The 72,089-nt window shown below is 38.9% G+C and overlaps 1 protein-coding gene across 1 annotated transcript; it reads left to right on the top strand.

Moving 5' to 3' along the window:
- The first annotated feature begins 21,949 nt into the window (after nucleotides 1–21,949).
- Nucleotides 21,950–39,335, top strand: SLC10A2 (solute carrier family 10 member 2). Its single transcript, XM_058547710.1, has 6 exons — nucleotides 21,950–22,326; nucleotides 28,611–28,729; nucleotides 32,892–32,980; nucleotides 34,031–34,206; nucleotides 36,159–36,316; nucleotides 39,208–39,335. Exons 1-6 carry the CDS (start codon nucleotides 21,950–21,952, stop codon nucleotides 39,333–39,335), a joined length of 1,047 nt encoding a protein of 348 aa, XP_058403693.1.
- Nucleotides 39,336–72,089: the final 32,754 nt, after the last annotated feature.

Genomic DNA, 72,089 nt, shown 5'->3' with positions numbered 1-72,089 from the left:
ACACAAACACAATTTATATTTCAAAGGAATGATCTTCTTCCTCTCTTCTTTTGAGAAAGGAACTTAGATATTTTCAGGAAAAGAAAGTATTCTTTGGGGATATTTGATATGAAATGTGAAGATGAGATGAGATGACCCAACTCAATCACTGAGGCAGAAAAAAGGGTCAAATTCCCCCTTCCACTGCCTTTTGTTCTATTTAGGCCCTCAACGGATTGGATGATGCCCACCCACACTGGGGAGGGCAATCTAAGTTACTGAGTCTACAGATTCAAATTTCAGACTCATCCAGAAACACCCTGACAGACACACTCAGAAACAATGTTTAATCTGGGGACCCATGGCCATTCAACCTGACACATTAAATTAACCATCACAATTGGCTATCAAGAAAATTTTGCTTAGTCATTGAAATTATTATTCTGAAGGAACACTATGTGGACATCAAGGGGCCAAAGGAATGCAAATGCATAACAGAGAAATTTTCCAGGGTTTATTGAATATGGTTCAGAAAAAACAATACTGAATCTGGGGCAGAAACATACTGCTCTCTGGAGTTGCGAAATCTTAAAAGCAGGGGGAGCTCCTTGGATCTTCCGTAGCCTGGAAAAAACAGCCCTCAAGATGAGCTATTTCTCTTTGTTCAATATCAACAAGCAGAATTTTGAGTACCCCTAACGAACCCTGATACTGCAAAGGAGCAATCTAGACAGAGGCCACTGGAAATAAATGTTCTCCATTGTCAGTTAATCATAGTTTATCATTGTGATTCATACATAACTCTCTTGTGAGTTGGGTTAAGGTGTCAGTCTTTGGAAAGTCGATAAAATCCAACCACTCTGCACCAGCAAACCAGAAGACAAGACACTTGCAGGGGATCGCACCAAAATCTGTCACTAAAGGCATAGTCCATGAGCAGCTGAGCCCTAGTGTACATTTATCTTCAGTATCCAACTTCCGTATAGTGGCAAAGACTATCTATCTCTCTATCTATCTATCTCTCTATCTATCTATCTATCTATCTACCCTGCAATTATAAAGAATGAGTCTAAGTAGGAAGAACTATCATAGGTTGAAAAGATCAAATTTGTTTCAACCTGAGATAAAGGGTAGAAACTGGGACAGTATAAGATAAAAGCTTAAATTAGGAAACGGGCACAGTCATTAAAACTAGGAGACTCAAGAAAAATGAAGATATAATTTAGACAGTCCCAAACCACGATAGGCAGAACTGGAAGGAGTGACAGATCTATCTTTGACACTCTCCCTAATAGGGAGAGAGTGCTGTCTGCCATTTCCATCCCATTATCCCTTGATGTGAATCTCTCTTCCTCTCCCTTTTTCAGGTGTGAAGCTTAGAAATAAATATAAAATCATTCATTTACACCTTAACATGAAGTTAATTCTACTCAGTGGGCTCCTAAATTTACTCCTTTGTTAAGCCTCAACTTCTACGATCAGGCATCACAGTGAGTTGAGTTTCTGGGAATAACCACAGAGGTGTTTGTATGGTCAGATCACAGGGGAACAAAATAAGGTAATTGGCAGGTACGCTAGGCCAAGGTAGACTAGGTAAAGTTCAGAATCAGAAACCAGGCAAGTCAGAAGCTCAGATTATATACAGATCTGACCTCTCTCACTGGATTTTGTATCAGACATCTGTCACTGACAGCAGCTTTTATTTTGTTTTCTTGGTTTTTGTTTGTTTGTAGTTTTTTATTTGTCTGATATCTTGGTGGTCATTGGTGAGGAGTTGGCGAGGAGGAGGGATGACCAGATTCTGAATCTTAGTTTTGACCAGTTATCTATCGTATCTACTACCACCTCCAAAAAGGTCCGGGGGGGGTCATACACACAAAACATAAGGATGCACAAAATTACATTGTATTTCTTTAACACTTTGTTTGACAACTCTTAATGTAAAACAACTCAGTGCGCCTCCTCAGCCCTGTTCTTATATGCACCTAAATTAATGTTTTTTCTCTCTTTCTTTAAAAGGCCACAGAAGGATGAGCCCAAGGGAAAGCATGCTGAAAGGCAGATATACTGTATCCTTAAGACCAGCCGTAAGAAAGGCAAGAGCCATTGACTAAAATCAATCGGCCCAGGCCATCCATTCTACCTTCCTCTTCCCATGGCCATCGCACTGGTGTCTGCTTAGCAATGCAATCCCTCCACCACTTTCTGAGTTACAGAAACCCAAAAAGTAGCCAACTGCTTGGAATAAAGATAGAATTCTAATAGTGAAAACAAAAGAAAAATAATATCTCAATAATTATTCTGTCACACATGCAAAAAAATTCAAAATGCTTTCTTCAATAATTATAAAATGCTAAGATAATCCTCAGTGAAACAGATGGAATAAGTTAAAGTTAAGTATTTAAACATTTATTGGGGCTACAGCAACTTTTCAGACAGTTCAAAATTCCAAAGTAATATTCCTCAAGATGGAGCAGAGATTTTTGGATTATTTACCGCATCTGAGAAGCTCTGCTCTTTCCATTAGGTCCTCAGGAACAGGGAGGGGCATTCTGATGGATGATTTCCAAATCAATGAGATTTTCTGTTTGTGGAAACAAGATATGCCATAGGAAAATCAAGCCCATGTGTGTGTAAATTATGGTGCCTCCACATCTCTTTATGGGAATTGACATCTATTGATTTTTGAAAGTATACATTTTACCAGAACTCAAGAATGTCTTTAAACAAGGCTTTCTCACACAGTATTATCAGCTTCAGTCACTCTATAATCAGATTCAATTAACATGTCCCAAATGCTAGAGGGGTTGGCAATAGTGACAACATTTAGTGCAGTTAATGCATAAAAATTAAAATGTTTGCTCTCCATAGCATTAAATTACGTAGCACATTCCTCTTTACTTGTCTAATGTTTCTTCTTAGGAACCTTGAGAATTACGGTTTCTTGTGGGGTCATACATATCAACATATTTTAAAGATCCATTTACTGGTAGATTACATAGTATGAAGACAGGACAATCAACTCATACTAAGATGGGAAGCTTCCATACCCAATCCCTCTTTCCTGTCAATTGTCTGGTTGAAATTAGACATCCTGGAAGAGATCATCTCTGAGGATGAGAGCAGGATAGTTCGAAAAGATCAAATTTAATTTTCCTCAAGATATGCAATAGCAGCCTCCATTTCTGTCAAATAAGGAGGATAGGCTAAAATAAAATCTAAGTACAGTCATACCTATAATATTTAGTAACATTATGAGCATGAAGCAAAATACAGTTGGCCCAGAAAAGACAGACAGCAGACATCAATAAGCTATAGGGTGAGGTCTGAGATGGTGCTTACTAGTACAACATACTGCCACATTATTTTCAGAATAAAGCTTGCATATGAATTACCAATTCCAAATTGACTAATGCATTACCAGAAATAAACTCATATATAAATATTAATCAATAAAAGAGAAAGACAAAAAGAAAGAAAACTAAAGAAATATTTGATAATTCATCAACATCAAAGTACCAAAGTTAGTGCAGAGTAAGCAACTTTGACCAACACCCCAATGAGATTAAAATAGGTGTAAACACCTTTTTAAAAATCTGCTTGAAGATATAAGAGCTAATAAGATAGGCAATATAACCCAATGAGATTAAACAAGTGTTGGAGGCCATTTTTCCCCAAGGTCTTTGGAATTCTGGGAGAGTAGAAAGGATTAATTGCACAGTTGATAGCTTTCTAGGGATGGAATACAGTGATTGGAGTCTGGCACATTGTAAGAAATAACCAAGAACTCAAGGATACAAGACAACCTAAATGAAACCCAGTAGGAGGAAAAAAGGCAATGGAATCAGATCCATGGTTGTTCCAGATATTGGGGAGTCTATATTTTAAAAGAAATATGCTTACTATTTTCAAGAAGATACAAACAAAATTGACACTTTCATCAAAAAACTGGACAATTGAAAAATAATGAAAATTCCAGAAATAAAACCTACAATAAGTGAAATTAGAAAGATGTGAATCAGTTTAGCAGCAGAATAAACACAGCTGAATGAAAGAGAATTGGTGAACTGTAGATAGAGTAGAAGAAAAGATTCAAAATAAAGGATGGAGAAAATATTATAGAATATATACAAAAGATTAAGCAACTTAGAACACACAATGAGAGGCCTAAAGTATATGTAATTTGTGTTTCAGAAAAATAATAGGACAGAAGTAATATTTGCAAAGATAATGGCTGACAGCTTGCCAAAACTGAGGAAAGATAATGAGCAACATATTTGAAAGTAATATGAAGCCCAAGAAAGACAAATAAAAAGAAAAGTGTATGTAAGCTCATCATATAAAATGCTGACAACCAAAGACAAAGAGAAAATACTAAATTCAGCCAGATGGGGGGAAAAAGACAAATTACTTTCAAAAGCAACCATAAGATATATAGCTAATTTCTCAACAAACACAATGGAATTCAGAAGAAAATAGAATCAGAACTTCAAAGTGCTGAAAGTAAATAACTGCCAAAATAAAATATCCTGCAAGAATGGAGATGAAAATCAAAACAAAAAGAATTTTCTGCTAGAAGCCCCTAATTTAAAAAAAAAATGTTGTGTTGTTTTCAGGCAGAAAGAAAATTATCCCAGATGGAAGCTCAGAAATGAAAAAATAATGAAGAGGAACAAAATATAAAGTATTTGGATGGATCTAATGAATATTGATGATGCGATGAAAATAATAGTGTTTTCTTTTATTTAAGATAGAGAATCATAAAATTCACAACATCAATGGCATACGACAGAAAGGGTTACTTGCATTATCTGGGGATAGAATAAAAGTAACAATAAAATTGAGTCTGACAATTTAGGGATGCGTGTCGTAATTTCTAATGCAATCGCTATAATAACAATAGTAACAATGGTTAAAACTCCCAACTTAACACACGAAGGAAATGTAATAATAGAAAATAATAAATCCCAAATAAGTCAAGCAAGAAAGAAAAGGGACTATCAAATATGTATTCAAATAGAAAGCATTTAGTAAAATTAAATTTTAAACCCAAATATACAATAAATCACAATTTTCAGAATAAATAAAAGTTAAAATGAAACTCTAAGTTGCTACCAGAAAGAGATCTTAAACATAAGGAAATAGAAGTTTACAAATAAAAGGATACACAAAGATATACCAAGCAAACACGAAAAAGAAGAAATCTATTGTAGTCATATTAATAACTGATAAAATTTACTTTACAACAAAAAAGCATTACCAGAGATAGAAACATTTGTAATAATAAAGGTTTCAAATCATTAAGAAGGCATAATTCAAAATTTCTATAACAATAATTTGGCTCAAAATACATAAAACCAAAATTGACAGAACTTTAAGAAAATATAAGTATATTCATAATTATTATAAGATATTTTAACATACCTCTCTGTAATTAATAGAGCAAACAGGCAAAAAAATAGTGGAAACACAGAAGATTTGAAAAACATGATTAATAGATGTGATTTAAATAACACTGTACTCAAAACTGCAAGATACACATTCTCATCAAGTGCACTAAAATGGAACATATGTAGACTCCTTACGCAAATCTCAAAAAATTTCAAAGGATTAAAATGAAACAAAATATATGTTGTTTAATCACAATTCAAGCTATACTTTTCTTTTTTGTGTGTGTGAGGAAGATCAGCCCTGAGCTAACATCCATGCTAAGCCTCCTCTTTTTGCTGAGGAAGACCGGCTCTGAGCTAACATCTATTGCCAATCCTCCTACTTTTTTTCCCCAAAGCCCCAGTAGATAGTTGTATGTCATAGTTGCACATCCTTCTAGTTGCTGTATGTGGGACGCGGCCTCAGCATGGCCGGAGAAGCGGTGTGTCGGTACACGCGCGGGATCCGAACCCGGACTGCCAGCAGCGGAGCGCGCGCACTTAACAGCTAAGCCATGGGGCCGGACCCAAGCTATAATTTTTCAGAAAGATAAATAGGGAACTGTATATATTTGGCAATTAATAATATATACTTCTAAATAAACCTTGTATCAAAGAAGAAATTAAAATGAAAAATAGAAAATATTTTTAATTAATCCATATTAAAAATACAACATATCAAAACTTGTGGAACGTAACTAAAGCAATTCAGAGTGAAAATGCATATATTAAAAGAGAACAAAATCATAAAATCTAGTTACAGATCTATCTAAAGAGATGAGGAAAAAGCAGAGAAGTAAAATGGGGAAGCTGACAAAAAATTTTCAAAATAGGAAAATTACAGTCACTTTTATTCTTACTTCATAAAATATTTTGAATGTTTCTTTAAGTATTTAAAATAATTCACCAGTAAAACCATTTGGGCCTGGAATTTTCTCTGTGACATATTTTAATTACAAATTTAATTTCTTTAATAGATATAGAGCTATTCATATTTTCTATTTTTTCTTGAGTTAGTTTTGATAAGTAATGTTATTTAAAGATGTGCCCATTTCATCTACATTGTCTAATTTATTGGCATAAAATTTTTCGTAATATTTCACTATTATCCCTTTAATGTCTACAGGATTAATAGTGATAGTGCGTCTTTCATTCTTGATGTTTGTTATTGAACTTTTTTATACTTGATCAGACATTCTAGCCGTTTATCAATTTTACTAGTCTCTTCAAAGAACCAATGTAGTTTTCTCTATGGTTTTATTCTCTTTTCATAAATATCTTGTTATTTATTATTATTATTTAGAGTATGTCTTCTTTTTTATCTTCTTAAGATTAAAACTTGCATCAGTCACATTAAACCTTTCCTCTCTAATGTAAGTATTTGAGGCTTTTAACTTTCCACTGCTTTTGCTGCATTCTACCTTCTGATATTGTGTATTTTTAATTGCATGAATTTGAAAATATTTCCTTTGGTTTCTTCTTTGACCCATAGATTATTTAGGATGTCTTCTAATTTCCAAATATTTGGAGTTTCTCTAGCTGTCTTACTGGTTTTTATTTAGAATTAATTCTCTTGTGGTTAGAGAACACACTACAGAAGTTTGAATCTTCTGAAATTTATTGACATTTTTTTGTCCTGTTATGTGACCTATCTTAATGAATCTTCCATATTCACTTGAAAAAAATGTGTATTCTGTTCTTATTAGGTGTAGTATTCTAACAATGTCAATTAGGTGAATGTAGTAGATAATATTGTTCAAATATCCTATATCCTTACCTAATATTTGGCTACATGTTCTTCAGTTACTGAGAGAGATGTTAAAAATTACCAAGTATAATTCTGGATTTCTTCCTTTAGTTCCATTTTTGTTTCAGATATTTTGAAATTATTACGTGCATACATGTTTAGGATTGCTACATCTCCTGGATGAATAGAATATCACTATGAAATATTTCCTTTATTGGTAGCATTGGTCCTTTCCTTAAGTTTAGTTTAAATGATATTAATAGAGTCACACCAGCTTCCTTACGCTTACTATTCTTATATATCTTCCATCCTTTTACTTTCACCAGTCTGTGTTTTTGTGCTATAGACTGAATGTTTGCACCCCCCTAAAATTCATATGGTGAAGCCCTGACCTGCAATATGACAACTGGGAGGTAATTAAGTTTAGATGAGGTCATGAGCGTGGGGCCCTAGTGATAAGATTAGTGCCCTTATAAGAAGAGAAAGAAACATGAGAGCTCTCTCTCTCTTTCTCCATGAGCGCACACTGAGGAAAGACTATGTACACACAGTGAGAAGGTTATCGTTTAAGCCGGCCAGGCTGTAGTATTTTGTTACAGCAGCCTAAACTAAGACACTTGGTATTCAAATTACATCTTTTGTAGGTGGCACATACTGAATACAATCTCAAACTATGTTGAGATTGGTCAAAACTTAACTTGATAAAAGAGGTTCCAGTTTTCTTTTACACCACTGTTTAAATGATGGTATATATTACACAACAGAAAAGTACATTAAAAATATACTGTCCATTGATTTTTCACAAAGTGAACATTTGTATAACCACTACTCAGGTTGAGAAATACTACATCACCAGCACCCAAGGAGCCCTCTTGTGGAGCCTCCCTCCCAAGCACTAGACCCTTCGACATGATTTTCAAGGTAATTACTTCCTTGCTTGTCTCTAAAATTTTGCCTCCTAAGCACATCTCCCTAAAGATCATAGTTCGGTTATTCCACCTTTTGCATTTTAAATAAATGGAATGATAGACTACTGATTCTGGTAACAGCAGAGTGGCTCATGGTGAATTCATCCTCCTACAGATGTCAATTATGAATTCTGGGGAAAACATTAAAAGAACTGTTTGAAGGTATTAAATAGTCACCAAAGCCAGGAAGAAACCAAAAGGGATTTGACCCTTGATAAAAGAGAACCACTCTGGGTGAGACCTATGATTACAAAGCTCTTCCCTGAAGGCAGCCATCAGTCCATGCTGCATGGCATGATGAAATTCAAACAGAAAGTCACACAGGCTTGTGATCCCAGAGAAAAGAGTTTGGGATTGCCAGACAATCTAAAAATTAAGGGAGAGGGCCAGCCCCGGTGGCCTAGTGGTTAAGTTCAGTGTGGACCGGGTTCAGTTCCTGGGTACAGACATATACCACTTGTCAGTGGCCATGCTGTGACAGTGGCCCACATACAAAATAGAGGAAGATTGGCAACAGATGTTAGTTCAGGGTGAATCTTCCTCAGCAAAAAAATAATAATAATAAAATAAAACAGTAAAAATTAAAGGAGAAGTCCCAAGAAGAAGGAAAATATAGGCAGAGTTCCCCAATTCTTCACATAATTGCCCCTCAGTCTTTGGATGACCTCTTAGCAGTTCACGTTCAGGGAAGACTTCAAGGGGAGAAGCAGAAAACAAGAGCTGGAAGTCTGAAAGAACTGCCCACCACAGATGAAACAACTTTGGAGTTGAGTTCCTCCAAATTAGATGGGTTTTATAAACACCTCAGGTTTGCACCAAAATCAAAAAAGGGCCATGCTTCTAGAATAAAATTTATGTCTCGGGACTAAGAGTCTAGCCATAAGACTAGACTAAGTGCAAACCAAGAGGCTCACCTTTGCAAAGTGAGAAGCCCATACAAGTTCCATGTAATAAGTCAGTAACTTAAGTGCTTCCTGGGTCAATAAACAACACAATAAACAACTCTAGGGCTTCTGCAATGTGTAATGGACAATATCCAGTACGCGCTTAAGATGTGTGAAGAAACAGGAAAACATGACCCGTAGTCAGGAGAAAATGTAATGAGGTCTAGAAACAGATCTCAAAATGTAACACTTTTCTTCAAAAAATAAAGTCCAGCAAATGCCCCCCCACCCCCCCATCCCCTGAATCATCTGGAAACAAAGAAGTTGAGATACATAACCAAGGGCTAAAAATTTCAACATGCAGTATCCAAGGTAAGGAAAAGAAGACTCTAGATTCTGTTGTAGCAGGGCTCCAAAACCTGCTCCCAGCCACCATCCATTCTTGTTCCCATAAGGAGGAGGCAATGGCCTAAAACTGGTTACTAATATTCTGAAATAAGGAATCAAGCAAGCTGAAGTGATATCTTTGTATTTTTTATCTTCATATTTTTTTCTAATTAGGAGAAAGAGGTGAATATGAGGATGTGAACCACATGGGCTGTGTTAGTGTGTATATTTTAGAGTACATATTGAACCAGAGAACAATTCAAAGTTCAAAGATCGACTACATCTTCCTCAAGAAGTGGAATACATTCTGGCAAAGATATTTAGCAAAATCTGAAAAGTAAACAGAACCCAGGTATTTTAATGTATAATTTTAGCCAAGTTCTCTTATGCATTAAGAATCACAAAAACTTTAATAGAATACAATACCAACTCAAAAACTATCTCTCAGAGAATTAAAGAAAAATGTGCCAGATAAAGTACCTAAAGGTAAACAAAAAAATCACCAAAATTACATAAGAGGAAATATAAGATATGGACTCCTGAAGATTCATACTCAAACATGAGTAAAATAAGAAGAAATGGCATATTAAAGATACAAATGTGAGAGGGCTGGAGGAAGGAAGAAAAAAGATAAAGGAAAGTATAAGGAGAGAAAGAAAATGGAAGGACAGGAGAAGAACAGTGCATGCAAGACATAGATGAAGAACCCACTCTGGAAAAAAACCTAACTCAAGGAACAGAAGGAAATTCTGTGTGAGTACTTCCCACTTTAGAATGACCAAAAATAAATTCAATAAAATAAAATTTAACTGATTAAATGCTAAAAATACATAATGAGATGAAACAGGATATTGCAGAACTGAATAAACAATTTGAAGACAACAACATATCATTTCATGGTAAAAAAAATAATTTGGAAATGACAAAGAATCAAACAGATACATAAAAGACTTGAGATAATCACTATAAATGAAAAGGAAGGAGGAAATGATATTTTTAAAATTAGAGAGTAGATAACAGAAAGGGAGGGCCAACATAGTTAATCCAAATTAAATATTGATTTTTTCTTAAATATAAAAGCTAAAATATGAAACAAGGAAAGTATCCAGAGGTAAAATATAAGAAAATTTTCTTGGCAAAAGAGGAATATTTGAATCTAAACACAAAGAGTATATGGTGTTTTAAGATATGTCCATATAGTATAATCAACCCAGAGATATGTTCTGATTAGATTTCCGAACTTCAACGGCAAAGAATAAATTCTTCAAGTATTCAGACAGAAAAAAAATTACTGATTATACAGAGGAAAAAAATAAGCCAGTCCCAGACTTCCCCACAGCAACATTTAGTACCAGAAGACAATACAGTAATGTCCATAAAGTTCTGAGGAAATAACATAAAATATTTTAGTATTTAAATATTTAATAAAATAAGATAATTTAATAAATTATCTTGTTTAATAGAATAAGAATAAGAAACAACTCAGTCAAGTTGTTATTCCTATAGGAAGGCAAAAAGACAGTCCCAAGCAAGAAGGAATAGGGAATATAGACACCATGAGCCTTTCTAGACAAAACTAATCAATGGAATATATACAATTAAAAAGAAAAATCAAAATGAAAAAACATAAAAGAAGAACTCAAAAATAGAGAAGTCATCTGTGGTGAATTAAAACAGGACACAATTTTTTTGTCATTTTTCTCAGTGAAAGATGGACTTCTTTTCCCCCTACCTGGAATCTGCAGCAGAAATAGCACTGTACCAGTTCCAGACCTAGCCTTTAAGAGGACTGGCAACTTTTGGGATGCTCTCTCTCTGAGAACCCAAGCGCCATGCTGTGAGAAGTCCTAGCCACATGGAGAGGCAACGTGTAATTGCTCCAGTCAACAGCCCCAGCTGAGCTTCCAGCCAACAGCCAGCATCAACTGCTAGCATGTGAGTGAGCCACCTTATATGTTCTAGTCAACCACAGAACCATGGGAGATAGTACCATGGTTATTGTTTTAAACCACTCAGCTTTGGTATTTTGTTGCACAGCATTAGAGAACTAAAACACTAATCTAGAAGGATTGATAGTAAGCACTAAATCCGTTTTAAAAGACTGAACATCTGTGAAAACTATAGTTATGAAGCAGAATGTAAATATTATAATGATTGCAATGAGAAAAAGAATATTCTAACTAATAATGGCTCTCATTTCACTTCGAGTATAAGCCAAAGTCCTTACAATAGCTTGTAGGACTCTGCTTGATCAGCCCTTCCGTCCCATGAACTTCTGTCCTCTTCCATCACTCTCCTCTTCACTCACTCCATTCCAGCCATGCTGTCCTCCTCACTGTTCTAGAACTGTCAGGCATGCCCTTAGAGATTTAATCTAGCATTCCAGTGCCTAGGATGGTTATCGCAGATATCTAACTCCACCCACCTCTTCTCTGCAATTTTGCCTTCGTAATGAATTATTTAAGAATGCAACCTTCTCCGACTCCCACATCTAGCACTCCTGCTCCTGCTTAATCCTTGTTTTTCTATTTTTATTTATTTTTTATTTACTAAATTATTATCATGTTTACCTTTATTATTTATTTCTTCTCAATGTACTATAAACTCCACAGGGCAAGAATCCATTTTAGTGTCCGTAGTGTTTACTGATGTATCCCAAACACCTAGAACAGTTACTGGTTGATAGTTGGCGCTCAACATATATGAATTAATACAATTTGGAAGCTGGAATTCAGGCAGGGAAGAAATGTGGGAATGCTGATTTTCCTATCTTTTATGATAGGGAGGAAACACTGCATAAAATTCAATATGTGTTTTTAAATGCATTCCACATCTTATGCTTTCCGTAATACCCTTTCAATATCTATCTGGAGCTCTATAATTTCTTTGATATTTTTCTGTTAAGCTCATATGAAATAATTTTAATACGTCTAATTTTTACAAGAGTTTGCATATATGATCCCATTTTTGTAAGCTTATCTCTTTCTAGGCAGAAAGACCTATGCTTCCCTCCATTTATCTGCATGGGGACACATCTGCATCGACCCTCATTTCATATTAAGAAAAGTTATCTCTGGAGGCTGATATTTGGACATTTTTTTACTTCCTTCTTTGAACCTCTTTGTATTAATTGAATTTTTACAATAAATATTTATCAGTTGTAAAAATTATAAAGTTAAATTTAAAAGATAAATTACTGCTTAATGAGGTATCTCTACCCAAATAACCCAAAAGTAGCTCATATTCAACATGTATCCAAAAAAAAAGGAGAAAAATGGCTCACCTTATCCTTTTTACCCCAAGCTTGTTTTCTTGTGTTTCATCAAGCATAAGCCATGCTTATCAAATTGCAGCTTGAAATTTAAATCTATCTTTGATTCCTTCTGTCTTAACAAGGAAACTAGTTATCAAGCATTCTTTGTTTCTACTTTTAATTAGCGTCTCAAATCCATTTCTGCTCCTCAATTCCATTGCAGTGTTCAAAAACTCTGTACAAGAAGAAGTCCACGTTCCTTCCCACATCACTCAGATGTCGAAAATCTGTCCTCGAGCGCCTGTCTTACATCAGCCACCTGTCTGCCCAGCCTCGGCACCCACCTTGCTTTCTTAAAGGCCCGGACAACTTGTCTATTTTTAAGCTTTCCCATATTTCACTAATTTTGTCTTCTTTTCTCTTAGTATTTAATAAAGTTCCCTCTGAAAAGCCAAACCTGTCTCAGAAGTATGGAGGAAAACAAGGAAGGATTGTCTGTCTGTCCAGGTTTTTGTCTTACTTTTCCCCAACCTGCAAGCTTGACAGAAGGTAGAGGACATGGAGATGGTGAAGAGATGGTGAAGGTATGGCACTGGGAGGAAACCAAAAGGAGAATTAAACCTGAAAAGGAAGACACAACCAAAGGGCACATTGCAGAGCGGCTTCATGCACTATCAGCTGTCCCTGCCTCTTGGAGAGGTCTATGACCAGAATCCCACTCTTCTACTTTTGGAGAGCACATGTTTTATGAGAGAGGTTATTACCCTGAACTCTGTTTTCCAAAGTACCATTGAACATGGGCCTCCTGACATGTTTGACACACAATGGGTGTGCAATGGCCAAGCCTTTGATCCACTCGGAGGTCCAGCTAGCCATGAAGCCAACTCCCGGGGCATCCCTCCATGTGTGAAATGTTAAGCTGTGCTGGACATAACCAGTTTCCTGAGGGCCAAGAGAGACGATGGGAATGCGGGCAGTTGTGGAGAGGCTTCAGAAGTCAAAGAGGAAGCATACTCAAGTGAGGTTGGGGCTGGCAACAAATCTGAGGCCAAAGAAGCGTGGTGGAAAGTTGCTGAGCAAGGACGGTAAATCCCAATCGTGGAGCAACACCGACAGGTGAGGCAGGAGGAGAGGTGGGGATGATGTGTAGGATCAGGGCACAGGAAACCTGCATACGGGCAACGGCCAAGGAAACCTCCACAACAGGGGTTTCACACCTTGATACAGAGCACTAAGCAAACGTCTAACTGAATGTGTGCAGGAAGAGACTGTGCTCATTCACTTAGTCAGCAAGGACTCCTTACCTGATACTTTTCTGGTGTCAAACACATAGAAATGAGCAGGCGAGAACCCTGTCCCAGAAGGAACTCATAGATTGAATTGTGTCCCCCCAAAATCTATAGGCTAAATTTCTAACCCCCAGCACCTCAGAATGTGGCCTTTCAGGTGATCAAGTTAAGATGAGGACATTAGGGTGGGCCCTAATCCAATATGACTGTGTCCTTATATAAAGGGGAAATTTGGACACAGAGATAGACATGCATACAGGGAGAATACCTTGTGAAGAGATTGGGGTGATGCTTCTATAAGCCAAAGAACACCAAAGATTGCTAGCTAACCACCAGAAGCTAGACGAGAGGCCTGGAACATATTCTTCATCACGACCTCAGAAGGAAACAACCTGCCAACACCTTGGCCTTGGACTTCCAGCCTCCAGAACTATGAGACAATAAATTTCTGTTATTTAAGCCCCCCAGCTTGCTGTACTTTGTTATAGCAGCATTAGCAAACTAATAAAGGTAGAAACTGACAATAAATAAGTAAATAAATAAATATACAATGGGTTCCCACTAGTGGTAAGGGCTTTAAAGAGCAGCAGAGTGATGGGATTCAACATGGGGACAGGGGCACCTTTTTAAACAGGGTCATCAGGAAAGGCTTCTCTGAACAGTTATATTGAGGAAGACTTAAATGAAGTGAGGGAATTAACGCCTCTAAGATCAAATGGAAAGTATTCTGGGCAAAACAACATGGAGTACAAAATCCTGAGGATAAATGAGGTGGTTTTATCCAGAGTGGTTGAAGCAAGAGCATGAAGAAGATCAGATTGAAAGGATGGATGAGGACAGCCTATTTAGGGCCTTTTACAACACAATAGTTTGGATTTTATTCTGTGTGTAATGGGAACATATTGGAGAATTTGAGTAGAGATTGATATAACGTAATGATTTTAGTTTTAGTTGTTTTGCTTTAAAGATTGCTTCGTGGAGAACAGATTATGGTGGAGGAAGGATGGAAGGCAGGTGGCTAGGCTGCACTTCCGATGATATGCACTGGTGGCTGGAGTGGGGCAGTGGTGAGGTGGTGATGAGAGGATGCATTTGGGATGTCTGGTGATGGGCTAGGTGATGGTGGGTGCTGAGGGTTTTGAGAAGCAGTCGGTAAGAGGGAAGAGTTGGTAGTAACATGCGCGATCTGTCTGAGGTGCTGGCTCCAGGTACAAAACTTCAGATGTGAGGAAGGTAAGTTGAGTTTCTTAGAAAGTTCCTGCCAAATGGACCAGGTCAGGGTGAATAACAGAGATGTTGTTGAACTAACACACAATCAACCTGAAGCAACATGGGAATACCACGTTTTCTGCGATACAGATAGCAAAGTCTCAGGTATTTCCTTTGCTGCCAAGACATGAGAATTTTGCCAGGGAAAGTGGTCTGTGTGTGTATGGAGTGGGGGTGGGGTGGTCCACACACTGAATAAGAAGAAATGTCTGCACAGCCCCTCTTCTCAGTGACAATAGGAAATTGGCAAGACAGTGTGATATGACTCACTTAGCATTTGTTTGATGCCAACCCTGTGCCCAAATTGATCCAAGGCTCTGAGGAACCCCACCCCCCCCAAAAACGGAGATGATACCCCACGAACTACTTGTATGATCTGGGCATATGACAATTCCTCTGACCCTCAGTTACTTCATCTGTAAAATAGGGGTGATAATACCTTCTCACTGTGTCGTAGACTATTATTCCATTTTACAATGTCATAATCTTACTATTATTAACTTGGATTATAATTTAATAATTTAAGATCCTGATGACCCTCTGTAAGAAGCCAAATTTTAATTAATCTATTGATGGCATGAAAATTTACATAAAGTAGATGATTAAAGAGCTGAGGTCTTGATACCATTCTTTCAAATTAGGCACCCATGTTTCACCCAGTTCTTGATGATGTGAGCACGTGGTTGAAAATTCAAAGAGAGAATCTGGCAAACAGTGAAAAAGTCAGGCAGGAACACAAATTCTCCATTTTGCATAAAGATAGTGCCATCTTTCAAATTTAGTACTATTTTGAGAACATTTACTTCATTAAGGGTTGTGGTAGTTTGCTGGGGCTGCCACAACAAAACTCTACAGACTGGGTTGCTTAAACAACAGAAATTTATTTTCACACAGTTCTAGAGGCTCGAAGTCCAAGATCAAGGTGTTAGCAGGTTTGGTTTCTTCTGAGACCTCTCTCCTGGGCTTGCAGACAGCCATCCTCTTTCTATGTCCTCATATGGACTTTGAACTCCTGGTATCTCTCATTGTGTTCAAATTTCTTCTTTTCATAAGGGCACCAGTCAGATTGGATTAGTGCCCACCTGAATGACCTCATTTTAACTTAATCACCTCTTTAAAGACCTTATCTCTAAATATGACTACATTATGAGGTACAGGGGTTAGGGTTTCAACATATTAATTGGAGGGGGAGAGGAGACACGAATCAGCCCCAAAACAGGGGTAATTCCTATGAACGTGTAGAAAACACATCTTATTGGCTTGAAAATTACAGCAGATAAGTGCCTGTTTTTACTAGGTTGTACTACGTCACAAAAGCCCCCCAGATTTCAGTGGTTTATAACACAAAGGTTTCCCTCTTACTTATATTGGCTGTAGGCAGCTGTTGCTCGGCTCCATGTGTCTTCTCATTCAAGGAATAGATGAAGGAGCAGCTCTTACCTAGGACTTGCCATTCCCATGGCAAAGGGAAAAGAGGGGGAAATGTGGTGCAAACACGCAATGACTCTTAAGAGTTTCTGCTTGCAAGTTCCATTCCCATCACTATCACTAGCATTTACTTGGTCAAAGTAATTCACATGGCTTTGACACCCAAGCTTAGCAATTGGGTACCTCCTCCAACAGGGAAGTGCTGCAGGTCAATTTCAATAGGCGTGGCTGTATAATCCCATTACAAAGGAGTAGAAAGCAATTAACTGAGAGCAATAATACAATCTACCACAAGGTATGTCAAGGATTCCTGGAAATGTAATATTCATCAAGATTCTAAATACAAAGTCAAAAATGTACATAATGAACGTTTTATCAAGTTCACAAGAGACAACAGGAGATACTAGCAAAATACATGAATCACTTCTCCACTTTAAGACTATGAGTTACAAATGAATCAAAAAAGGACACAAACGTTGCCTTCATTTGCTTGAAGGTTTATCTAGAACTGATTAACCAAAAAGTACTTTATTAAAAATTCACAGAAGGCCGGCCCTGTGGCTTGGCGGTTGGGTGCTCGTGCTCCGCTGCTGGTGGCCTGGGTTCGGATCCTGGGCACGCACCGACGCACCCCTTCTCTGGCCATGCTGAGGCCGCGTCCCACATGCAGCAACTGGAAGGACGTGCAGCTATGACATACAACTATCTACTGGGGCTTTGGGGGGAAAAAATAAATAAATAAATCTTTAAAAAAAAAAAATTCACAGAGATTAGTGTTCTTAGACATTTAGAAAATGTTTAATTGATAACAACAAAGTTACTAAGCCATGGGATGGTTAACAGAGCCAACCCTTGTTTAATGGTGAAGGCAAAATATCCATCTCCCTCCCTCCATCCCAGTCCTTCTCCCTCCACATCCCCACTTCTACCTCCTTCTTTATTCTCCCAGGACGCCATCTCTAGTGTTATCTTTCTTTCTCTTGCCTTCTCTAGGCAGAGACATATATCTTCCCCAAGTCTATTCTTACCAGAACCCGCCCCCCTCCCCGAGTGGGATTTTTTTAACTTTATACTGAAGTGTGGCATAGTCGTGACCTCTTTCAGTCTCCACTCTCCCGCACTGCAAAGGTAATGACCATCCTGACTTCAAACACCATAGATTAGCTTTGCCCGTTTTTGTATGTGCTCTTGTGTATCTGGCTTCTTTCACTCAACATTAGCTTTGTCATGGTCGATCATTCATCCTGACTGATGTGTGGAATTACATTATGTGAATAGATCACAATACATTCACCCATTCCACTCCTGATGGACATTCGGACAGTTTCCTGGTTGGAGCTGTTATGAATGGGGCTCCTATGAACATTCTAGTTCACATCTTTCCAGGAACTCCATTTATGGACTTGTTGAGACCTACACCTAGGACTGGAATGATTGGGTCTAGGGCACGTGTATATTTAGCTTTAATAGTTTTCAAAAGTGGTTGTATCATCCTCTAGATTCTAAGAAGGCTTCACATTCATTAATAAAAGCCTTAACAGTTAGCACAGTATTTCCAAAAGAAGCAGACCTAGAACTCAGATTTTCTGATGCCAAGTCCAGCCCTTTTTACACGCAGTAAATTCTACACCCCTCTAAACCCCTTCACACTACTTTTCTCTCACTGGTACTTTGCTGTCTTTTTCCTTTCACACCACTTGGATGAAGGGGCAGCTAGTTGTTCATGGGCTATTCTCCCTGGGGTATTTTTGCCTCAAAGAGGGTCAGTGGAGACTCCAAATAATAACTCTCATTGTGGGACTTTCAGGTTCTGTAACAGTTCAGTCTGTAGGAAGGAATGGGGAAAAAGGAGAGAGGGACATCATTTCAGTCAGAGGGAACTGTTCACAGAATCACTCAAATCCCAAATGACTGTTGATCTGAATAGAGCCATCCCTGATGAAACACAATAGGAAGTAGAAAGCTGTCTTTTTTCCTGTGAACTTTAGGGCAAAAACCTTGGAACGTTATTAAACCCTCACTTCTCCAAAGTGATACACAGGACCAAAGGGAAGCCCGAGCAGTCAAATTAACCCATAACCCACCAAGTCTCCACCCAGGAGCCGGGAGCAGGAATCAGCTGCTGATTTCCTGAAGATGCCTGTATCTGAGCCCAGGGCATCAAGAAACTGAGCAGAAAAGATTGAGAAAGATGAAAATAGAAATCAAGCCCCAACCTCCTGACGGCGCACTCAGGTGTGCATCTGTTCCCCGACTCTGTGTTGTAATTAAAGAGAGTGGTTTTTACATATTTAGATATTTCTCATTTATCCTGGCCTGATGCCTGAATTTGAATGCAGCTGAAGTTAAGGGTATTAATTAATTGTGAATCACTCCAATACTTGAATATAAGGCCTCTCGAGCATAATGTGCAAATTTATATAAAAACAATGTGAAAATTAGAAATGAATTGGCACATTTTTTTTTAACCAGAACTGTAGCACTCTGTCTAGTCAAACAGACTGCTCATTTGCAAGTTGTCTATATGCAAAGCATTCTGCCCCTGGGAGCCTCAAATCTCCTTAGCTAGTCGTCTGAAATTTGAGAAGAGCTTTGTTCTGAACCTGATTTCTGCTCTCTTCACTTTCTCCTCGCTGCTTCCAGCAGTGTGGATAAAACACTCAGTACGCTTTTCACCCAACAACCCCAAGCATGGCCAGAACATGAAGCTCACCCTGGGAAAAGCCCGAATCGCTCCCCACAACCCACAGCCCTCAAATTTCCCTATGCAGACCAGACCCGGTAAAGTAAAAACAGGCTGTCTGCGGGTAGCTCCTGGGCTAGCTTCCAGACTCACAGGTAATGTTTGGAGTTAAAGCAGATCAACACTGCATATGTGGCAGGCTGGGGATCTGCAGGTCTACACTCAGCCTCACCCTGGCTTGGGGGAGAAAAGCCAGCGCGGACAGGTGCCAAGGTGCAGCAGCAGGGGGAGCATTCGCCTCATCCACCCTTGGCTGGCTGGCACCTGAGCCCAGAAGTAGGCCAGAGGTCAGGAGATGCTAGGAGAGGGCCAGCAGGGCCCTCGTGGCAGGGCTATGTCATTCCACGCCTGGGAGTGGGAGGGGACCTCCTGTGGGAATTACCCAGCTAATCATTTCGCTGTGGGAGTGGGGAGGGTGATAAAAGAGACAGGAGGATCTCCCAGGAGCTGGCAGGCAGCCAGGCAGAGCTGACGGCATCCCACCCAGGCAAGGAAAGGCAGGCGGTGGAGGTGACAGCTGACGAGGAGCACTCCTGGGACAGGAGCTGCGCCAACAGTGGGTGTGAGTCACCATCCCTCTAAGGAGATGGCCCAGGGCTTTTCCAGCAGCTCAATTCCAGATTAAAGGAACATCACCCCTAGGCCCCCGGGAGCTGGGACATTTGGCTCCATTGACTCCTCTGCTTGGTGGCCCACTCTACTGCCCACAGCTCATGTTTACTCAAGTTACCAGGAGGTTAATTTTCCACATTGAGTTGCTCTGTAAATGCTGCTTTCAGTTGTGACCAGTAAGCTCCGTTTTCACCAGCTTGGGTACAATTGTCATCACCCTGACATCGGGATTCTAAGACCTTGATACTCAAAGTGTGGTCCCTGGATCAGCATCATCACCATCAATTCTGAGCTTGTCAGAAAAGCAGACATCGAGGGCCCACCCCAGACTTCCAAATCAGAATCTGCTTTTTTTTTTTTTTTTTTTTTTTTTTGTGAGGAGATCAGCCCTGAGCTAACATCCGCCAATCCTCCTCCTTTTTTGCTGAGGAAGACGGCCCTGGGCTAACATCGGTGCCTATCTTCCTCCACTTTATATGGGACGCCGCCACAGCATGGCTTACCAAGCAGTGCGTCGGTGCGCGCCCGGGATCCGAACCAGCGAACCCCGGGCCGCCGCAGCGGAACGCGCGCACTTAACCGCTTGCGCCACCGGGCCGGCCCCCAGAATCTGCTTTTTAACAAGGCCCCCAGGGGATCTGTGTGCACACTGAGTTTTGAGAAGCTGTGTTCTAAGGTATTTCTCTAAATCTCCACCAAGCCAAAGTGAGTTTCAGTATTTCCGGTTATCAGCTGGGTAACCTTGAATAAAGCACTTCATTTCCTCAACCTTCGAGTCCTCATCTGTACAATGGGGATGCTAATCCTACTTAATTTAAGATGACAAAATTAAATAATAAATTAGGATTTGTCCTGTAAATTGTGAATCATGATCAAAATACTCAGTTTTATTCTTGTGCTGCATCCTCAATAATTGGATTACAAACCCCTGAGAACAGGAACAAGTTCTCCTCCACCTCTTTATCTTCCCGATACACCAAGTGCAGTGTTCTGCCCATAATGAGGTTGACGATTTGACATCTACAAAAATCAACCTCCCTTGGAAACTCCGGCTGTGCCCCCCCACCAAAAAAAATATTCTAATTTCAATTCCTGACTCCAAGCACAAAGAGCTCCTTTGACCTAATCCTCTGAGGTTCATCCTTCTAAATAATTGTTTTGTCTCTACCTATAAAGCACTTCCTTACTATGGTGACACATACATAATTGTGTGTGTAAGTAATTGAGGGTGGCTCTACCAGTCAGCTGCCTTCCCACTAGACAACACAGAAAACATACTGTCTTCCTGAACGTTACTCTCCCGTAGGTTTGCATCAAGGCCCTACAAGTTTCCCAAACTTACGTATACTTTATGAGACTATAGACCGATAGGAGAAGACAGATTGATACAGTAGGAAAACTACTGCAGAAGGAAATTGAAGGTCTGGGTTCCAGCTCAGAGTCTGACACTATTTTGCAATTTAACTTGGCATAGGGCACTCGACTTTTCAGGGTCCCATCTCCCCTATTTAAAGGAGATAAGTGAGCAACATTCTGTCCTATGGCTCATCCCCTACAAGGTTCTGTAATTTTCTGAGTTGATTTTAAGGGTCACTTAACTGAAATTATTTAACAAAACTTCCCAGCATTAAACATTAACACATCTCTTTTTATATGGCATGGTTCATTATCACACCAATAAATGATTAATTATAATTCTCTATCTGGACCAGTAATTTGGCAGGACTTTTATGATTCATAATTTGTGCTATGTTGTAATGTTACCTCTTGAAACTGACATACTAGCATTTATTGTTTTTTTATTGCCTCTCTGAGTTGGCTTTTGAAAGAGACACCAAGTGACATGTTTAGGAAGGGTTTAAAAGTTTGACGTGGTTGGATTAGGCATTACTTGTCTAGTGAGGAGCGGAGGATTGGAGCTTCTGTGGACTTCTGTGACCACTAGAGCAGCAAACCCAGCAATGAATAATTCAACAGGCTGTTCAGCCAATGCAACAGTTTGCAATGGCACATCCTGTGTAGTAACTTCTGGAAATTTCAATGCCATTCTGAGTGTGGTCCTCAGTACCATCTTGACCATTCTCCTGGCTTTGGTAATGTTCTCCATGGGATGCAATGTGGAAATCAAGAAATTCCTAGGGCACATAAGGCGGCCGTGGGGCATATGTGTTGGCTTCCTCTGTCAGTTTGGAATCATGCCCCTCACAGGATTCATCCTGTCAGTGGCCTTTGGCATCCTCCCCATCCAAGCTGTAGTGGTGCTCATCACAGGATGCTGTCCAGGAGGAACTGCCTCCAACATCTTGGCCTATTGGGTTGATGGCGACATGGACCTGAGGTAAGATATCTAAACTTCCCCGTACTGCAATCACATTGAATTAATCTTTTGAGAAGCCTCTGGCATTGTGAATTTCCATCTGATCTGCCATTGATCTGGGGTATGGCTGAAGAATTAAACAGAAGAAAACAAATGCATTCACTTGCCTTCCTGCACAGCTGCTTAGCTGTTGAAATTTGGGGGTTATATTTTGTGTCTGTGTTTTTTAATCTAAATCTGTTAACAAGGAGTTGGATAATTGCTGTTTATCTTTGGGAAAAGATTCAAAGTTTTTCGAAAAAGAAATCCTTCCCAAGCCACAAGCTGCAGCTGAGAAAGTTTTCCTTGTTGGTATCAGCAAATAAAAGAAAGTGTTTCTTTGTGGTGATGAAGAGCTCTGAGTGCAATGAATCAAGTTGTTCATTAAACATTAGAATCTACGGTGAGACAATGGACACAGCCAGTTCTTTGGACAAGCTTTTTCTTTGTATAAAACCTAAGGAAGAATTTTTACATTTGCTTCACTTCTACTGGTATTAAAAGAAAAAAACCTACGGCAGCTTTTTTAAAAAGATTATGCTTACCTTACTATAAAATAAACAGAAAATGGTTTCTCTGCTTCCCACAGAGTAATCTAAATTGCAGTGGTTGCCCAATTCATCCTGTGCCAGTCTGAACTAGCACTGGGAAAAAAACTAATAGAAATAAGACGAAGCATTAATGTGACGAGACTGAGAATTTTAATGCTGCAAGTTGAATAGACGAATGTCTTCTTCCTTACCTCACAAGTCCTCATTTCCTGTGAAAGGTAGGCATTTCTGCAAACCAGCCAGGTGTTAATGTAACGTGTGCTTATTAAATATTGTCCAGTAAGCAATCAGCTCTGTTAATCACCAGCTACTCAACTCAGAAGAGAGAAGCTCAAAGTGTAGAAATGTCACCATTACAAAATGTTAGACAGTATTCCATGTTGATCCAGTGCCTGTGAGTAATTGGGAGCCTGCCACCTCATCTCAGCTGGTACTGATTTCTCCAGAAGTTTTAGAAAGGCCACACAAGCTATATAGCTTCACTTTACATATTTTTCACATAAGGAAATACTGTATTTTCTTTGCAATAGATTTTTTTAAGGAAAGTCCTGTAAAGAACCAAGGATGATAAGTGCTGTTCAGGGTTAGTTAATCTGTGAACGACAGTATAGCAATAAGTTCTTTTTAGACTTTAACTTAGTTTTGACCTGAGGAACTAGGTACCCAGAGGTGAGAATTCTAAAGGTTAGCACCAGCTAACCGGAGGGGATTGCAATAAATTGAATATGGGGCTTTGACTTCCACTAAACAGCTTTTACATAATATTTATAACTTTTCAACAAAACGGAAGAGTCTTGTACCTCAACATAATGCCGCACATGTAATCATTTTATAAGATAGAAAAGCATGTGTGATGCTGGGTTGTTTGGCTGGTGAAACGGATTCCCTTCTGTGGGCTAAAAGTATAAAAACTTAATTTAAAAGCTCCAAGTCACACCTTTCTGTGGTTTTAAGGAAATCTTATTTCTCTTGAAACAGGAGATGATTACGTAATCCTGTCTACCTCGTATAACAATTCTTGTAAAAAATAAAAATATTAAGCAATGAAAACCAAAAGTAGAATTTGAAACCGTGGTGGAAAACGTCCAGCTGAATCGGTGTATATGAATCCTTCAGCAAGTCAGAATAAGACCAATAATGGGACGTACGGCATTGAAAATTTTAATTTTTATTCTAGAAAGTGTGCACTCCACAGTTCCCCCTTGTCTTGTAAATAACATCAACACCTCTCCGGTCCAATAGTCACCCCTCTGGCCATCCCACCTATCCATAACTCAAACAAGATCCAGTAAAAGACTTTGTACACCCGAAATAAATCTCACTTAAGCTCACAAACGTTCCTCACAAAGGACCCACTTACTCTCTTTTTAAATTCTAAAGCTCTGTTGTGCTATTTCCCAGCACAAAGGACGAGAAACAAGAAGTGGGGAGGGGTGCCGGAGAGGCAGGCCTGTGTCCCGCAGCGGCAAGCGGCCCCAAAAGCCTGACCTCAAGAGAGAAGACCAAAACGCCTCCACAGCAGAGGACAACGCCCAAAGCACGGCAGCCCCTGCATCGTTCACCTTAGAGACAAACAGCCCCATAAACAAATCTCCCAGAAGACACCACTGTGTTTTAGCGGAGCAAATAACAATAACGTCTATCACAATAACCCATAATCATTAAATTATGCCACGATGTATGCTGAGGACGACGCATTGCCTACGGTAGGGGGAAGATTTCAAATATTTCTCTAAAGCAAATTAAGAGTGACGCTTCAGCTATCAGGAAACAGATTGCCAACACCTTTTATTCTTCTGGAGCAAGCACTGGATAACTGGTCTCATGATAACTGAGATACAATCCTATGCACCATTCATATTTCCAATTCTGTCCTCTTGGAACTTTACCTTCTTCATTTCCGTTTGAACTCTAGCAACAGCAGCCAAGATGCGATGGTTCATACCAACAGGTACCTGCACTGGTTGAGCAGATGCCACACAATGCCAGCACAACAACTCTGCCTGGCTTGAACTTTCCTGGGTGTGGTTCCTGGGGGAAGAAACCAAATCACCTCCCCCTCACCCTATTATATCTTCCAAACCTGGGGAGCCATTGCATTTTGCAATCTCTAGTGACTTAAAAAAAATAAAAATAACACACTTTGCTCATTGAATCCTTGCTCATTGCAATACAGCAAGTGATATTTCTGCTCCTTCTCAGACCACTGCAGCCTAGAAAGCTGTTGTGGGAATCTGATCAGTGCACAGAGGTTTCCACCTGTTCTCGCTGTGCCGCGGGCACTTGATGCACAATACGTTTCAGGGAGAAACGAAGGTGATGTTTTCAGGTGAATTTGCTGGTGGCCAGGCCTGCACTTCGGGGGACACAGAGACCTCCCGCCCCCTTGTGTCTGCTCTAGCCCCAGAGAGTCCCCGTTTTCGCATCACTGTTTTCTTTGCAGTGGCCTCAGCCACACCACACAAGGACTTTCCTCCTCATTTTCCCACTTCTTTAGGGAATCCCTGCTTATGTTGACTTTCCTCAGTTTCCCCCAATTCCTTCACTGCCGTGCACTTTCTACACTCCCTTTTATTATTTTGTAGATTTAATAGTTTCTAGATTTTCCTACCACATCCTTTGCTCTTTGGCCAGATGTTCATTTTTCACCTTCCAGTTCAACATTGGCTGTTATCTTAGTTGTTCAAGATCCCTGACCCTCTAGCTTATCACATATTCAAGGCAATCCCTCCATTTCTACCACATAAATGTGCAGCTGCTGTCTACTCTAAGAACTAACCCAACACTATTTGACTTTTCTTTTATTTTCCCTCAAAGTTACTAATCTTTGTTTCTCTCACGTAGCTTATATTTGACTTACTAGCTGTATTTAGTAGGCACTACTGTGAGCCGCGCACAGTACAGAGGTGTCCTACATGCATTTTAATCCTCAGAATAATCCTCTGAGATCAGTACTATTATTTTCTGCATTTGACAGGTGATAAAATTAAGGCTCCTCACCTTGACGGCGGGCATAGAGTCAGTCATGTCAGAGTCAGAATTGGAATCCAGACCTATCCACTTATCCCTGTCCGGACTGTTAACCTTTGCTCAACATTATTTCTATCACTTATCACATCTTCACTCTCTAGCACCACCTATATACACTTCTTTTGATCTTTCCAACTTGGTGTTTCACTTCTAAAATGATTACAATCTTCTGCATTCCTTATCACGGACTTCACCCAATTCCTCAACATTCACTGAACTCTCATTGATTGCTTTCTTTTATTTCCAAAAGGAAAAGAAAATCTCCCTGGTGGCTAATAGAGCCAAAGCCAAGAGATTTTTTCTTTTCTTACATTTTTTCTTATTCCAATATAAATTTATGGTAGTATTTCCATTGTTGACATCTGTGTACTTTATAAACCTTGATTTTTTTCATGTAAAATGATTTTTTCTTTTGCTAATTTATTCTGCTACATTGTTCCTTAAAATTATTTCCCTGTGAATTGTTTTTCATCTCATTTTGAGTGGTTCGGTGTTGTTCTTGTATTAGTTCAAATGGCATTATCTTCCAGCCTCCTACTCTCTTGTCCCTCTGCGGGCCCTCAAGGTCGAGATGGCCCACCAAATCTAACCCATTTCCTTCTCCAACTCCTGTCTTGTCCCTCCTCACGGCCTTGAAGAAACTGCTCTTGCCAAACTCAAAACCATGATACAACTTCATAAATTGTCTTAGCGGTAACTCAGAATTGAAACTTTCACAAGGAAATTTGAAGGAAAAACAAGGAGAGAAACAGACTTTCTTCTAAAAGTTGTTCTCACAGTTTAAAACAAAAAAACTCTCAGCCTTCTCTTCACTATGATCCAGGAAATGAATACTGCTCTGCTCCTCCAGACTCCCTCCCATCCTCTCCACTCTAGAAATCATATTGGGTGGAGTAGAATAAAAGTGATTTTATTATGGGGATAACTTTAAATCTATTCTCATTGACTTTAAAAAATAAAAGATAAAAAAAGAGGACAGTGTAGGAAGTGAAGAAGGAAGAGAGAGAGGGGAAGATCATTGACAAACTCTAGTACTTTAACTACAAGTAGGACAAAGCACTAATTATAGCACATTAACTTATTATTCTGGTGTAGGACTCTACCTTCGCATCCTATTTTGTGTCTAAATTAAGTTAATCTGTCACTGCAATAAATTGAACTTCTTAGAAAAGTTTTACATACTTCTCTAGCATTGGTTATTGTTGCATGATTTATCTCTACTAAGACAGGTATTTTTTTCTAAATCTTTTAAACGCTTAGTAAGTGAAGTCATTCCTGATTTTTTTTAAAAAAAAGACTATTAGGGAAGTAAAGCCCCTGACAAACAATGCCTCCACTCTTTATTTTGCCAAAACTGTGCTTATTTAGATGCATTGAAATGAAATGCCTCACCTCCAGCTGTTTTCCTTAGCATTGTAAAGCATGGTTGTTTCTGTTGTTTTGGGGGGAGGTGGGTGGTGTAGATAATTTAGCATTTTCCTCCAAGTCCACATATAATACCTTTAAGAAATTACTACTTTTATAGTCTGAATGCTATAGCTATTGGAGAAAGGACCTTTCAGAAAATTTTCTCTAGTTTCCTAATACCGTATTATGCTGGAACACAACACACACACACACACACACACACTGTGGCTGGATTGGCAATAACAATAACTAGCTTTTAATGAGTGCCTTGCATTATTTTAAGCACTGGACTCATTGGGTCATTCAATCCACACAGCCTATTGAGGTGGCAACAATTATGATCTTCATTTTACAGATAAAGAAACTAGCAAAGAGAAGTCAAGTAATTTACCCAAAGTCATGTAGGAAGTGGCCATACCTGCTTCCAATTGGTGTCTAGCCCAGCCGTTTAACAGCTCTGTTCCCCGGCCAGAGAATGTGACCCTGTGCACAGGGCACTATGATAGGAACAGGAAGACCCACTACCCAAACCTCCTCTTCCATCCTGTCACAGTGCAGAAAATAGCATCATTCCATATTAATTCCTCCATATCGAAAGCCAAAGTCCACCTACTCAGCCAGGTCCATCCCCTAAAACACAGATGCTCTCAGGAGGAATGTACCAGATCTGGGTCTTGTGAACACACATTTGGTAAATTTCTCAGCAGGAATAGAATCTAGGCCTGGTTGCATGTTTTCTGTGGTTTTTTGAGTCAGCATTCTCTTCTTTTCTCAAGCTACGGGCAATGGTGTAATAATTTGTCTGCTTTAGGGAAAGACACTGAAGCTTCCTCCTTTGAACTTGTCTTCTCCTCCAAGGGCCCAGGGAGGCCCATCTCATCCCAACATGGACAGACACGGCGAAGCCCCTGAAGTCTTGGCTGGTATAAACGTGTGTGCTGTACTCTTATTGGAAGTTCAAAGGGTGGCCTGTCCAAGCACCTTGTACCTTGTCGAACAATGAATCTGACCCGCCATTAAATATCTTCTCTGATTCTTGAGAACCAGTGGGGAGGGAGGATGGCACAAGAGGAAGTTGGAAGACACCAAACATGGATCTCAGCGTTTTGCCTGAGGCCAGGCCCTGCATAAACGTGGGCACGTTTGTATTTCTGTCCCTCAGACGGGATGGTGCTGCTGGTTGAGAGTCTTTTGAAGGACATTCTAATCATGAATTGAAAAATGAAACAACTTCTCCCTTAGAAAACTCAACCTGCCCACCTTCCCATTTCCTTTCAGCGTCAGCATGACCACATGCTCCACGCTGCTGGCCCTGGGAATGATGCCGCTGTGCCTCTTTACCTATACCAAAATGTGGGTCGAGTCTGGGACGATCGTAATTCCCTATAATAACATAGGTAAGTCATTCCTCGGCAAGACTTATGAATACTGCCCTCCTACTCTCTGCTTGTCCGCAGCTAGGTTCTTAGGCCAGGCTCAGACCCAGCTGATATTTACCTCTTGCACCAGCAGCTGTTTATGACCAATTAGTATTTCATTACAAGTCACCTCTGCATTTGAATGAAGGTTGGCAGCATCTAAATGCCAAACCTTGACCCCATGGAAGAACCTGTTTTTTTCCTCCATTGAAATCACCAGGGAGAGGGGCCAACTTAAGGGATTCCTCTGCACAGCCATTCCGACCTGAGGAGGCTGAAGCTGCTAATGCATGAGAGGCTCCACCTGTTCCTTAACTCAGAGTGCAAATAGTTCATGGGAACAGGAGTTTGCACCCAGACACTCAAACTGAAGAAATACAAAGAACATTCCACTAATGATTTAAAAATAGGGCACCAAGTGAGCAATCGTGAGCATGGCCATAGGAAACTACCAGATGAAACACAGGTTTGTAACACTCAACTGAGAGCCACATCTTGATTCAGAAGTTGATTTACTGGCACAGGTTGTGTGTCATGCCTCAGGAGTCAAATTTGCTAGTTATGACTCTGTCTCCACTCATTTTAACTCTAGGATGTTCACCCCTAGTCCAAAGGAGTTTTTTTCTATTTCTGGGAGAACAAATTAAGTTGCTGGTGTAACATGGGGTCAAAGGAAGAACAAGATGGCTCCTGGTCTACCCAAACCAGGCAATTCCCCCATCGAACTATCATCAGGAAAGATGAGATGTAGGTGAAATAGGACATCAGTACCACTCACCAGGAACATTGCATGCTACATTGTCTTTTTCAGCTGACCTTGGAGACAAATGTCTCCCTGATGGCTGCCTCAAAGAGGTGTGGGTGTCCCATTGAAGGAAGCATGTAAGCAAAGGCTAAATGGTTACTGGTTAGGATGTTTGTAAAAGGGATTCCTGTTGGCATTGGAAGCTGGACTGGATGGTGTCTAAAATCTCTTCCTTTTCTAAGAAAGATTGTTCCTGTGTTAAAACATGATTCAGAGTCTACACAAGTGAATTAGAACAAACTTTGGGAATGCTAATTGGTGACAATCTGTATTGCAATATTTTCAGATCATCTCTTCTCTCTCCCCACTCCTGCCCTAGCCACTAAACCAAAAAAAAAAAAAAAAAAAAAAAGTGGTCCTCTTTGGCACACCCTGTTCAAGTATGGGATTTTCCTGTACAAGGTCCTTCTACTGACCCCAGGGGAACTCCTTCATAACAGACATAATCTCCTGCAAACAGGTTGTAGGGGGCCCTCCACAACCACTTGCTTGTGCCTCATGTTGCTTAACTCTCAGTCTGCTCCCTTGGAAGACATCTTCCTTAGAGTTAAAGAATGCAGTTTGTTTGAGTGGTGTACATTGTAGGCCTCTCAAAGAATCTGCGGCTGACTGAGGAGTATTACTTCTTTATTACTCAATGTTTAAGAAAAGAATTAAGCCTTAAAATATTCTCCTCTTGATATTCACTCTTTTCTGGAAAATGCCTTATAGCAATATTGAGTGATTCTAACTATGGTGTGAATGACTTATATCACATCTTTAAATGTGAATAAATTTTAATAGGAAGAAAAAGTGCAAAAGAGTAATTAGCACCTCTATGGAGGAAAAGGTCATCACAGAAGAGGTAAAGGGCAAAAAAAAAAAAAGAAAATGGAAGAGAAGAAGAAAAGATAAAAATTTTTTAAATGAAAATTTGATAAAAAAAGATATTAACTCCACGTACTCACCATTTTGCCCAGGCCTATTTTCCAACCTAACCTTCTTGCTATTGGTTTTTCTAGTGCTTTAATATAGAGAACAAACAACCCAATTACTTCACAAGATGTTTAAGGCTCAAGTGTTTCATTTGTCCAAGATGACTGGGGAGCTGGAAGTAGCCCCTGGTCTGCTCTCCACTCTGTTGGGTGGGGCAGGACTTTTGGCACAGGTTCCACACGGTGCTCATGGTGTTCTGATGATTCAATAAATGCCCTCTGAGCCCCTTCAGATGATGACATCCGGATGGAGGAGGCGGCGGCTGCATGGCTGGTACCACTGAAAACACACTGCAGCAAGTTGTTCTTCCTACTCCTTTCTACCCTACATTTGTGTCTAGTACCGTGAACCATATATCCACTTCACCATCTAATTCTCCCAGCACCACTGTGAGATAAACATAATTCTACTCATCTCACAAAAGGAGAACCCAAGGCTCAGAGGGGTCCAGTAATGTGCCCAGTTGCCACGGTTTGTGAATAAGGTTCAGCTCCGAGTCTATCCGGCTCCAAGTTCCACCCTGTGACTCTGTTCACCACCCTCTCATTCTCTGCTTTATTTCTACCTTTCTTTCCTCCTATACCTGCTGTGTAAACTTGATTTAAGACCAAGTTATGATTCAAATGGTGTGACTGTAGGCAGATGCTTTCTCATCTATATGGACAGGCCTTTGACACAGAAGCACAGACACAGGAAGGATAAGGAAAACAGAGTGGGGGGAAGAGAAGAGCGGGAACTTTCGCCCACTGGGGAGTTACAACATCCCACCTCTCCAGGCGGGATTGTGACCAAGGGCAAAGAGTGTCTTTTCCGGTCAACTTCAAGTCTCAGAAAAGCTGTATCTGGCTTCATCAGGGCAGGAGAGGAAATGCAATGCTGCTATGGATTTTGGCAGGTGGTCCTGCTTCTGTGTTTATCCTGTAGCCTTGGGCTGCCCCAAGGAGACAACGGCTCTTAGCAAGAGGGACCAAACATGGCGGATGGGCTGCGTTTTCACAGATCCAACCCGGTAAAGATGTCACCAAAACCTAACCCCACTTACATTCCAGGCACAATATTTGTACCTAGATTTAAGCTAACATAGTACAATTTGTGTCAAGACAGCTTTAATTTAAGGCCCACAAACTTTACACAATTTAGGGAAGAGTCTGCAGACCCGATGGAGGAAGTCTCCTCCCAAAGGAGCAGGACTTAAGGATACTCAGAGGAGATTTTTCTGGGGGCTTTTTCCAGTACGTCTATCAACGACTCTTTCATACATTGTTTCACCATTTTCTCCTTGCTCTCTCCTCTCATCTTTTTTCTTTTTCTTCCTGCTCTTGGTATCCTTAGGTTACTTAATCCCATGGAGTAATTTCTGGGAAGAAGTAGTTGCTAGCCCTTATATCGCCAGGAGGCCCAGAAGCCTACGAAGAAAGTATGTTTTCATCACTATTATACTCATTTTAAATTCATATTTACAGCCCTGGAATCTAGAAGCCTTTTTCCAGCCCTCATTCAATCTACTCCAATACTAAGCAACCTTCACTCTCCAAATTTCATTATTCGGTTCCACTTTCTCCTACTGCTTTTGAAAGATGTCTGAAAAAGAAACAGCCCATGAGAAGTTAGAAGTTGTTGGTGCTATAGTATATCAAAGCAGCTGTTGGACAAATGAGTGTTAAATAATATGGAGAAATAAACCACATGTCACGAGTATAGCAGTAAATTTAACACGGTGAAATTGAAGTATGACTCTTTTATCTGGCTGAGTGAGCATGCTCCTGCAAAGAATTATAATTACTTGAGAGGTCGCCAAACATATTATCTCACAGAAAATTTAAAGCATGCTTTCAACCTATTCTCTCACCTCTCTGCTGAAGATTTGAGTAACCAAAGTCAGTCCTAACTAGAAGTCAATAGGCTTCTGAATGCCTGGAAAATTTTTCACTTTTTTTAAAAATTTCTACTACCATGAAGTAACAGATAGATGTAAAATATCATCTACATACACCCCAAGAACACATGCACACACAAACTTTGAAAAGATATTTTTGCTAGGATATAAAGATGCAAAAACCAACGAAGCCAGGATGCTGACAAATTGATACTAAAAGAGATTGATTGGCAGTGTAAGGAACTCTAAAAAATTAACCAAGGATTTATATCATCAATATTATCAATTCTCCACCAGTAATATTAAATTATTTACTCGAGTGGGTAAGGAAGGAGAGTCGTTGGTGTTGCTTCATTTCTGCTTTATGTGTTCAAGAAGAGAGCCGGAAACACCGTCCGCGTCTTCTTCAGGCTGCTTACTCTTTTGTTCTCCTCTTTCCTGTGCTATGTGTTCTGTTGATCAAATCACTCTTCCGTCATTTTTAGGTACGTCTTTGGTCACTCTTGTTGTTCCTGTTTCCATTGGAATGTTTGTTAATCACAAATGGCCCCAAAAAGCCAAGCTCATACTTAAGGTAAGTGTCCCAAGCCCTAGGCCACCGGGTCAAATGCTCCACTGTGTGAGCTGAAATAATAGGTCTTTCCATCTCCTAAATTGGTTTTCTCCTTATATTAGAAACCCCCTTCTAGGGGGGGCTTAAAGTTATTAGATATGCAGTCCACTCTTCTAGAATGCCTTTCTCTTTTACATCCATAGGGCAAATTTCTATCCCCTCTTTGAGATACCCAATTCAAATGTCACCTCTTGGTTTTATTGTACTCTGTACCCACACAGCACTTTGCTCTTATCTCTGTTATTTGGGTTTGTATTATAAAATATACCTAAACAGCTGTCTTAGAAAATAGATCATATCTTTCTTATCTCTGTATCCAGATGGTCAGTTCAGTGCCTGGCAATTGGTAGATGATATCTAATATATATATATATATATATATAATTAGTAACCGTTTATTCCTCTTCACCAACTATATTCTAGCTAGATGCTATGGACATGGAGATGGAGAGAGATGACATAGACGTAGACATATTCCACTGATCAGGGGGCAGAGTAAGCTAGCTGGTGGTCTTTGTTTCTCTGAACAGCAAAATGTTATCTCTAAATTTTTTTTAAATGTGAAAAGGAGAAAATAATAACAAAAGTGGCTTTCATTTGCATGTGACTTTTAAACCTTTATAGAGTTTTATATGTATGTTCTTATTATCATAATAATCATAAAAGGTGACTAAGGCAAGATTTCATCTTTAATTACAGATGAAGAAACTAAAACTCAGAGAGGTTTTGGGATTTACCAAAGGAAGGGGGGCAGGAGTTAAATCTGAAAGCCAGGCCTTCTTGTTCTTATTGAGTGGGTTTTCTTCCTCTCTCACAAAGATAATTTGCGAGCTAAAACATCTTCTTCAAGCTAATTGAGCATGGACGCTATATGTCCTATTTCCTTAAAAATGAAAATGTGGGGCGAGCACCAGCGTTTCTGGTGGGCGGACAGCAGCCATAGGGTGAGGAATACACAGAGATGAGACTTCATTATCATGACGGTTGGGTCTGCTTGTGTCTTTCTTCCAGATTGGGTCCATCACTGGCGCAATCCTTATTGTGGTCACAGCTGTGGTGGGAGGAATACTGTACCAAAGTGCCTGGATCATCGCTCCCAAACTGTGGATTATAGGAATGATATTTCCTGTGGCCGGTTACTCTCTAGGGTTTTTTCTGGCTAGAATAGCTGGTCAGCCCTGGCACAGGTATGGTGTTTTGGTAAATTGAACTGGGAATTTTCTTCTGTAATAGCTGTTGTGCTGGTTTGCTAAGGCTAGTGTAACAAAGTACCTCAAACAAGGTGGTTTAAACAACAGAAATTTATTGTCTTCCAGTTGTAGAGGCTAGAAGTCCAAAATCAACATGTCGGCAGGGTTGGTTCCTTCTGAGAGCTGTGAGAGGAATCTGTCCCAGGCCTCTCTCCTCCACTTGTTGATGGCCGTCTTCTCCCTGTGTCTCTTCACATTGTCTTCCTTCTATGCACGTCTCTGTGACCAAATTTCCCCTTTTCACAAGGACACCAGTCATACTGGATAAGGGTGCACTGTAATCACCTCATCTTAATGAATCACATCTGCAGTGACCCTACTTCCAAATAAGGCACTGAGGGACTAGGGATGAGGACTTCAGTGTTTGCACTTGGGAGGACACGATTCAACCCATAATAGCTGTAAATACTGGTGACAAATTCAAAATCTCACCTATAATAACATTCACCCTATTTCTGAATACATCATTCTGAGTAGACACATTCATTCCTAAATTATGCAAGTCCCCCAGCAAGAAAACACTGCCTGCCTCTCTGTTGCTCAAATTCTTCTGGACCGTTCCCCATACAAGATTGAGCTCCTCCATTGTCGTGCATCCTTATTTTCCAAGAAGAACAACTTTAACAAAAGCACTTGGGTTGGCCTTGTAATATATGAAGATTCTCCAGCCAGCAACAGGATGAACTCATCACCCCAGGGTGCTGAATATTAGAACTGCATTTAGCATTTATGGGTTTGGTACTGGGTAAAGACACTTCCTCTCCTCCAGCCCCTCTGATTCAATAGGCGGAGAAAAGCAGGTGTAGGGACCAGTGCATGTAGGAGGCTGGGAAAGAGATGAGCCGTGCAGGACAGTGGAGAGAGTGGGACACGTGAGTCAGGCTGAACTGGGCCTGCACTCCGGCCTCCCACTTAGCGACCGTGGGACCTAGGGCAGGCACTTACTCCTTCTCTGACTTTCTTATCTGTAGAATGGGGGCAGTAATGCCTACCTCGCAGATTTTGATCAAGATTTAGTCAGAAAAACAAAACCAATTTCACAATAAAACAACTATAACAAATACTCTGTCTTGAGTGTTTTCTCATCCTCTTCTCTGTGCTCTGCACTCTCACCAAGGACATAATTGAAAAGAGCGAAATGAACCCCTTTAGTCATTTATGGAACACTAATATAAATGAGCCCACTCCTTTCTTATGTATGTATTTTTTATTTATACATATATTATATTTATATTTATTTATATATATTTATGTATTTATATATATATCCGCTTTTAATGTATATATATTTATTCAATATATAATTTAATTATATATTGAATAAATATAATTTATTCAATAATTTAATTATATATTGAATAAATATAAATTACTTATTAATAAATATTATCATATAATATATTAAATATAATATAAATAAATATTCTATGTATATGTATACATTTATAGATATAGATATCGATAGATTCCACTGCTTAGGGAGCAAAATAAGCTAGTTGATGTTCTTTATTTCTCTGGACAGAAAGATGTTATAATCTTCAATTTTTTTTTTAAATGTGAAAAGGAGAAGATAATAACAATAGTAGCTTTAGTTTGCATATGCCTTTTTAACTTTTATAGAGTTTTGTGTCTATTTTCTCATTATCAGAACAATCATAAAAGGTGACTAGAGCAAGATTTTATCTATGTGTGTGTATATATATAGGGAGAGAGAAAGACTATATAAATAAAATTATATATGGAATAAATATATATACATTAAAAGCAGATATATATACACACACACATACTTGTTCTTGTTATATCTACTTTTAATATTATACAATAACAAAGCAAAACAAACAAAAAAAATCCAGTGAAAACATATATTCTCTTAACATTCCTTTTAGGTGCCGAACAGTGGCTCTGGAGACAGGGATGCAGAACACTCAGCTGTGCTCCACCATAGTCCAGCTCTCCTTCACCCAAGAGCAGCTCAATTACATATTCACATTCCCACTCATCTACAGCATTTTCCAGCTCGTCTTTGCAGCAGTATTCTTAGGAAGTAAGGAAAAATGCTAATCACATTTCATTATGATGTTCTTCTTTGAGAAATCCTGGGGCAGTTAATATGGCATTTTTTTAATTTCCTTTTTCTGTCAGTGAATTATATAAATTAAATTAAATTCCCTTTTTCTGGCACTAAAATAAATGGGTGGAAAAAGCCACCCATAATATTACCATGACTTCCCCACTGCTGATGAAAAAATTGTAATTCACCAAAAAGTTCTAGTTAAAGATTATTTTTAGGTGAAAAGTAATGGAGTTCATTCTCCTCACTGACTTCCTTCTCCTCAGTAGTTAGGGAGGCATATTAACCTGTTAGGAACAATGTACTGTGTGTTTTCCTCCATGCTTCCAGGAACCCTGGACTGGTAAGTTTTTTCAAAGCATCATCTTTATATGCTTTGTAAATATAGGATATTTATCAGAAAATTGTATGCAAATTTATCAGGCTAAGTTACATCAGAAGACAGATATGTGTGTGTATACATATATACATATATGTATTTTTTAATACCAATGCAGTTGAAACAGTTGAAGCAAATGTTCTTTATTTCAAGTACTAGAGTAGCTAACCTGATTCTTAATTTTTTTCTGATGTGGCGTATAGCCTTAATCCATTAGACCTACCACCTGCTGGCGTTGACCTCGTTGAAACTTTTCTCTACATTTTGTTGTCCCAGGACAGATGATGTTTAACATCTATTTTTAAATTCTATTTTTTTTAATAAAGAAACTGCTTTTATAAGCTTCGTGGCATTTTAATGGGGATTGTATGGTGAAGGTGAATGACACAGTAATGTGAATGTTAAGTTATGAAATGCCCAAGATAGTTTTGTTTCGGTTTGGTTTACCTTTTACTGAGCTCCATTGGGTATTCAACCCGCCTGTGGGTGTTAATCATTTTCTGCACTACTGTCTTGAATGTCATTCTCGGAGCAGAGTTTTCCTTTCTAGTGGAGGACTCTCTGGATCCACAGGAAACGTTCTGCCAATTTATCGCTGCTGCGGGACACAGAGGTCCATGGCCTAATTACCTTGTTTTCTTGTATGATAGAGATACACCCAATTTGATGCACCTTGAGATTTTTCCTGATAATTAGCCAGTGATGTCAATTAGACAAGCCAAGAAAGTGGACTGGTGGAGAGTACCATTAAGTAGATTTATAAGTTGAAGTAAGTTGAATAACTCACTCAGAAGGGATTGGTAGATGGGCTGAAGGGATGATGCAGAGGCAGGCACCAGTGTTGGTCTGATACATTTCCAGAGATTTAGCAGTAAGAGTGAGGCATCTTTATGAGGTACACTCAATGCCTGGAAACGTAGTTTGGTGATAGGAGTAGAAGTCTAAATAGTTTTTGAAACAAGGGATGGAGGGAGATGGAGAGAGAGAAAAGGAAGGAAGGAAAGAAGGAAGGAAGGAAGGCAGGAAGGGAGGGAGGGAGGGTGGAAGGAAGGAAGAAAGGAAGGAAGGAAGGAAGGAAGGAAGGAAGGAAGGAAGGAAGGAAGGTGGGTGGGAAGGAAAGGAAAGAGAGAGAGAAAGAGAGAAAGAAGGAAGGAAGGAAGAAGGGAGGGAGGGAGAGAGAAAGAGAGGGAGAGAAAGAAAAAAGAGCGAGAGAGAAAGAGAGAGAGAGAAAGAGAGGGAGAGAGGGAGGGAGGGAGAGAGAGAGAGAGGGAGGGAGAAAGAGAGAGAAGAAGAGAGAGAGAGAGAGAAAGAAAGAAAGGAAGAAAGCAAGTTTGGTTGAATAAAATCAGCCGCATATGTATAAGTTGAGGGACTCGCAGATCAAAACAGTTATAATAAAATGTTGAGATATTTTAATTCATCACAAGCTCAATTTAACAGATTCACTAGCTCAGTGGCTTCAAAGCTAACATTATTAGAAGTGCAGGGACCAGTCCAAGGAGATATTGATCTTGACATATTAAGATCTTTGAAGCAGGACACTGTCTCTCTCAGCTGTGTATCCTAATGACAGTACCATTTCCTGAGCACTTACTCCTCTCCCAGAGCCATGCCAGGCACTTCACTATCTTATCCCACTTGATGTTCAGAATTGCCCTGTGAGATAGACGATATTATTACACCAATTTTAAGTGTGAGGTATTGGAATTTGAGGGTTCCATAAGTAATACTTTCTCTTCCTCTGTTGTCTTTGGAACCAAATGAGAGGTATAAGAAAAAATTAGATATTTAGATCACAAAATAGCACTTTTTTTTATAGATAAAACTTAATTAGAAAATAGGGCTCGAAACTGCAACCGAATGGGTTTGTTAACACCATCCCTCTCCACTGCCTCACACATGTGCACATAACACACATAGACACACATACATTGCAGGTCTCACCTTGCAGGGTAGTCTATCCAGGTGAGCTGACCTCAAAAATATGCTGAAAAATGGCTGCCACCAGAGACTAGCAGCTTCATGGAAAAGAGGAAGGCTGATTACCCATCAGCCAAGACTCCACCACCCTGGGAAGGAGTGAGTGAAGGCAGGGAGGGACAGCGTTATTCCAGCTCAAGTCCTCCAAGCTCCTGGACATTGCACCTTAGCTTGTAGCATATTTATTGAGAGCTCGCACATTAACTGGGAAATGGGAGGTATGGAATGCACACTTGCTGTTGTTATTGATGAGGACTACCTGCAAGGCTCGTGCCTGCATGAAGTGACGTGACTGCCCTGAGCAAGTTCTCCTCAAGTTGTATACTCTGTCCTCCTGAAGAGCAGTCATCCCTCTTATTGTGACTGGTCGTGGAACTAAGAATGGTGATTGCTTTCTCTAAGTAGGCACATATTATATTGAGCCATATGTTATAATCACTATCCAAAGTAAGTTTGCAGATAATTATTATTAAATTTGCTTAACCTCTTGTGTATTGTTTTCTAGTTTATTTTGGATACAAGAAATATTATAGAAAAAACAATGAGAAATTTCCAGAGAACAAAGACAACGAGAAAGTCCCCGAGTCATCACTCCATAAGGTGAATGAAGGCTTTCAACTAGATGAAAAGTAGACACCAAATGGACAAAAAAGAGGAATTCTAAAGAACATGCTTCAGCTATAAGAATATTTAATTATTTGTTTTGATGGGATATTTGTCAGGAAAAAGTTAAAGTCAAAATTCAAATTCTAATTGAATCCATGTACTGGTTTTGGTACCAAGTGACTGTGGTCCAAATCTTTAATGTGACAAATATTTACATATATATGTATATAAATATATATATATATAGTCTTTGTAATATGCCCAACAAAATATCCTCAGAGCTCAGGCTAAACCTGACGTAGGTAGCACTGAGAACCTTGTAACTCCTGAATGGAATTCTTACCCAGAATCTCATAACCCAGAGATAAGAACCTGACTTTTTGTATGTTAATAGAGGCAATGAATTATTATTATAAAATGATTGAGAATTTTCCAGTATTTATGATTATAAAAAGACTGAAATGAATGTCTTCCACTGACATATTAATTACTATCTTGAAAACATTGCAACCTGTTTATTTATATCACATTGTAATGTAACATGGGCAAATATATGACTTCCTATATTTAAAAAAAAATATTAGCCTTCTCCAGAGATCGTCCAAAAGTAAAAATAAAAGAGTTACTAAATGGAATTCAATAACCAAATTACAATCAAGCCCATAACTCATCAGGGATGTTGTACATCGGTTGCTCTGTCTCCAGAGTCCAATGACACCCAGTAGATATTTTAGGAAAACAGAATTCTTTCAAATGGCTTGAATTTGGCAAAGAGCTCTTCAAGCCCTGGAGAGGAACTTCCTCAAGATTTGCCTGCATGAGGCGGGTCCACATTGGCTAACATGACAGCTATTTGATTCATAGGAAGACCCTACAATAGACAGCATGGAGTGGGGAGGTGGCAAGAGGTGCAAAGATTGCAGAAATATTGAAAGAAACACTACTACTCTAGTGAGTGAATTCAATGCAATACAAGATAATAGGAGAAACATGGAAAAAGCACAAATAACAGAAGCCCACTTGCAATGGGTGACTAGAGTCAATTAGATGTGCAGAAGTAAGTAGCAATAAGAAAAATGAAGTCAGGGAGCCATGGGGGAAGTGAGTGCTAAACAGTATTCGAGGAACAAAAGGACATGCCCAGAGCCCCAGAAGTAGGAAGGGCATTGCCAAGTAAGTTTTTTGGATGCTGTAAGTAGGTCTAAGAGGAGGAAGCAAGGAGGATTTGATCATTGGCAGCAGGGTTTAATGCCAAGGGGAAAGCCACTGGCCGAGTGTTGGGTTCTCAATTATGCGTCTAATTTAATTTCCCTTTCCTTATTCCACAGCAAGATGTGGGCATCTTCTTAACTCAGTTCATAGTGGTTTAGTTTCATTTTCCATTTGGACATTTTCACTGCCTCATACATTCCCTTTCAAATGTTTAGGCTCCAAAGGGCCTTTTGCATTTGGGTGATGTGAGTTTTGATCCTGGTGGTGCACCTCAGCAGTACAGCACCATGAACATCAACTCCTAACTTAGCTTTCAAAAGAGGGGTGAGGGATTCTGCTTTTAAATGTTGTAACATGTGTACCTTTTTATACAAGGTCCACATTTACAATTGAATAAGGCTCCTATATTTTTCCACCATTAGACAAATATATTAAAAGAGACTAGGGATTTTTACTAAAGGATAGTAGGGGAGAGGTGGTACAGATTTTCTTATTAGGAAGTGTCAAAGAATACGCTTCTAATGGTGCAAAAGGGAGACTTTCAGTCTCTCTGTTAAGTACTTCCTACATTTTCCTCATCAAACAGAAAATAGGCAGGTGCAGGAAAAACACACTGAATTCATGTCATAATTTCAACACACCCAAAGTCAAGGGCCTGGATGCCAGCAGCTGTAGCAAGCAGGTTTTCCTCCCTGTTGATCAAGATAAGTGAGTGAGACAGAACTCAGCTTTCTTACATGATGTGGTATCTTGTGAGTTGTGTTTTTTTTCCTAATGTTCTAGAGGGAAGAAAAATAGCTTTTTAAAATGACAGCTCTCTATTTTTAAATGAGTTTGAAAAGCTGATTAAATTATGTATTTTATTGCCTCTGTAAGTGTCATATTAAATGAGCATTTTATTTTAAAGGCTTGAATAAATGAAACTAATTTTTGTAATGTTTGGCCTATTTGAGTCTTTGTGACAACTGTCAAGATTTATTCAGTATTCAACTCCAGAGATATAAATAAGGTGGAGTTTCTCAAATATTAAATTATTCTTTGAAAAGTGCCTGAAAGAAACTCTTAATTAAATACTCTAATGATTAGGTCTCCCACTGATACAGATTGAGGTTGTCCCTGAGAAAATCATATTGGGAAACGTTAATCAAAGACTCTTAAAAACGGTGTGATGAAGATACTGATTTGAAATAATAATAAAATTATTATATGTACTTATAAATAAGACCACTCCCACCTTCTATGAAAAAATATATATGTAAAGAGAGAGAGAGACAGAGACAGAGACACAAAGAGAGAGACAGAGATAGAGAAAGAGACAGAGAGAGACAGAGACAGAGAGAGAGACAGACAGACAAAGAGAGAAAGACAGATACAGAGACAGAGAGAGATATAGAGACACTTCAATTATGGGGCTGGTGCATTAAAATCTCTCATCAACGAGACTTGAAGAAATTCGGGTTATGAACCTCATTGACTACTCAAAGACATCACTCTGTTCTCCCTTTAGGAAACTCTCACTCTCTTTCAGCAGGAAATAAATTATCTTTCCTAGAATATTTGACATCCCATTGTCTCTCTAACATTTACCCCTTCAAAAACCACATTAGTTTAGAACAAGAGTCTTCAAACTGTGGTATGAATACTCCTGGGAGTTCATGCAATTGTCCAAGGGGTATGCAGGAGTGGATAGGGAATCAGTTTCCATTTCTTCAACTTCCATATGTGTAACTTCCCAAAAGTTCCCTGCTTGAAATGCCCCAACGCTTGAGTTGTCCTGGACTCCCCCTTCCCACCTCCTCTTTCCTGGCAGTGTTCTCCTTCTTGAAAAAAGGAACACCTTACTCTCTAATCTTCTATTATCTAATCTACTTAATCTTACTGTGGGGCATTGGTGCAGGGTGGGAAGACTTTTGAACGCCAACTAAACAAAAAGTTCAGAATATTGATGTCCGAGAAAGTCTTCTTATCTTTTTAATTGGATACACATTTATTTAAGAATTTTTAAATGGGTATTTTTCCCTGTGTTGGAATATTTTAAATATAGAAATACTATAAAGTGGAGTGGGAGTAAAGACAAATTTCAGTTAAAATGCTGGCACTTCCATCCCCAACTATTTACCCAAAAAAAAGCATCACTCTTGAGGGTAATCCTATGGCAGCAAAAGAAGGAGCACTGGTTAGAAACATTGAAAGAGGACAATTTTGTTTTTTCATCTAAGAGATAACAAACTTATGACCTGAACCCTATCTATCTTGGAGTTGGAATTCAGATGTAAGGTGATTAACACAGGGAAACATATTGATTTTTTTTTGCTAGAATTAAAAAATGAAGTCAGAAACTTTTTCTGACAAGAGAGGAAGTCTGATTTAGCTGATTGGTTTGACAAGGCCCCTTGCTTTGACAATTAGGGCATATGAAGGATATCTTCCATAAATTGGATGAGCTACATCTGCAGCTCCAAGTTTTTAAAAAATATATTTAAAACGTGATAAAAAAGCACATTATAAAAATAATTGATCTAGAATATATAAAGACTCTTACAACCCAATAGTAAGGTAAGTAACTCAATTTAAAAAATGAGGAAAAAAATTTGAACAAACTTCAGCAAAGAATGACAATAAAGCAAATAAGCACATGGCGATGGCAAATAAATACATGAAAAGACGCTCAAGATCATTAATAGCTAGATAAATGCAAATTAAAACCACAAAAATGCAAAGTAAAACCACTGCATGCCCAACAAAATAGCTACAATGAAAAATTACTGATGATAGCAGAGGATATAAACAGTAACTCTCATAGATTGCTGTTGGTAGGCCACTTTCAAAAACAGTTTGCAGTTTCTTATACAGTTAAATGTTACACACTAACCACATAACCCAGCAATCTCACTCCTAGATATTTACCCAGTTACTAGAAGTAAAACATACTAACACAAAGATCAGAGCCAGGAACCTTCCAAGGGAATCGACTACAGGAGGCACGAGGGAACACTTTGGGGTGATGGAAATATTCTAAATCCTGATTTTGGTGGTAGTTACACAACTTTAAACATTTATCAAAATGCTCAGAACCTTACACTTAAAACTGGTGAATTTTATTCTATGCAAATTATACCACTAATAAGGCTGATTAAAAATTTTGTTGGCCAAGATGTAGCAGGGAAATTTATTCCATTTCTCCCAACCCTCTCTGAGAATACTGAGTTAAACTTGGAGCCTCTAAAGGAAAGAGTCACAGGCTCTGAGAGCTTTCTGACAAGTCTAGTGAAGCCTTATGTAGTATTCTTCCTAGAAATTGAAGGAGTGAATAGCTCGAGTTCAGAAACATTTTGGAAAACAGGTATTTCCAATGCTTTGCTTTCAACAAAACTGAAAGAGGTTCCTATCAGGTTGTCAACCCTTGCATTAAAAAGATGGGGGGGTTTTTGTTTTGTGTGTGTGTGTGTGAGGAAGATTAGCCCTAAACTAACATCTGCAGCAAATTCTCCTTTTGTTGAGGAAGATCGGCCCTGGGCTAACATCCATGCCCATCTTCCTCTACTTTATATGTGGGACGCGTGCCACAGCATGGCCCAACAAGCGGTGCGTAGGTCCACGTCCAGGATCAGAACCAGTGAACTCCCGGCCACCGCAGCAGAGTGCGCGAACTTAACCAGTACACCACCGGGCTGGACCCTAAAAAGATGTTTTGATGATAGACCACTGTGAATTTTTTAGCATGTAAATTGGAAGGAGTTCAAATCTGAGGGACAATATTTACCAAAAGTCCTTCCACTGTCATCTACCTCTTTATGTGAAGCAAGGTTGATTAGCACTTAAATCTGTAAAAACAGAAAGAGAGGAATAGAATAGATGCTGAACCCTATTTTGGTCTAACTAACAATAGAGCCAACGTTTACGTAGTGCTTATTGCCTTCCCGGCCTCCTTTAACTTCTGTGCGTACCTGAACTCATTTAGTCCCCGCAACAATTCCGTGAGATATGTAACATTTCCCCTCCTTTTACAGATGAGGAAATTTAGGCACAGAAAGTTGAGCAACTTTCTCAATATCACACAGCTGGCAAGTGGCAAAACTTGATTTGAACTCAAGAAATCCGGCTCTACATTCTGTTCTGTTGACCACAGCACGAAACCAATAATATTCACCCACAGAAATGTGGATTCAAATTTTTAACGAATGCATTACATTAGAATAAAACTCTACAGTGGAAATGGAATTAAAATATAAATTCAAGTGGAAAGAAAAACAATGTGACATTCCCAAGCATGAAGGCAGAACTTGTTTGTGTTTTTTCAAATTGACAATCATAGGTCAAATTGAAGTCAATTTCAAATTGACTTCATAGGTACTTCATACCTATGATGTACGCAGATTCCACTGGATACAATTAAAAGTACATAACGATTTAATTTAAAAATTTCAGTATTTACAAAATTGCATTTGCTACCATTGTCAGAAACTGAATTTGTATGTATTTAATCTTATGATGACAAATGCCAAATATGTACATGGTATATATCAGTTTTAAAAGTTATTTGAGGGGTATGCAAGCTAGTTTCTTTTTAAAAAAATTCCAGTGTTCTAGCCTCTATTAACTTGCTAAGTACTTAAAAACCAGACATTTAAAAGCCTGGTCAGTGTTAGAAATATGGTAGGGGGCCGGCCCCGTGGCGTAGCGGTTAAGTGCGCGGGCTTAGCTGCTGGCGGCCCGGGGCTTGAACCCCGGGTGCGCACCGATGCATCACTTGTCAACGCATGCTGTGGCGGCGTCCCACATAAAGTAGAGGAAGATGGGCACGGATGTTAGCCCGGGGCCAGTCTTCCTCAGCAAAAAGAGGAAGATTGGCAACAGATGTTAGCTCAGGGCTGATCTTCCTCACAAAAAAAAAAAAAAAGAAATATGGTAGGGCAAGCTAAGGAATGATCGTCTTTTCTGCAACTAAAATACATATACACAAACACAAACAAGTATATATACACATACATATATATGTATGCAGTGCTAAAAATAATAAGAGAGATAGCATTATTGTTCAAAATTAAAACAGTGGTTTGGGATGTTTAAACACAAAGATTACCCACGTGTTGAACCAGCAGGGTTTACAGCTGAGTTACTGATCCATACGTTATAAATAAGTTCTTAAGTCATCATGGTTACATCATTCTCAAACCAGGAGAGTTTAAAAAGAATAGCTTTTTAAAAATAACAAATATGATTCTGCCCTTCTGCTGCTGTGGATATAATGACTCTTCTATAAGTAGTCTCCTGGAACTAAGGAACATTATAAAGGCTACAGCTACTAAGCCAGTGTCACTAATATCTATCCCTTCAAGGATTCAGTGAAGATGATACAGACATTCATTGAGAACAAAATGAAACCACAAAGGTGAAAGGGTTATGAAATAATGTTAGGTGAAAAAATAAATTCGTATTTTATTATCTTTATATTGAAATGCATGCAAATGATAGGGATAAAAAGGGAAATGGAAAAATGAAAACAGTTTTTTAAAGAAATGGGACTGTGAAATAATTTTTCAATACTCTCTTACTGTTGTATGATATGTGAGAACTAAATAAAATCAAGATTAAAAAAATGAAACATTAAGAATAGTCTCGAGCGCTAACATGGGTCCCTCAGGTCAATATACAGATCTGGGTGAGTAGATTGGAGGGGGAGAAACACACCTCTCTACCGGTTCTCACAGCTTCTGCACCTGGGCCCTTTCTCTCCCCAACTGGCCCAATGAGTCTCTGCTCCTAACCAGTGAAGCACAGGCTCTCAAGGTATGGCAGACACTATTGTGAGATTAACCCAAAACACATTTCCAATTCCCTTCTCCCATTCCCACCTCAACTAAAGACTCATGTTCCCACCTTCACTTGCAGCTGGGAGGCCATATGCCACAGTTCTAGACAATAACACAGAAGCAGAAATCTCCAGGGAGATTCTAGGAAAGCCTTTCGTAATTTCTTGTTGATGTTGCTATAAAGGTAATAGATGCATCCAGCATTGCTCCTTTCTCCACATCCTTCTGCCGTAAAGAAAAGTGGGTGCCTGGTGCTGCAATAGTGACTATAAGAAAATGAATGTAGACTAGCACAGACGCCAGCTCTAGGACTGTGGAGACACTGAACCAACGCCAGCAGCTGCTTACTTCTGGACTTATTGATATCTGAGAGGAACAAACACCTACTTATTTAAGCTGCTGTTGCCTAGATATGTTATTACTTGCAACTAGAAGCATTTCTAACTTACAGACCTGGTGGTTGCTATAACTGGAGATGTCTTGGGTATAACGTTCCCACACAAACATCTGAGGAAGCAGAAGTGGTAGGGGGCTATCAAGACAAAGTTTCTCCATATACGGTTTTGCTCAGGACACGACAAGGCAGCAAATTCTGTAAAGGCAATGACTATAATATTTAGTTTGCCATATCTCTTATCACAAAAGAAGCTCAATACATACTTATGAAATTGAATGCATTGCCCCTTAATCAGATTTTGAAAAATGTTGCTCATTTTGAAGCCAAAAGAATCTTTCCCATAGACTTAAATTTAAAAGTAATAAACACAGAAGTTGCAGACATAGGGAACAGGAATTTTTTTTAGTTATTTCCAAGTAGCTACTGCCCAGTTATGTGTTGGAATACTTCACTTTCTACACAGCATGGTTATAATTTTTATTAATTCTCCCCAGACCATGCAAATGTTTTTAAAGGATAATTACACTATTTATTTGCTATAATGAAAACGAAATCCTGCCATATAGTGATCAGGCGGGCTTGGAAGGACAGAAAACGAAAAGAAAAATTATATAATTCTAATGTGTAGTAATAGTTATTAAATATTTCAAATACATATTTATTACATGGGGTTTCCAGCTGCACATCAAGTCATCATCCAGACTATTCTTTGACTACTGAGTAAATACGCATTAGGTGCGATTTTAAGCACTCATTATTAACTCAGCCAACCAGAACACACCCATTAACAGTGAGCTTATCTGGTTTATCAAGTAAATCTAGACTAGTTCTTAGGAATGTGCCTAAATGCTATATTTATTCATTAGACCTTGCTAGAATCCCAAATAATATATTCATTATGCTAGAGATTTTTAATGTACTATGTCAAAGGCTGTTCTTTAAAATGCTGAAGTGATATAATATGATTTGCTTTATAGCTCAGGTATTAATTCTCATGATATGAAGGGTCATGAATGAATCACCAACATTATAAAGAGTTTTGCTACTTTTGGTCTCTAAACTCCCCATGTGTGATCTTCCCAAATTTTTCCAGCCCCCACCTCTCCCTTCATACTAGAAACTTGATCTCTTTCTTTTTCACCTGGAGATTCTACTGTTGAACCTGAGAAATTTCTTCAAACCACTGACGCCTCCCTCAAGACACTGGACAAGGTCCACTGCATGAAGTTGCTCCTAAATCCAGCCTCCCTTTGAGAGACTTCTCCATCTACTTAGAGCCCAAGAAGAAGACAATAAAATCACTTGTCCAGCATAAACCCGTATTTCTAAAGAAATCATTTTATCTTACATAACATACAGCATATCAAGTAGGATCATGAAAATTATTTAATTTTCAGATTTTATCTCCTTATTATTCTCAACTCCCATAGTTTTTACTATCTGCACTATCATTTGATGCTTCCCAAAGGCTTGTTTGGTTAGTTTTCTTCCTCCTTCTCCAAGCCTCATAAATAGTTAGTGTTTGATGAATATTCATGCAATAATGGATATATTAAAGTATTTTGGATCTTTAAAAGAATCAAAGTGTCTCTATTCCTTTTCCATGCCACCTGGCCAAAGGTTTCTTATTCTTATGTTTCAAAAATTCATTAGTCCTACAACATATTATTTCATAACTCACAAAATATATGTTGGCTCCACACATAGGTACCAGCAGACTACTTACAGTTACACCTCCTTATTCATACCGAAAGTTTCCTGGAGAAACAAACAAGCATTTATCTGGGGCTCATACTTCGCACTTAACCGAGTTACAAAACCCTTGGAAAGACCTATAAGTAATGATGGCAGTTACCAAAGGGCAAACTGTGCAATTATGCGTGTGTGTGTACGTGTGTTCATGCACACGCACGTTTCATGTGTCTAATCAGTACAAACAGGATCCTGATATTTATGGGGAAGATGTTTTCCGTGAGAAAAAACACTATCCTTGAAAAGGCGAGAAGCCTATTTGCAAAGGAGAGACCTTTGGATTATGACTTGAGTATGTGTTGTTCATCTTCTGAAGCTTGCCTCCCTTTGTTTATTACACTCTTTTCTGACAATTCAGAAAAGGCTATGTCTAATAGTTAAAATCTACTCAGCAGCTTCATGTCCCAAGGCAAATGGCCTTGAGCACTTAGTCCCTGCCCCACCTCTTCTACAACTCCCCTTTTCAAGGACAGGAGCACTTTATGGACTTGTAAAGAAACTGTATTATATCTGATGATGATGATGCATATCAGTCATACACTTAAAGTTCCACACTCCATCTTATCTCTTTTTTTATGACTCTATTTTATTGTCATTGGGATCACTGAATCATAAACCGAAGGGGAAAAAAATCTTCCATTTAAAAATATCTTTTATGCTATTTGGGGATTACACTCATATTTTGAATCTTCATAACATATTGCATATCAGCTCATTAAAATGTTTGTGTTGTATCACACGGCATTAGAGTATTTCAATACAAAACTCCATGAGGTCAGGGGCTTTTGTACTCAATCCCATAACCTTAGCACCTAAAATAGTGCCTAGCTCACAACACGTGCTCAATACTATTTGTTAAATAAAGGTCTATGAAAATCTATTGTTGGAAATATTGACACGTGAAAGATTTTGCTTCTCTCATTTTCTTCCAATTACTCTGCTCCTTATAAGTCTTCCCTTCATCTTTGCATATGATCCTCTATACCAGCTGTGACCATCTCCAGTGTTTATTTCTTGGCTCTATGATCTTCAACTATAGTAAATAAGTAATTTGTCTCATTAAATTAGATTTAATGGCTTTACCTTCATGCTGTAAATGACTCTAATATCTCTATTTCCAACCCTGATCTCTCATTAAAGCTCCAGTCCTGTACCTCTAATCGTATACAGGACACTGCTGCTTTAAAGTAGTACCTACCCTCTTTACACCAAAGTTGTACCACTTACCTGATTCCATTCTTCCTATCAATTTCATTCTCCAAGTCAGCCTAGCTTGAAAATCTGGAGTCATCTTGTACTCTTCCCTTTCCTTTATCCTCTATAGCCAGCCAGTTAAAATGACCAGTTTAGTATTAATTCAAAGAACCTCCTAAATCCAGCCTCTCCTTTTTGTTTCCATCACTATACTCCAATTCTGGCACTCATTTTCTAATATCTGGACAAATACAAATACAAATATCTTGATTTCCCTTCCTCCAGTTCCTCTTCCCTTCAAAATCCTGTACGCCCAACATTAGACAGAATGTCCAACAAATATTAGGAGTCAAGTACTATTTGTTCAATGAAGGAATGGATTAATGGATAAATGCCCTATCATACAATGTGCCTTAATAGTCACTGCTGTCCCAATACATCTCAACTCAGACTTCAAATCTGTCTACAATCTGACTCCAGATTTTGTTCACTATTTCCAAACTATCCCACTGCCCCAGGTAGCTTTGCCCAAGCAGGCAAGACTCCAGTTTCTCTAGCTCTGAAAAGCACCCATCCCTCTTTTCACACATGCAAAATTTGCCGTTATCTCTGTGACTAGATGTCTAGAATGACTTGTGCCCCTCATTAGCTGTCCATCTTCTCTGAATTCCTATAACATTTGCTATACAATAGTAATAATTTTTGGCATTCTAATCTGAAACGTCACTTCACTATTTCTTGCACATAGGTCTTTTTCCCTCAGCTAGATTTACATAATCTTGGAAGAGTATATCTTAAGGTCTTTGCTTTAGTGACTACAATGATTTAAAGGACTAGGCATTTCTTTAACTCTCTACATATTTCATTTCATCTTTGTATACTCCTTGTGAAAAATAAAAAGGAAATAAACTTTAAAGAAGAACAAAATCTACATATAACAAACTCCTGTAAGGAGAGAAAAACCACACATTCTACATCACTTGGTTAACATGAAGCATGTAACTCAAGAGGACCTTTATAAGTAGAGCTTCCTAAATGCTTACATTTATAACATGAAATAGAAAAAAAAGTAAAAAATCGGAAGTAGAAACAGAGTATTTTACTTTTTTATTATTGCTTCCTGAAATGCCAAAATTGGCTTACTCTGTTTATTAGCAGTCAGTTGAAATGGGAAAAATATAAATAAACTTACTTCTGTTCTTGTATAATAAATATCCAGAGAAATTTATTTAATTTGATGGTTTTCTATGTACATAAGAATAACAAATCTGCACAACCTGTTTTTTAAGAACACCCAGTAATAGTAACATCAAAAGAAAAACAACAAACAGAGATAGAAATCAGATATCAAAGAAAGTACCTTATAATTTTATTAAGGATCCTTGTTCCTGCAACTCAAAAGTTGAAAATGCTCTTATTGGATAAGTTTCAAAGATAAGAAGAATGACTGAAGATAAGAGTTTATTTTTTACCCTCCAAAGACTAGCGGGCATTCAGTACAGTATTAAAAATAATAAAGGAAATAACTCACATTTTTTGGCTTCAGGAAATACCCTGCTGTGTATGGAAATAATTCCTCAATCTTTACCCCCTGATTTTTTTAGATAATTATTTCAGTATTCGTTTAGCTTTGGTGCTTAATAATAAGAGTTTTTGAGGAAAGATCTGAGACGAAAACACTGATTTGTGGACAGAGCCAGCCCCAGGCCATCCTGTGAGGTGAATTGTGTGTCTTCTTTTTCCCTGCATTCTGCTTCCCTCTTCCTGCCAGCTGCTTGCTGACAGTCATTCTAAGTTTCTAGTCTTATCTTGCATCACTTCCCCAGAAAACTCATTCTCCAATAAGGCCGATCCTCTCAATATTTTATAGTTACTCCTCATACATAGTTGACTCCACACCTTAATAGAAACCATTTCTGTAGCCTCCGACATCTTCCTCTTGCCTCGCTGCCTATCCAAATTTCACCCATCCTTCTAGGTCCCACTCAAGTTCCAACTCTTCTGTGGAGCCCTCCCTGATCACATCAGAGTCTTCTGAAATGCTGCAGAGCCACAACATTCGTGCAAATGCTATGTCTTCTCTCCTCAAGTAGGTTTGCATGTCCTGGTAGAATGATATCATGTTTTATATTTCAAAAGACAATCAATTTGGGCCAAAAATATGAGTCTACGTTGTTTAAAATGCCTACCTATTCTTTTAACTCTCTCATCTACATTCCTGTGTGGAGTTCTTGTTAAGTCTTCACATCTTGTTTACTGCCTTCTATTTTGGTTACATTTTGTTTAAACATTTCTTATCTCCCTGACAAGAGTAAAAGCTTCTTCAGAGCAGGGCTATGTCTTATAATGCATGACTCAGCCTCCAAGATGAGCAGTATCATACATGTAGTAAGAAATAACTGACTCAGTAAATATCTGTCTAATAAATGCAACATAGAGGTCTAGAGTTAGAGGATCTGGAATCAAATAATGGGTCTGCCCCTTACTAGCAGCAGTAGCGCGACCTTGGCATTGTTGCTCATCCTCCACCAGCTTCAGTTGCTGCACCCGTAAGATGTGGGAATCATCAGCCACTGTCACTATTGTTTAGGTATTGTCCGGATTGGGGTATTGTTAGCAGTCTCCTTCCACCCATAACTGGAAGAACAGCCATGTCTGTGGCGAGAGACAATTCTTTATTTAAGAAATCTTAACTGTCCCAGTAAACTCTGCAGAAAATTTACTGACTCTTTTTTTTTTTTTTTTTGAGGAAGATCAGCCCTGAGTTAACATCCATTCTAATCCTCCTCTTTTTGCTGAGGAAGACCGGCTCTGAGCTAACATCTATCGCCCATCCTCCTCCTTTTTTTTTCCCCCAAAGCCCCAGTAGATAGTTGTATATCGTAGTTGCACATCTTTCTAGTTGCTGTCTGTGGGACTCGGCCTCAGCATGGCCGGAGAAGCCGTGTGTCGGTGAGCACCCAGGATCCGAACCCCAGGCCGCCAATAGCAGAGCGCGCACACTTAACCGCTAAGCCACGGAGCCGACCCTACTAACTCTTATCACTGCATTTTTCTGAAGTTTTTCTTTCAAAGTCATCAAAGAAAAGTGTAGGAAGGCAATAAAAACAAAGGAAAGGAAACATTTACAATACATATGTGCACTTTTAAAAACCCAAACAAATGATACTGCAACAGTCTTTACTGTCAAATATCACTTTGTAATTCCTAGTGGGCATCCAACCTCGGTTATAAACAATACACTGGGTTCTAGAGACAATTGTATGGTTCATTGCAGTTTTGGTCAAAGTCTGTAACCCATGACACTTGCTTCAGTGAAGACGTTCAAACACCTTCAGTCATTTCAAACATAACAACATTTACTTGCTTTTTGCTATTGGAGTCTTCTCTGCAGCACAGAGGTTTACCAAAAAGGGATGTGAGCAGCCAAGTGGCAGGCTTCTGGGATGCTAAAATTTGCATGCCTGAGTGACTCTCTGATTCTCACATGCCAAAACAATTAAAGCAAAAGTAGGTTAAAAATTGTCAAATTTTTTTCTTTCTAAGTCGTTGCACACAGTTTCTATGCATAATTTGTTTTCCATTTTGCAGACGTTAACATCTTGTTTATCACCGCTCAGATGGAGTGTTTCTATTTAGAAAAGTTTCTGAGTTTCTATGAATTGATTAAGAGTGAGATTTCAAGATATAAAGAGTAGTAATTATTCAGTGAAAGAGGAATTGCTGATCAACTATAAGTGTGTGGAATAAATGTTCATGCCCAGGAGGTGAACTTACTCTGGACCTCTCATTCATCTGAACATTACTTATTTATTGAGCAAAATTATATTCCAAGGTATTGTGCTGGGCATTGGGAGTAGATCAATTGCCTTTCTTTAGGATATTTTATATGGTCTTTTATATTTGCAATTCTTGATTAAAATGATCTGATTAGCAAATCAAAGAGAGAAACCTTGCCACTCCAGAAGATTGATCTGAACTTAAGGAAAAGAGTTTAAAATCAACCTCTCAACAATTTGATATGATCAAATTTATGACCATGGTCTTTAAAAGTATTCCATAAGAGCACCCCTCCAACATCATTATCTAACTCTCCCCATTTTTCAAGACATCACATATATTATCCTAGCTAAAGTCAGTTAGTCATAGCTTCTATGCCATTAACGCATACATAATTTAGCCCTTTTAAACTTTTATTTCGCTATTTTTTGCCATCCTCCCCCTCCTTGAAAAATGTTCTTTCCCATCTATGTCTACTAAATCAAGAACACTTTTCTCACATTCAAGCAATAAATTCATTTCTCCCAGGAAATCCCTTTACACATAGTTTCAGTCACGATGTTCAATCGAATAAAGGACATTCCAATCAATTTCATACAATATCTAGATTAGCCTAAAATATAAATGTAAATATGCATTTTCTATGCACTTCGCACAGAGCAGCTGTATAATTAATATCTGATGAATGCATAAAATTTTCTCTGATTTCTCATCTCTCTACATGAAGAGTCTTTCCAATATACTATCCTCCTCCATTAAGAGTACATTTTGGCACACCAAAAGTTTTGTTAACAAGAGAAACCAATTACAAATTTATAAAGACCATTAGTGATACTAAGCAAAATTGTGCGGGGTTTGTGGAAAGAGAAAAATAAAAGTTTAGTCATTTAATAGTACTGTCGTACCCCCTTATCCACGGGGGATGCATTCCAAGACCCCAGTGGATGCCTGAAACCACGGGTAGTATGGAACCCTACATATACTATGTTTTTTCTTATGCATACATACTTAGGATAAAGTTTAATTTATAAATTAGGCACAGTAAGAGATTAACAATAATAACTAATAATTAAAAAGAACAATTATAACAATATGCTACAATAAGTTACTGTAGATCTTAGCACCTCAGCATTCAATTCTTTTCCTTTCCTTGTGAAGTGGAGAACTTTCACCTGTTCACTTAAAGGAAGCCACTTTATGGCTTCTCTTTGGCATATGCAATTGCCAACATCACTACTCTTGCACTTTGGGGCCATGATTAAGAATAATAAGGGTGACTTGAACACAAGGACTGCATAGGCAACAGTAGATCTGATAACCCAAGTGGCTACAAAGTAACTAATGGGCCTGTGGTGTATACAACGTGGATCCATTGGACAAAAGGATGATTCACATCCCACGTGGGACAGCATGAGATTTCATCACGATACTCAGAATGGCTTGCAATTTAAAACCTATGAATTGTTTATTTCTGGAATTTTCCATTTAGTATATTCAGAACTCAATTCACCAGGGGTAACTGAAACTGTGGAAAGTGAAATCTGGATAAGGGGGGGTCTACTGTATGAGCCACTTCAAAGAGGTCTTTGATTTTTAGAAGTGAGTCCTGGGAAATACAGACTAAGACTAATAGAACAGATGCTTAGCAAAACTAGCCCAAGTTTTCTTAGGAAAACGCACACAAACACAAACAAAAAACAATGACTAGTCAAATCATAAATGGCATCTTTGTCTAGGAATTTCAGTAATAGATAACTAGATCCAGGAACTTTGCACAGAGAAAAATAGATTTCCATATTAGTCATTCAATGGACATGGATGGCAGAGCAGTTACAGTTCTAAACTGGCCTCCCAGAGGTCTCCTTGGTCAGAAATGGTGGAGACCAGCAGAAACTTCTCAAATTATGCCAGAATCTTGGGATTGACCTGGAATGGAACCATAGGAATGCTGGAACAGAAGCTGTTTGTTCATTTGCCAACATTTACCTCAGCATGAAACTGCTAAATAAAAAATGCCAACAGATTTTTAAGAGAATTACCCTTAGCTGCACAAGAGTCAGAGGGCTGAGCGAGAATTAAAACGCACATATTTATAGTCCCCTCTCCTGAGCTCAGTGCATTGAATCTTGCCTAATGTCTGACAGTAGAAAATAATATTGTACCAGTTTTGTGTCATAATCAACTCCAGGATAAGACCTTAAATCAAGCCATGAAAAGTAGTTGAGGCTATTTCTCACACAGGCACAGAAGTGCTGAGAAACATAAATGTTAAAAGAAAAAATAGCAATTTGCAGGACCAAAATCCAGAAAAACATAAGGGTAAATATATATCTTAACTTATTAAGCTTTATGTCCCTTTCAACTCAACGCCTTGTTAAAGGAATGGTAAAGTATAATTACTTGGTTATTGGCTCAAAAATAAAGTGTAGTCTTCTATATAAATGTATCTCAATATGAGGTCACTTGGGATAGTGGCTCAGACTTGGGTGCTTAAGGGACTTCAGTAGAGATGCCTTCTTTATTATACTACAATAAAAATTTACAAGTTAATCAAATGCCATGAAATTTTTCCTTGATAATCTATGCAGCCGACACTGCATTGGCAACTAGCTGTTTAAATTTACAGCTTCAAAGCAGGGGAAGTTTGCTGACAGGTATGACACAGAACATCTTAGTAGGAAAACACTCTTGATAGCAATTTTTTCACCATGTTCTCAACATCCTCTTCCCCACCTATGCATACAGCCCCAGGAACTGCCAGCTCTTCAAGAATGACACACAATCTATTACCTTCAAACGCTGAAGAAGTTGAGCCACCTTCGGACTTAACTGCATTTTCTGTCTACTGTGTGACTCTCGACACAAGCCTCAGTGTGCCCACATACTCAGCTGGCCCCTTTAAGCACGCCTGCTTCTGAGTACATCGGCAGTGAGTTAGTGAGGCTGGATTCAGAAATTCCCGCAAGTAGCTTCACTGTCGACCTTAACCAGTACTCCGCAATTCAGCGCTGAGATGGAAAGCAGACCAGAAAAGAAGCCGCACATCCTTGGTAGTCTAATTACATTGTTATTCCAGCACATTCCGTTCTTTTTCATATTTGGTTTTATCTTTCACTCTTATTAAACTTAATCATATAACACGATATCTGATTTTTAAAATTCTATATATACACCAAAAAAGGAGAATTGAGGGGGGCGGTCAGACACGTAAAAAGTGTGATATCTCCAGTCAGAGCCAAATTCCTAAAAGGTTAGCCCATGAAATGGCCAAGCAAAATAAGACACAATCGGTGCTAACTTCATTTTCAAAAGTTCCCACGTGTAGGTTTATAAATGCCTAGAGGGATGAGCTACTCTTGATTGTGGCTTGTTTAACTTGGCCTTGGTGGAAAGGGCTAACCCTTTTCTAACTTGGCTCTGGTTGTAGATATCACACCTCTGTGTGTCTGAACTTGATTCTTAACTTGGCTTTTTCAGTGCACATTAAATGTTCCTGATTTGGTATCACTCTAAAAGAATTTGTAAGTGGTTTCTTTGCACTAATGTCTGGACAGATTGGGGTCAGGTGTGATTGGTGGGTTTCCACTATTAAATTATTTCACACTCCCTCACCCCCACCTCATGGCTGTCACCTCAGAGTTCGTCTTATGTGTGGGCGGCCAAGATATCCTGAGATCAGGCATGGAGAAGTTAGATCCACACACTGCAATTACAACAAAACAAAAATGATATATTGTTTTGTGGAATAATGTGTTATCTTTGCCAAGAGCTTCTCATTAACAGTTTTCACTTGGAAAAAAATAAAAAGGAATTTCCTAATCCAGTAGACAGAATGCAGAAATTAAGTCCTTGTTTCTGTTGGTTTCTTCATTTATTAAATGGAGAGACTATTATATATTACAGAATTCCCTAGTTTATGATTTAGTGAGAAGAAACTCAATTGGAATAAACTCCAAAATCCTTCATGGAAATTCATTGTCTCTGTTTCTTCCCCCAAAAAACAATTAAATTCAGCTTATAGAGATACATAAAATACAAGATAACCTAAATTAGAATAGGTGAAAAAGAAGAAACTCCCATAGTAATTCATAAAATGGAGTAAGGAATGAGTAGATGGGCTATGAGTCTTAGAGTCAGAAAACAGCATTGGAATCCCAACTTAGTAGCTTTATAACCAGTAGTAAGTCATTTAACCTCACTGAGCCTCAATTTTCTTACATGTAAAATAGAAATTATAATAACTTCTACCTCACTGGGCTTTTGAGAGAATCATATGAGACTCTAGATATGAAAGTACCCTGTAGAGTATAAATCCCAGTAAGATATTTCACTACTATTATAAAAGAGTTAGAGAATAATTAAGTGCTAAATTCTGTTGTGACTATAACTGTAAGAGTTCCTAGAAAGAGGATATTGGTAAGAATTGGAGAAGATTAGAAAGTGTTCTTTGGGACAGGTGCAATTTGAGATGGACCTTGCAGGATCCATCCAATTCGAGAAAGTACGGGGGAGGAGTAGGAAAGTAGGATGGGAGGAGTTGGGGGAGAGAGGGGGCTGGTGGGCAGCAGATGCAAAAGCATATAGGTAAAAATCACCGGGTATGGGGGAGGAGTGCTGAAGGTGAGAAAACTGGAGACGAGGGTACACACCCAGGAGTATCAGAAATCAGACAGGAAACTGAAGAAGCCCTATATGGACTGAACATTTGTGTCCTCCCCAAATTCATATGTTAAATTCATATGTTGAATTCAATACCCAATGTAATGGTATTTGGGAGGTAATTAGGGCTAATGAGGCCATGAGTGTGGGGCCCTGGTTTGATGCATTGGCACACGAAAAGATGTTCAACATCATTGACCATCAGGGAAATGCAAATCAAAACTACAATGAGATATCACCTCACTCTCATCAGAATGGCTATAATTAACAAGACAGGAAACAACAAGTGTTGGAGAGGATGTGGAGAAAAGGGAATGCGCATACACTGCTGGTAGGAGTGCAAAGTGGTGCAGCCGTTGTGGAAAATAGTATGGAGATTCCTCAAAAAATTAAGAATAGAACTACCATACAATCCAGCTATTCCACTGCTGGGTTTTATCCAAAGAACATCAAAACACCAATGCATAAAGACACATGTACCCCTGTGTTCATTGCAGCATTATTCACAATAGTCAAGACTTGGAAGCAACCTAAGTGCCCATCAAGGGACAAATGGATAAAGAAGATGTGGTATATATACACAAATGGAATACTACTCAGCCATAAGAAACGATGAAATCCAACCATTTGTGACAACATGGATGGACATTGAGGGTATTATGCAAAGTGAAATAAGTCAGAGGGAGAAGGTCAAATACCGTATGATCTCACCCATAAGTAGAAGATAAAAACAACAACAAACACGTAGAGACAGAGATTGGATTGGTGGTTACCAGGGGGGAAGGCGGGAGGGAGGAGGGCAAAAGGGATGATTAGTCACATGTGAGGTAATGAATTGTAATTAGTCTTTGGGTGGTAAACATTATATAATCTATGCAGAAATAGAAGTATAATGATGTACACCTGAAATTTATACAATGTTATAAACCAATGTTACCGCAACAAAAAAAAAAGAAAAGAAAGGACACTGGAGAGCTTGCTATCTCTCCACTTGCCCACAAAGAGGGCTCAGAGAGATAGCACCCTCCTGCAAGAGAGGAGACCTCAGAATAAAACCTACCTTGCTGGCACCTTGATCTTGGACTTCCAAGCCTCTAGAACTATGAGAAATAAATTTCTGTTGTTTAAGCCCCCCAGTCTATGGTATTCTGTCATGGCAGCCCAAGCTGACTAAAACCAGTTCCAAATAGAGAAAGCCCAAAAATCAGACAGAGGGATTAGGCTGAACACAGTAGGCTACAGGTTCCTGAGGGGAGTGACACAACGAAAGAGGCGTCTTTGGAATATGATCTTGGTAATGGTGCACAGGGTGAAACGGAAAGGAATGAGGCTGGAAGCAGAGAGGCAAGCTAGGAAGCTGTTTCCACAATCCATATACAGCATGATGAAAATAATGACTGGAAACAGTAACGAGAACGGAGATTGTGAATCTAATGGGCATTCCTAAGACTCACACAACAGTATCCGGTGATTGGGAATAAAGGAGAAGGAAGAGTCGGCTTGAATCCTAAATTTGGCTTTTGTATTTGTTTTTTTTAATGGATGAGAGGCTTGGAGTGCGCAGGTTGAATTGCTCAAAATAAGAGGCTCAAGCGTGATGATTATAATCATCTTCCTCTTCATTATTAATCTAGAGCACGAAGTCTTTACTCATGGGTTGGCCAGTCAAAGACGAGGAAGCTAGAAGAACAATGCTCAGTTTGGCTTAATTCCAAGTCCTCTCTCTAACTTCCAAGTTTCCAAGAGAGTTGCTGCTATACACCCCTGCTTCCACATCTAGCAAAATAGGAATAGCCCAACACTCTCTTCATCTCATAAGTTTACTTGTAAATGAATGAAAGGCATTTGTGAATAACGGGAGCCCTGCAAAAATATTGCCATGCAAAAACAAAAATCAGTATGCCAAGACATACAACCACTATTTATAAGTATTCATGGTCGGTGGAACAACTAACCTTTAAAAATTAAATGTTTTCAGTCAGGATCTTTAGGAATAATAACTCAGAATTTCTTTATTGGCCTATACATCAGTTATCCAAAAAATAAACTTAAAATTTAGATATTTAAATCCTAAACTTCCCTACTTAATTAAATCATTTTTATAGATACTGCCTCAAATTTATAAAGTAAATTTATTTCTTTCCTTCTGAGTCTATGTTTTTGTTATAGTCACTCAAAATATATCTGATGTGAGCAAAAGAAAATATTATATTCGTCAGAACGAAGAAATTATTTTAGACGTTTCTTCACTACTAAAAAATTGTTTGATGAACTGTTTATTTATATATATGTATATATATACATAAATATACACATATGTGTATATAAATATAGATATATAAAATCTAACTCAGAACATTAGAACTAGAAATAATTTTACAGGTCATCTAATGTAATGCTTTTATTTGACAGAGGAAACCATTGAGACCTGAGCTTATATGTTCACATTTCACTGAAGAAAAGAACTGAGGCAAGAAAGTTAAAATGACTTAACAAGGTCATCTCTTGGGTAAGCTGCAGAGCTCAGACTGAAGCACAGGTCTAGGATTCAGCACCCGTCTTTTCTAACGCCCAAACCGGTGTTCTTTTCATTCATTCATTGAGTCATGCTGCCTGCCTGTCTTCTTTCCAGCCTGTAATCCCAAAGGCAACCTTAGGAACACAAAGCCACCCCGGAGCTAAAAAATTCCCAAGAAATATAAGGCCAATCAACTCTCCAAGAGGGCCAGTGGATTTGGAGAAGATCCAGACTCATCTCTAACCAGGTTTTCTCGGATCAGATTTCTCATGCAATTACTGAGTTGAACTCAAAACCAAATCTGAAATTGAAGTCCAGGACAAATACATAACCCCTGTTTCCTCCTACCTGCCCCTTCCTCTGGCTTTCCTCAGGAGGTAAAATTGGGAGCTGAGAAAGGATTGCCTTCTTTGCCCTCTGATCTGTCCTACGTGCCCCCTCTCAAGTGCCCAGTGCCTTTTTGGTGTAGACAGTACGTTCAGGTCCACCTCTGCAGCTCCCTACTCGTGCAGCCCCCTGCCACCCTGAAAATCACAGCCTTGGTTTCTTTTTTTTTTTTTTTAATTTTTTGTTTATTGCAGTAACATTGGTTTAAACATTGTATAAATTTCAGGTTTACATCATTATACTTCTATTTCTGCATGGATTACATCATGTTCACCACCCAAATACTAATTACAACCCATCACCACACACATGTGCCCAATTATCCCTTTCGCCCTCCCCCCTCCCCCCTTCCCCTCTGGTAACCACCAATCCAATCTCTGTCTCTATGTGTTTGTTTATTGTTGTTATTATCTACTACTTAATGAAGGAAATCATACGGTATTTGACCTTCTCCCTCTGACTTATTTCACTTTGCATTATACCCTCAATGTCCATCCATGTTGTCACAAATGGCTGGATTTCATCGTTTCTTATGACTGAGTAGTATTCCATTGTGTATATATACCACATCTTCTTTATCCATTCGTCCCTTGATGGGCACTTAGGTTTCTCCAAAATATATAAAGAACTCATGCATCTCAACAACAAAAAAACTAACAACCCAATTAAAAAATGGGCAAAAGACCTGAACAGACATTTCTCCAAAGAAGATATACAGATGGCCAACAGACACATGAAAAGATGTTCAAAATCATTAACTATCAGGGAAATGCAAATCAAAACTACAATGAGATATCATCTCACACCCGTCAGAATGGCTATAATCAACAAGACAGGAAACAACATGTGTTGGAGAGGATGTGGAGAGAAGGGAACTCTCATACACTGCTGGTGGGAGTGCAAACTGGTGCAGCCACTATGGAAAACAGTATGGAGATTCTTCAAAAAATCAAGGATAGAACTACCATATGATCCAGCTATTCCACTGTTGGGTATTTATCCAAAGAACTTGAAAACACCAATGCGTGAAGATACATGCACCCCTGTGTTCATTGTAGCGTTACTCACAATAGCCAAGACTTGGAAACAGCCTTGGTTTCTGACGTCTCCTTTCCCAAGTTCCAAGTGTGACAATCTAATTGTTACAAAGATAACATTTTTCAAAGTGTGTTTCTCTGAACACACGACTAAAAAGCTTTCCATGTTCAAATAAGTTTTGGAAACTTTGTTGACTATATTCTCTTTTCAGAAATTCACTCTACACATGCTAAAGCTTTGAGGAAATTCAGAGCTAAAAATAGAAGAAAGAGATGGAGGAGGAGGAGGAAGAAAAGGAAGAGGGAGGAGAAGAATTTGTTTCTATTTAACCTGGTGTTTGCCAAGCTCATCTGACCATGGACCGCTTTGTTTACATGTATTTCTCAGAAATAATATCCTGCAAAATGCAGTGTGGAAAATGTGCATTAAGGTCTTTATGGCTGTAATTGGATTATGTGCTGCTTGTCCCTACTGATATGTTTGTAATTTAACTTGAACTTTCTAGAAATATACCTTAACCCCAGGGAATAATCCCTGGAGGGAGAATCTCATGTAATTGACAGTCCCTTGAGGGAGTAGGCAAGTGGCAGAGCCTTTCCAGCCCCAGGAAATGTTGTTAGGAAATGGGGCCAGCCTAGCATGGGCCCCCTGCATCTCCTCCCTGCCTAGTCCCACCATGAACACCTACCAGGGATTCAGGCGTCATGGTGACAGAGCTGTTTTTTAATCACATTTTTCTACATAAAAGCATATGGATATAAAAATCCCCAAGGAGAAAATTGAAATGATACAGTTTTCTTTCTGCAATGTTTATTGAAAAAGGCGTTATCACATGAAATCCTTTTGAATTGCATCTTGATTTTGTAATTTTATTTATTCATGGTTTTCTGATGTCAAGGTGCCGTGAGAGCTTAAAATTCTATTTCAGATCCACCTAATTGCGTTGGAGAAGATCTATGAGAATAGTCCCTACCATGTGAATTATCTGTGTTCTCTGTGCTCTGGGTAATGGCTCCCACAGCTCCCAACAGAACTCATCCCAACAGGCAGCCTTTTCTCTTACCATCACAGTCCTCTGAAGAACTTGCTCGAAATGAGCCAAACAAAGCCTGATTGACACACCTCAGGAAGACCCATCTCCCTCATTTATGTTCAAATACCTCTTTGGAAATCATGCTGTTTCAAACATTTTCTTTGTAATCAATGCTGGATTAACCAAAGCCAACACCAGCCTGTACTTTGTTTCTCCTCTCCCTCAGATTACCGTCTACGGCCTTAGCCCATCAGCTACTCCATCCACTGCTGCATCTACTACTGCGGCTTCAGCGGGAGAGGAGCTGGAGAAAATTTAGATAGAAAATCCCTTCCAAGCCAGCCTCGTTTGCAGCAGCAATGGGAGAGGAGACGGACAACGGCTCCTTGAAGCTTCAGTCCAGCTGGTGATATTGTCTATTTGCTTCCTTCTCAGTCACCTAACATTCATTCATTCATCAAAAAGACAAAAAAATCCAGGGCCTGCTTTGCTTATGATGATAGCATGTGAAGAGTCGCAACTTATGTACTTTCTCACGAGAACTTTCACTGTAGTTGGTGTCACAAACAAAACGTTAATAATGACAGATGCAAAACAACAATGCAAGTAATGTCTTGGATGATATTTTATTAAATACATTCACTTTTTTTAAAAAAAAGCATTATTTAGCTCCTACTATGCGCCAGGCAATATGCTTGGGGCCAGAGATGAATAGACGTAAGAAGGGTCTGCTGTCAAGGCGCTCACTGAAGGTCTAGGGTGAGAGAGAGAAAAACTAACCAGCACCTACAAGATAGTGGGATAAATGCCTTGAAAGAACGCTTTCAAGAGTGCTGTCAGAAAACAGAAATTCTGTCCAAGAGTCTGGAAAACAAAAAAGAGACCCTGAGGTGAGTTTTGAAGACAGGAAGTTTGCCATGGGGATAAAAGAGAGAAAAGCATTTAAGACAGAGAGAGCAGAGGGAAAAAAAGGCTCAGAAATGAGAGAGAAAATGCTGAGCCCAAGGAACTGGGAGGCAGCAGTCCAACTATGGAAGGTCTGATATGTCCTACAACGACATCTAGACTTTGTCCTTGGGGTAGCATAGAGTCATAGTAGCATTTCAGACAAACCATTTAACTTGAATGTTACAAAAATGACTGTGGCAGCAGTATAGGAGGAACTCGAGCAAGAGCCAGTGTGGAAACAGAGGTAGCTGAACCAGGACAGGGCAGTGAGGAATGCAAGAGAACTTCCAAACTTCTGGCTTCAGAGAGTGAGGAGACGATGGTTCCATTCACTAAAAGAGAATATGTTTGAGAAGGATTGAGTTTGAATTGAATGAACTCAGGTTTCCTCTGGGATATTCACATAGAAGTGTCCAGTAGGACATCAAGGCTACAGATATACGCTGGAGATAAATTTGAGCGTTTTCTGGATGTAGGTGGCAGTGGAAGCCATGGAAACATAAGTTTGTCAAATGGTGTTAGATCATCCCAAGGAGCTCATGAAGAAGGAGGGGAGTAGAAAGATGCAGGAGGAATTCTAGGCAACTCTGGTATCCACTAGGCAGGTAGATTAAAGGAAATACAAAAGGGGCTGAGAAGTAGTCCAGAAGAGAGCTGGAGAACCGAGGTAGCAACGGTGTTACAGAAGTGATCCCCTCACAGTGCTAGCCTAAGTAAAAGGGGGGATTTCTCATGCTGTGTGGGCAGCTGGGACATCTAATTTTTGTGCCCTGGGGAACAGGGCACAACCTCTGAGATCCAGTTCCACTCTTTGTGTCCTGAATGTCACATATATCCTTTGCTCTGCTTTTTTCCTGGTTTGGTAGTAAACTAATGTGAAAGCCACCTGACTCATCATCCTTCTCTATCTGTAAACAAGAAAACCTTTCTGTGGTCTTTCTGGCACATTTAATTGCCACTTCCATTTTACAGATGAGGAAAAGGAAGCTTAGAGAGGTCTACACTTGGCTGTTCAGCCGGGGAATAAGAGTCAGCACTGGACTAAACTCTCACCTGCTTCAAATTTGACTTTCCACTAGATCCCATTGGTTCTGATGACATTCCTCATTCGTACTTTGTGTCCTTTCAAATTCTTTCTTCCAAATGAATCCAAATTAAAACTGGAGACTGTTTTCAAAATTTGACCTCGCAGCCCTCACATAAATGAGAATCTCATTGCCCATTCTGAAAAACAGCTTATAAAAAACACATATTAGTAAAGATTTTTGGTTGTTCTTACTGTGTGACTGCTCAGTGTTTCTGTCCTATTTCTCCTTTTACTACTTGGAGAACACAAAAAATAAAAATGAATGAGTGAATAAAAACTTCAACAAATTTCAGTCAGGAAATAACAGCCTTAAGGATACCATTGATCACATTTTAATTTGAAAGTAACTTGAGGGGAAAAAAATCAATCTAGGTGAACACATATAAATGCTCTGCAAATAATATGCAAATAGAATTTTCATGACTATGTAACATATCCAGGAATAATTCCCAGGAAAATCCTTAAAAGATAATTTGTCTAAAGGTTAATATTTTGTGAGTCAAGACCACTGTAATCTTGAGTAAAACATACTGTGAGAATGGGATGCTGTGTAAGATTATGTCAGATTAAGGAGGTTATTTTTGTTGAATCAAGGAGAATAATTTTTTTAAAGGTTTCAGAATGTGTCCCCAGTGATTGAAATTATTATTCTGCTATGAAGAAAGAAATCGGGTCAAAACTCATTATCAAGTGGCATTTCCACAAGTAGCAAGGGAATACACTGTTTCCTATCAGACATTACATCCAGAGTCTGGGTAGGTTTCTTTCCTGAATCTGAGCCTAAAAAACTACTTCATTTCCTCACCTTTTCCCAGCATTTATAAGAATCCAAGTTTCAACGGTGACCATGAGTAGTAGACAAACTACTCCAATTCCCTGTGCTGTAAAACTTATTTTAAAAAGCCACTTGTAAAGTCAGCAGCTTGCTTCAGTTTCTTCTAGTCAACCGATAATGGCCAACCATCCCCATTCTTAAGGACAGAGAGAGAAAAACTATCACAGCCAAAAATAACTTTCTTTTTTTTTTTTAATTTAGAATAAATCATTTTTGGCACAACTTTGCTTCCATTTCTTCCTCTCTGGAGGATCATTATGGAATTTAGTACACTAGACCTGAATTATCAGCTTTGGTTTTTGCATTAGGGCCATAATTGCAAGTTACTGAGAGGATTAATTGTGGTGTTCTTTGTTCCATTGGCATCTTTCTTCAGAGAACTCCAAGAAATACTGCTCAGTGCTTTGTCTCTTGAATCCTCACAGAAGCCCTGGAAAGTAGAAATAGCACTATGATTAATCTACTTTTAAAAATATGTGCATCATTCTACCCAGTGAAATAAGAAGTGAAGTTAGATGCCTACTTATTCATAACTTTATAATCAAATGAGAGTAGTGGTCTATTCCTGATACTTAAGCTTTATGAGGGCAAATATTTTATGTTTTTTACTGGATGGATGGATGGATGGACGGATGGATGGATGGATGGATGGATGGAGAGGTGAGTGAATGGATAGACAGATAAATAGATATATATCTATAATCTTAGTATATTTTATTCTTTCCTCCAGATGTTTTCTGACAGAAGTGGGTGAATGGGAAAATGGATGAATGGATGGATAGATGGAGGGAGGTGAGAGAATGGATGTAGGCTATACAAATGGAAGGATGGATGGATGGATGGATGGATGGATGGATGGATAAACGGATGGATAGCATGAATAGAAGAACGAATGTTGGATAAGGGCATGGATGGATAAATGGATGGATCGCACTGCTGATCATGACCTAAGATGTCATTCTATACCACAAGTGAGTCCACAAAGAGGAAGAATTTCAAATGACATCCAGTAGGAGCTTCAGCTGAGCAAACAGAAAATCCATAGAGACAAAAGGAAGAACTAGGTTGGATTAGAAATGAGTAATGTTCGCTGGAAGAAATCTTCAGGCAAACGAAGCAAATTTGTTTCACCAAGTTTGGGATTAAATCAAAATGCAGGGTTGAGTATCGCACTAGTTCTACAAAGGTGCTCCGGGGTGTGCTGCAGGATGATGAAGAGCAGACTGAGGAAGAGGCCAAGGGAAGTTGACTCCAACCCGCCCCTTCTATCCCCCAGTCGAATCAGAATAGCTCCACTGGTATCAATTTTAGGTATTGTGGCTCCATATAGGAGTTTACCAAAAAGGAGTCTCCTATTGCTTAAAATAATTTTTAAAACAAATCTCTAAACTAGGAGGAATAATGTTCTGTTTACTTCATAGGATTGTTATAAGAATTGAGTGATGCACTGTAGGTGAAAAAGGTTTTGAAAATCACAAGGAGTTTTATAAGCATAAAGCATTACCAAAATTATAAGAAATAAGACAAGACCTGAGATTTAAGAAAGAGTTCATTCATCTTAATTATGCTTTTCTATTTTCTTTTCACCCTTTCTCACCACCCTTCCAGCTCTAGGTCTTTGCAGGTTCAATCTTTTTACAAAATCATAATTTTATCCTTCCCTCTATTCCTTTTACTTTTGACAAAGACTGAGACTATGAGTATTAGAACAAGTTAAGAAGAATTTGGTTGCAAGTGTGAGGGCAGGGGAACACACAACAGTGTTGGGAAGGATTTTGATTTCTGAAGCCAACCTTCTGTGGGGGTGAGGGCAGAGACTCTGAAAGTATCCTTTATGTCTGAACTTGGGTCATCTTGGGGTTCTTCGGACCCTTGCAACTAAGTTATTGGATCTTTTCAATAAAAGGTTTACCTTGAATCAGAGTTGAACAAGGCTTCCAGCAGCTTCAGCCTGCGAAACAGCAATTTGAGCCCTCTTGGAAATGAAGAACCAATCATTTTCTAATGTATATTTTATACCAGAGATTTTGTGACATGATTTTGGTACAATTTTGGTTATCTATTGCTGCATAACAAATCATTCCAATATCCAGTGCCTTAAAACAACAGTAACCATTTATTACCCCTCACAATTCAGTGAACTGACTAAGAGATTCTTCTGATGGCCTCTCTTGGATCCTTTCATTAGATTGTAATCAGATGTTGGCTGGGGCTGGAGTCATTTGGAGGCTCTACTGGGATGTTGGGAGACTGAGCCCCTCTTCCTCTCCTTATAGGCTCAGGACCTCTCCGCATGGTTTCTTCAGCAAGATAGCCAGACTTCTTACATGGTGGCTCAGGAGTCACCAAAAGTGAGTGTTCCAAAAGGGAGGAAGCAGAAGCTGCCAGTCTCTTAAAAGCTCGGCCTAGAATTGGCACAGTGTCACTCCCATTGTATTCCATGGCTCACATGAGCCACAGACCCGTCCAGACTTTGTGGGAGAAGCCTACACAAAGATGGGAATATCCCAAGGCATAGTTCGTTGGGGTCATCTTTGGAGACTCTATGCCATATAGCATTACTAAGAAAAATGCTTCTATTGATCAAAAACATAAAAAGAGGGAGGACTTTTAACATCACATACATTATCATTCCTCATAATAATAAGGATCAGAGCCATTTGGCTGGAGGATATGATTTCACTGACATACTTTAGATGCATGCTGTATACACAGTGGCTCTGGTCACAAATGATTAGATTAAGGGGACAGCTCTACTTATAAAGTAAGATTATAAAAGTATACTCTCTGTAATCACAAACTACTTTCTCAGTCTTGAAATGTTATTGGCTGCTAAGAAATAAGAAATAAAACTCTGAACATACATGTGTGATCTAATGCCTTATGGTCTGGATGACTGTGTTCCCCAAGGTTCATATGCTGCAATCCTAATGCCAATGTGATGGTATTAGGAGGTGGGGCTTTGGAAGGTGCTTAGGTCATGAGGGTGGAGCCCTCATAAATGAGATTAGTGGTCTTATAAAAGAGACCCCACAGAGCTCTACCCAGTCCCTCTGCCATGTGAGGACACAACGAGAAGTTGCAACCCAGAAGTGGGCTCTCACCCAACAATGCTGGCACCCTGGTCTCAGATTCCAGCCTCCAAAACTGTGAGAAATAAGTTTCTATTGTTTATGAGCCACCCAGCCTACGGTATTTTGTTAAAGCAGCCTGAACGGACTGAGACACAATGCCATTCCTGAACACATAAATCAAGTACCTTCTTTAATTTGATTCCAGATATTTCACTTACCTTAGATCATTTGCTTTTCTCAATAACCCTCTGAAGTAAACAGAGTTCATGTGTGTTTGTGACTCCTAGGCGACCCTATTGATATGCCCCATCCTTGATTATGTTACTATTTTCATTCAAGGTTTCCCAGTCTAAAATGGGCAAGGGATGAGAAGTGCTCTAAGTGGTATTTACCTTCATCCATAATCTAAGAAAGAGAAGAGAGAGAAAGAAAACGAGCAAGATTGAAGAAGCTCATCCGATCAGCATGACTGTTAAAATTCTAACTTTGGAGCTTCATATAACAGAGCTGCAACATTTTCTAATGTGAATAACTAAAATATAGAGACAGTCACAGACTCAGCCTCCTGTCCTTCATCCACAGCTCTGACCTTCTAATTATCCTGCTTTCTTGGTTGTGATAATTTAATCATACATTCAAGTCATTGAGTTCATAATATAGCTCAGAAGAATTGAGAAAAAGTAGTTATTACAAAGGCTCCATCCTTACCAACAACAAGGTGAAGTAATAATCTGGGAAAAATAACCCATATTATTTATATGACACTATATTTGCTACAATTTTCTCTCTCCTATTCTATCGTAACTATAAATCTTATTATCATGAAGCCACTTAATTGATAACAGTGAGAATATTATGATTTGTTATAACTTAGTGTTTTGTAAGGACATTTACCATCCTCTATATGACATTTCTTATATGACATTTATGTGACATTTCTAATGGCATTTCATCAAAATATTGCTTCTAGTAAACCCCAAAAGTGCAGTCAAATCTTTTTTTTTTTTTTTGCTGAGGAAGATTCGCCCTGAGCTAACATCCATTGCCAATCCTCCTCTATTTTTTTTTTTTTTGCTTGAGGAAGATTAGCCCTGAGCTAACATCTGTGCTGATCTTCCTCTATTTTTTGTATGTGGGTTGCTGCTTCAGCATGGCTGGTGAGTGGAGTAGGTCTGCGCCCAGGATCGAAGTGGAACACGCAGAACTTTAACCACTTGGCCACCAAGTGGTTAAAGTGGTTTGGCTGGGCCCCAAATCACTTTTTAAGAATGTTATATTCAAGATTATAATTTTCAAAATGAATAATATATTCTGTAACTTAGAAAAAAACAAAGGTATATTTCCTTCTTTACTGCTATTTTGGGGTGACATCGAAAAAAGTTGCTTTAAAATGACAACTGCAGAATCACATGGTCCTTCAACCACTCTTTCAACAATCACTTGAATACATACTCTGTGCCAGGTACCATAATAGATGGCTCCTGCTTTCAAATATTTTATAATCTACTAGGAAGACAAACAAACATGCAATAAAAATGTGAGGCTTGGGGAGCCGGCCCAGCAGCATAGTGGTTAAGTTCACATGCTCCACTTCAGTGGCCCGGGGTTTGTAGGTTCGGATCCCAGGCATGGACCTACACACTACTTATCAAGCCATGCTGTGGCAGCATGTCATATAAAGTAGAAGAAGATGGGCATAGATGTTAGCCCAGGGCCAATCTTCCTCAGCAAAAAGAGGAGGATTGGCAACAGATGTTAGCTTAGGTCTAATCTTCCTCACAAAAAAAAAAAAATGTGATGCTCTGGACCATGGTGAGATGTACAAGTGTAGTGGAGGCATAACAGGACACCCTTGTCTGCTTCAGGGCATTCAGAAGAGATCAATAGAAAGAAGTCATGCTTGAAGTAACGCTTGAAGGATGAGGAGTTTGCCGTTCTCATTAGCAGGGCAAGAGAGTGTTTGAGAGAACAGTATGTGCAAACGTGCAAAAGTGCAGAAACACAGGAAATTCTCATGTGTTCAGAGACTACAAGAACTCAAGTGCTGGAGGAGAGAAAATTGTGAGTGGCAGAAGATGAAAACAGACATATGGGGTGGGGTCGGGTGATGAAGGGCCTTCTTTTCCCTGCAAAGAAATTTGGACTTGATTCCATAGGCTAAGAATTGCGAGAAGAATTACATCGTTACCATATTTGCTTGTGAGGAGCTGCTGCGAGGCCTAGCTCAGGCCCTTGACTCAAGAAAACTACCTCTAAATTATCAGAGCCTGCAAAGCATGTGGGTTTTCTCCATGGAGATGTCAGCTCGCCATTACTTTAATAGCATGGTCATCTTAACTACAAAGTCTAGATGAAGACCCAACCAATCTAAGGAAATATCTATTCCAATACTAATCTAATATTGTTAGCTGGCCATTTGTAGGGTATGGAAAAGAACTAAGAAAATTGTTCTTGTTTGAACAAACATTATGTGCTAAATAACCTAAGTTTCTCAAACTGGGATATACAGTTGCATATAAGTATGGTATGTCTTCCTGGTATGTCAGTTTTGCTCAAAATTATGTGGCAAAAATAAGCACGTAGATTTCTTTCAAAATCAACATGATGTTTTAAGACTTAAAACAATGTGACTTCAAAACATTGTGTTGTAATCTGCAATTCAAACTCTTCTCTCAACCTCGCCCTGCCAATCCCCACTCCCAGGGGACAAAGTCATCCTTCAATACAGTTATGGGCCTCACTGCAAATGTCTGAGAATTCAGTGTTCCAGAAATTACGTACAGAAAAGGATAATTCCCTTAGGAAGAAACATATTCTAGGGGGCTCATACATATTTTATACTTCGCTATAATTCAGTGTGAGTCTGTATATAAGTTAACACCAAACATTTAAAGACAAGAATAGTAGCACGCTGGATTTTCTCCTCAACTTTTTAGCCTCTTTCAACAGCCCTGCCTATTTCACAAGGTTATTTTAAGGATTAAATGAGGAAATGAAAGCGCTTTGTAAACTGTGAAGTGCTACCCTGATGTAATGTTTCATGAACAAATTAAT

Source organism: Diceros bicornis, chromosome 9 (genome assembly GCF_020826845.1).
Source record: "Diceros bicornis minor isolate mBicDic1 chromosome 9, mDicBic1.mat.cur, whole genome shotgun sequence".
NCBI lineage: Eukaryota > Metazoa > Chordata > Mammalia > Perissodactyla > Rhinocerotidae > Diceros > Diceros bicornis.
Note: the sequence above shows the minus strand (reverse complement) of the source record. Positions and strands in the feature narration are given on the sequence as shown.

Excerpts from the sequence above, each read along its gene's own strand:
- SLC10A2 (XM_058547710.1), top strand. The coding sequence starts at position 21,950 with ATGAATAATTCAACAGGCTGTTCAGCCAATGCAACAGTTTGCAATGGC. Across the intron at positions 22,327-28,610 it reads GATGGCGACATGGACCTGAG|CGTCAGCATGACCACATGCT; the intron begins GTAAGATATCTA and ends ATTTCCTTTCAG. Across the intron at positions 32,981-34,030 it reads AAGCCAAGCTCATACTTAAG|ATTGGGTCCATCACTGGCGC; the intron begins GTAAGTGTCCCA and ends TCTTTCTTCCAG.